Source organism: Orcinus orca, chromosome 19 (genome assembly GCF_937001465.1).
Source record: "Orcinus orca chromosome 19, mOrcOrc1.1, whole genome shotgun sequence".
NCBI lineage: Eukaryota > Metazoa > Chordata > Mammalia > Artiodactyla > Delphinidae > Orcinus > Orcinus orca.
The window spans coordinates 60,566,423-60,637,222 of record NC_064577.1 but is presented as its reverse complement, the minus strand read 5'-3'; positions in this window follow the sequence as shown (position 1 = coordinate 60,637,222).

Genomic DNA, 70,800 nt, shown 5'->3' with positions numbered 1-70,800 from the left:
CAGGGTTTACAGGCGTATCAAGTGCAGGGAATGTCAGGCAGCTTCAAGGCAGCATGAATGCAGCCTTCAAAATGGGAAAGCAAGGCTAGTTCCAGCAGGCCCCCTTTTCCATGGGCACACTCAGCATACCCCACTGTGGTTTCTAACAAGTCCAAGGAGACACAGGTTACCCTGTGTGTCTTTCCCTGAATCAGCTTCTCGAAGTAGAGTGTTCTGCAGCAAGCGAACTGCCTCAACCAAGGAACGCCGTAGCTGCTCCCCTGGGCCTGTGGCTATTCAAAAGCCTGCAGTGCCACAGGAAGAACAGGACTTAAAGTGCAGTCAGAACGCAAGCCGACTTCCTCTAGGAGGCACGGTGATTTCAGGCAGGAGGTCCTAGATGGAATGCGAAGCCGAGGGTTACTCTGAGTGCTGCTCAGACTAAGGCAACGCCCAAGACTTCTACGCCATGTGGGACTGCCAGAACGGTGTTTGTGAACGTGCCCGAGTGCTGAGGAAATTAAGACGCTTCAAAAGAGACTGCAGTGCGTTTCCCTATGCTCGGCATGCACAGAGGGGCTCTAAAGGGCTACGGGACTGGATGTTGCTCAGCAGACCCAGGTGCGCCTGGGGGTACTCAGTGTTCCTGCCGGCAACAGGGTGCCCACGCTAGCCTCCTAGGTGTCCAGAAAACTGTGCTGCCGTTAAAGGTACGCAGAGCACAGGCCACCGGCTCATGGAAACTGCTGCACGCCTCCGCTTCTGCACGGCAAATCAGGGCCTTACTTCCAGGCATGTGTTTCTGCTGGGTGTGCCGTCAGCGACACCGCATGGCAAGATGCTGACTTTCTCCTCGAGCAGAGTGACTCCAGGTAACGAGGGCCTCGAAGCATTCAAAGCAGAGTGTTATCACATGGCAGCTCACACAAGGGCCATGACAAAGTCTTCCTGAGCACTTGGTACTCAGCAGCAATGTTGTCCTGAGGCCGGTCGAGGTCTCTGGAAATGTAGCTCTCCTCAAGGAACGTACAGTGTGTTGCCCGTCTCTAGGCACGCACAGAGGGCCTCCAAGGGATCAACAAATGGGACTCGAAGTTTCGCAGCCGGCGCACAGGGCTCTGGAGGTACTCAGTGAACTTGGAGGGGAAATGATGCATACACGAGAGGACTCGGAGTCCTCAGAAGTGGTTCTTCCTTTATAATAAAGCATATAAGCGACTAGGAACTCATGGAAAGAGCTGCATGCCTCCGTATCTACATGGGTACTAAGGGCCTAAACTGGAGGCAAGTTCACACGTTGAGTTTCCTTTTAGTGCTAGAGCTTGTCAGGCTGACCACACCGCAGTCACGGAAGCACCTGGTTTAGACAGCAAATTCATTTTCTCCCCAGAAGCATTCTTACAGGGTTTACAGGCGTATCAAGTGCAGGGAATGTCAGGCAGCTTCAAGGCAGCATGAATGCAGCCTTCAAAATGGGAAAGCAAGGCTAGTTCCAGCAGGCCCCCTTTTCCATGGGCACACTCAGCATACCCCACTGTGGTTTCTAACAAGTCCAAGGAGACACAGGTTACCCTGTGTGTCTTTCCCTGAACCAGCTTCTCGAAGTAGAGTGTTCTGCAGCAAGCGAACTGCCTCAACCAAGGAACGCCGTAGCTGCTCCCCTGGGCCTGTGGCTATTCAAAAGCCTGCAGTGCCACAGGAAGAACAGGACTTAAAGTGCAGTCAGAACGCAAGCCGACTTCCTCTAGGAGGCACGGTGATTTCAGGCAGGAGGTCCTAGATGGAATGCGAAGCCGAGGGTTACTCTGAGTGCTGCTCAGACTAAGGCAACGCCCAAGACTTCTACGCCATGTGGGACTGCCAGAACGGTGTTTGTGAACGTGCCCGAGTGCTGAGGAAATTAAGACGCTTCAAAAGAGAGTGCAGTGCGTTTCCCTATGCTCGGCATGCACAGAGGGGCTCTAAAGGGCTACGGGACTGGATGTTGCTTAGCAGACCCAGGTGCGCCTGGGGGTACTCAGTGTTCCTGCCGGCAACAGGGTGCCCACGCTAGCCTCCTAGGTGTCCAGAAAACTGTGCTGCCGTTAAAGGTACGCAGAGCACAGGCCACCGGCTCATGGAAACTGCTGCACGCCTCCGCTTCTGCACGGCAAATCAGGGCCTTACTTCCAGGCATGTGTTTCTGCTGGGTGTGCCGTCAGCGACACCGCATGGCAAGATGCTGACTTTCTCCTCGAGCAGAGTGACTCCAGGTACGAGGGCCTCGAAGCATTCAAAGCAGAGTGTTATCACATGGCAGCTCACACAAGGGCCATGACAAAGTCTTCCTGAGCACTTGGCACTCAGCAGCAATGTTGTCCTGAGGCCGGTCGAGGTCTCTGGAAATGTAGCTCTCCTCAAGGAACGTACAGTGTGTTGCCCGTCTCTAGGCACGCACAGAGGGCCTCCAAGGGATCAACAAATGGGACTCGAAGTTTCGCAGCCGGCGCACAGGGCTCTGGAGGTACTCAGTGAACTTGGAGGGGAAATGATGCATACACGAGAGGACTCGGAGTCCTCAGAAGTGGTTCTTCCTTTATAATAAAGCATATAAGCGACTAGGAACTCATGGAAAGAGCTGCATGCCTCCGTATCTACATGGGTACTAAGGGCCTAAACTGGAGGCAAGTTCACACGTTGAGTTTCCTTTTAGTGCTAGAGCTTGTCAGGCTGACCACACCGCAGTCACGGAAGCACCTGGTTTAGACAGCAAATTCATTTTCTCCCCAGAAGCATTCTTACAGGGTTTACAGGCGTATCAAGTGCAGGGAATGTCAGGCAGCTTCAAGGCAGCATGAATGCAGCCTTCAAAATGGGAAAGCAAGGCTAGTTCCAGCAGGCCCCCTTTTCCATGGGCACACTCAGCATACCCCACTGTGGTTTCTAACAAGTCCAAAGAGACACAGGTTACCCTGTGTGTCTTTCCCTGAATCAGCTTCTCGAAGTAGAGTGTTCTGCAGCAAGCGAACTGCCTCAACCAAGGAACGCCGTAGCTGCTCCCCTGGGCCTGTGGCTATTCAAAAGCCTGCAGTGCCACAGGAAGAACAGGACTTAAAGTGCAGTCAGAACGCAAGCCGACTTCCTCTAGGAGGCACGGTGATTTCAGGCAGGAGGTCCTAGATGGAATGCGAAGCCGAGGGTTACTCTGAGTGCGGCTCAGACTAAGGCAACGCCCAAGACTTCTACGCCATGTGGGACTGCCAGAACGGTGTTTGTGAACGTGCCCGAGTGCTGAGGAAATTAAGACGCTTCAAAAGAGAGTGCAGTGCGTTTCCCTATGCTCGGCATGCACAGAGGGGCTCTAAAGGGCTACGGGACTGGATGTTGCTCAGCAGACCCAGGTGCGCCTGGGGGTACTCAGTGTTCCTGCCGGCAACAGGGTGCCCACGCTAGCCTCCTAGGTGTCCGGAAAACTGTGCTGCCGTTAAAGGTACGCAGAGCACAGGCCACCGGCTCATGGAAACTGCTGCACGCCTCGGCTTCTGCACGGCAAATCAGGGCCTTACTTCCAGGCATGTGTTTCTGCTGGGTGTGCCGTCAGCGACACCGCATGGCAAGATGCTGACTTTCTCCTCGAGCAGAGTGACTCCAGGTACGAGGGCCTCGAAGCATTCAAAGCAGAGTGTTATCACATGGCAGCTCAAACAAGGGCCATGACAAAGTCTTCCTGAGCACTTGGCACTCAGCAGCAATGTTGTCCTGAGGCCGGTCGAGGTCTCTGGAAATGTAGCTCTCCTCAAGGAACGTACAGTGTGTTGCCCGTCTCTAGGCACGCACAGAGGGCCTCCAAGGGATCAACAAATGGGACTCGAAGTTTCGCAGCCGGCACACAGGGCTCTGGAGGTACTCAGTGAACTTGGAGGGGAAATGATGCATACACGAGAGGACTCGGTGTCCTCAGAAGTGGTTCTTCCTTTATAATAAAGCATATAAGCGACTAGGAACTCATGGAAAGAGCTGCATGCCTCCGTATCTACATGGGTACCAAGGGCCTAAACTGGAGGCAAGTTCACACGTTGAGTTTCCTTTTAGTGCTAGAGCTTGTCAGGCTGACCACACCGCAGTCACGGAAGCACCTGGTTTAGACAGCAAATTCATTTTCTCCCCAGAAGCATTCTTACAGGGTTTACAGGCGTATCAAGTGCAGGGAATGTCAGGCAGCTTCAAGGCAGCATGAATGCAGCCTTCAAAATGGGAAAGCAAGGCTAGTTCCAGCAGGCCCCCTTTTCCATGGGCACACTCAGCATACCCCACTGTGGTTTCTAACAAGTCCAAAGAGACACAGGTTACCCTGTGTGTCTTTCCCTGAATCAGCTTCTCGAAGTAGAGTGTTCTGCAGCAAGCGAACTGCCTCAACCAAGGAACGCCGTAGCTGCTCCCCTGGGCCTGTGGCTATTCAAAAGCCTGCAGTGCCACAGGAAGAACAGGACTTAAAGTGCAGTCAGAACGCAAGCCGACTTCCTCTAGGAGGCACGGTGATTTCAGGCAGGAGGTCCTAGATGGAATGCGAAGCCGAGGGTTACTCTGAGTGCGGCTCAGACTAAGGCAACGCCCAAGACTTCTACGCCACGTGGGACGGCCAGAACGGTGTTTGTGAACGTGCCCGAGTGCTGAGGAAATTAAGACGCTTCAAAAGAGAGTGCAGTGCGTTTCCCTATGCTCGGCATGCACAGAGGGGCTCTAAAGGGCTACGGGACTGGATGTTGCTCAGCAGACCCAGGTGCGCCTGGGGGTACTCAGTGTTCCTGCCGGCAACAGGGTGCCCACGCTAGCCTCCTAGGTGTCCAGAAAACTGTGCTGCCGTTAAAGGTACGCAGAGCACAGGCCACCGGCTCATGGAAACTGCTGCACGCCTCCGCTTCTGCACGGCAAATCAGGGCCTTACTTCCAGGCATGTGTTTCTGCTGGGTGTGCCGTCAGCGACACCGCAAGGCAAGATGCTGACTTTCTCCTCGAGCAGAGTGACTCCAGGTACGAGGGCCTCGAAGCATTCAAAGCAGAGTGTTATCACATGGCAGCTCACACAAGGGCCATGACAAAGTCTTCCTGAGCACTTGGCACTCAGCAGCAATGTTGTCCTGAGGCCGGTCGAGGTCTCTGGAAATGTAGCTCTCCTCAAGGAACGTACAGTGTGTTGCCCGTCTCTAGGCACGCACAGAGGGCCTCCAAGGGATCAACAAATGGGACTCGAAGTTTCGCAGCCGGCGCACAGGGCTCTGGAGGTACTCAGTGAACTTGGAGGGGAAACGATGCATACACGAGAGGACTCGGAGTCCTCAGAAGTGGTTCTTCCTTTATAATAAAGCATATAAGCGACTAGGAACTCATGGAAAGAGCTGCATGCCTCCGTATCTACATGGGTACTAAGGGCCTAAACTGGAGGCAAGTTCACACGTTGAGTTTCCTTTTAGTGCTAGAGCTTGTCAGGCTGACCACACCGCAGTCACGGAAGCACCTGGTTTAGACAGCAAATTCATTTTCTCCCCAGAAGCATTCTTACAGGGTTTACAGGCGTATCAAGTGCAGGGAATGTCAGGCAGCTTCAAGGCAGCATGAATGCAGCCTTCAAAATGGGAAAGCAAGGCTAGTTCCAGCAGGCCCCCTTTTCCATGGGCACACTCAGCATACCCCACTGTGGTTTCTAACAAGTCCAAAGAGACACAGGTTACCCTGTGTGTCTTTCCCTGAATCAGCTTCTCGAAGTAGAGTGTTCTGCATCAAGCGAACTGCCTCAACCAAGGAACGCCGTAGCTGCTCCCCTGGGCCTGTGGCTATTCAAAAGCCTGCAGTGCCACAGGAAGAACAGGACTTAAAGGGCAGTCAGAACGCAAGCCGACTTCCTCTAGGAGGCACGGTGACTTCAGGCAGGAGGTCCTAGATGGAATGCGAAGCCGAGGGTTACTCTGAGTGCGGCTCAGAGTAAGGCAACGCCCAAGACTTCTACGCCATGTGGGACTGGCGAGAACGGTGTTTGTGAACGTGCCCGAGTGCTGAGGAAATTAAGACGCTTCAAAAGAGAGTGCAGTGCGTTTCCCTATGCTCGGCATGCACAGAGGGGCTCTAAAGGGCTACGGGACTGGATGTTGCTCAGCAGACCCAGGTGCGCCTGGGGGTACTCAGTGTTCCTGCCGGCAACAGGGTGCCCACGCTAGCCTCCTAGGTGTCCGGAAAACTGTGCTGCCGTTAAAGGTACGCAGAGCACAGGCCACCGGCTCATGGAAACTGCTGCACGCCTCCGCTTCTGCACGGCCAATCAGGGCCTTACTTCCAGGCATGTGTTTCTGCTGGGTGTGCCGTCAGCGACACCCCATGGCAAGATGCTGACTTTCTCCTCGAGCAGAGTGACTCCAGGTACGAGGGCCTCGAAGCATTCAAAGCAGAGTGTTATCACATGGCAGCTCACACAAGGGCCATGACAAAGTCTTCCTGAGCACTTGGCACTCAGCAGCAATGTTGTCCTGAGGCCGGTCGAGGTCTCTGGAAATGTAGCTCTCCTCAAGGAACGTACAGTGTGTTGCCCGTCTCTAGGCACGCACAGAGGGCCTCCAAGGGATCAACAAATGGGACTCGAAGTTTCGCAGCCGGCGCACAGGGCTCTGGAGGTACTCAGTGAACTTGGAGGGGAAACGATGCATACACGAGAGGACTCGGAGTCCTCAGAAGTGGTTCTTCCTTTATAATAAAGCATATAAACGACTAGGAACACATGGAAAGAGCTGCATGCCTCCGTATCTACATGGGTACTAAGGGCCTAAACTGGAGGCAAGTTCACACGTTGAGTTTCCTTTTAGTGCTAGAGCTTGTCAGGCTGACCACACCGCAGTCACGGAAGCACCTGGTTTAGACAGCAAATTCATTTTCTCCCCAGAAGCATTCTTACAGGGTTTACAGGCGTATCAAGTGCAGGGAATGTCAGGCAGCTTCAAGGCAGCATGAATGCAGCCTTCAAAATGGGAAAGCAAGGCTAGTTCCAGCAGGCCCCCTTTTCCATGGGCACACTCAGCATACCCCACTGTGGTTTCTAACAAGTCCAAAGAGACACAGGTTACCCGGTGTGTCTTTCCCTGAATCAGCTTCTCGAAGTAGAGTGTTCTGCATCAAGCGAACTGCCTCAACCAAGGAACGCCGTAGCTGCTCCCCTGGGCCTGTGGCTATTCAAAAGCCTGAAGTGCCACAGGAAGAACAGGACTTAAAGTGCAGTCAGAACGCAAGCCGACTTCCTCTAGGAGGCACGGTGATTTCAGGCAGGAGGTCCTAGATGGAATGCGAAGCCGAGGGTTACTCTGAGTGCGGCTCAGACTAAGGCAACGCCCAAGACTTCTACGCCACGTGGGACGGCCAGAACGGTGTTTGTGAACGTGCCCGAGTGCTGAGGAAATTAAGACGCTTCAAAAGAGAGTGCAGTGCGTTTCCCTATGCTCGGCATGCACAGAGGGGCTCTAAAGGGCTACGGGACTGGATGTTGCTCAGCAGACCCCGGTGCCCCTGGGGGTACTCAGTGTTCCTGCCGGCAACAGGGTGCCCACGCTAGCCTCCTAGGTGTCCGGAAAACTGTGCTGCCGTTAAAGGTACGCAGAGCACAGGCCACCGGCTCATGGAAACTGCTGCACGCCTCCGCTTCTGCACGGCAAATCAGGGCCTTACTTCCAGGCATGTGTTTCTGCTGGGTGTGCCGTCAGCGACACCGCATGGCAAGATGCTGACTTTCTCCTCGAGCAGAGTGACTCCAGGTACGAGGGCCTCGAAGCATTCAAAGCAGAGTGTTATCACATGGCAGCTCACACAAGGGCCATGACAAAGTCTTCCTGAGCACTTGGCACTCGGCAGCAATGTTGTCCTGAGGCCGGTCGAGGTCTCTGGAAATGTAGCTCTCCTCAAGGAACGTACAGTGTGTTGCCCGTCTCTAGGCACGCACAGAGGGCCTCCAAGGGATCAACAAATGGGACTCGAAGTTTCGCAGCCGGCGCACAGGGCTCTGGAGGTACTCAGTGAACTTGGAGGGGAAACGATGCATACACGAGAGGACTCGGAGTCCTCAGAAGTGGTTCTTCCTTTATAATAAAGCATATAAGCGACTAGGAACTCATGGAAAGAGCTGCATGCCTCCGTATCTACATGGGTACTAAGGGCCTAAACTGGAGGCAAGTTCACACGTTGAGTTTCCTTTTAGTGCTAGAGCTTGTCAGGCTGACCACACCGCAGTCACGGAAGCACCTGGTTTAGACAGCAAATTCATTTTCTCCCCAGAAGCATTCTTACAGGGTTTACAGGCGTATCAAGTGCAGGGAATGTCAGGCAGCTTCAAGGCAGCATGAATGCAGCCTTCAAAATGGGAAAGCAAGGCTAGTTCCAGCAGGCCCCCTTTTCCATGGGCACACTCAACATACCCCACTGTGGTTTCTAACAAGTCCAAAGAGACACAGGTTACCCGGTGTGTCTTTCCCTGAATCAGCTTCTCGAAGTAGAGTGTTCTGCATCAAGCGAACTGCCTCAACCAAGGAACGCCGTAGCTGCTCCCCTGGGCCTGTGGCTATTCAAAAGCCTGCAGTGCCACAGGAAGAACAGGACTTAAAGGGCAGTCAGAACGCAAGCCGACTTCCTCTAGGAGGCACGGTGACTTCAGGCAGGAGGTCCTAGATGGAATGCGAAGCCGAGGGTTACTCTGAGTGCGGCTCAGACTAAGGCAACGCCCAAGACTTCTACGCCATGTGGGACTGGCGAGAACGGTGTTTGTGAACGTGCCCGAGTGCTGAGGAAATTAAGACGCTTCAAAAGAGAGTGCAGTGCGTTTCCCTATGCTCGGCATGCACAGAGGGGCTCTAAAGGGCTACGGGACTGGATGTTGCTCAGCAGACCCAGGTGCGCCTGGGGGTACTCAGTGTTCCTGCCGGCAACAGGGTGCCCACGCTAGCCTCCTAGGTGTCCAGAAAACTGTGCTGCCGTTAAAGGTACGCAGAGCACAGGCCACCGGCTCATGGAAACTGCTGCACGCCTCCGCTTCTGCACGGCCAATCAGGGCCTTACTTCCAGGCATGTGTTTCTGCTGGGTGTGCCGTCAGCGACACCGCATGGCAAGATGCTGACTTTCTCCTCGAGCAGAGTGACTCCAGGTACGAGGGCCTCGAAGCATTCAAAGCAGAGTGTTATCACATGGCAGCTCACACAAGGGCCATGACAAAGTCTTCCTGAGCACTTGGCACTCAGCAGCAATGTTGTCCTGAGGCCGGTCGAGGTCTCTGGAAATGTAGCTCTCCTCAAGGAACGTACAGTGTGTTGCCCGTCTCTAGGCACGCACAGAGGGCCTCCAAGGGATCAACAAATGGGACTCGAAGTTTCGCAGCCGGCGCACAGGGCTCTGGAGGTACTCAGTGAACTTGGAGGGGAAACGATGCATACACGAGAGGACTCGGAGTCCTCAGAAGTGGTTCTTCCTTTATAATAAAGCATATAAGCGACTAGGAACTCATGGAAAGAGCTGCATGCCTCCGTATCTACATGGGTACTAAGGGCCTAAACTGGAGGCAAGTTCACACGTTGAGTTTCCTTTTAGTGCTAGAGCTTGTCAGGCTGACCACACCGCAGTCACGGAAGCACCTGGTTTAGACAGCAAATTCATTTTCTCCCCAGAAGCATTCTTACAGGGTTTACAGGCGTATCAAGTGCAGGGAATGTCAGGCAGCTTCAAGGCAGCATGAATGCAGCCTTCAAAATGGGAAAGCAAGGCTAGTTCCAGCAGGCCCCCTTTTCCATGGGCACACTCAGCATACCCCACTGTGGTTTCTAACAAGTCCAAAGAGACACAGGTTACCCTGTGTGTCTTTCCCTGAATCAGCTTCTCGAAGTAGAGTGTTCTGCAGCAAGCGAACTGCCTCAACCAAGGAACGCCGTAGCTGCTCCCCTGGGCCTGTGGCTATTCAAAAGCCTGCAGTGCCACAGGAAGAACAGGACTTAAAGTGCAGTCAGAACGCAAGCCGACTTCCTCTAGGAGGCACGGTGATTTCAGGCAGGAGGTCCTAGATGGAATGCGAAGCCGAGGGTTACTCTGAGTGCGGCTCAGAGTAAGGCAACGCCCAAGACTTCTACGCCATGTGGGACTGGCCACAACGGTGTTTGTGAACGTGCCCGAGTGCTGAGGAAATTAAGACGCTTGAAAAGAGAGTGCAGTGCGTTTCCCTATGCTCGGCATGCACAGAGGGGCTCTAAAGGGCTACGGGACTGGATGTTGCTCAGCAGACCCAGGTGCGCCTGGGGGTACTCAGTGTTCCTGCCGGCAACAGGGTGCCCACGCTAGCCTCCTAGGTGTCCGGAAAACTGTGCTGCCGTTAAAGGCACGCAGAGCACAGGCCACCGGCTCATGGAAACTGCTGCACGCCTCCGCTTCTGCACGGCCAATCAGGGCCTTACTTCCAGGCATGTGTTTCTGCTGGGTGTGCCGTCAGCGACACCGCATGGCAAGACGCTGACTTTCTCCTCGAGCAGAGTGACTCCAGGTACGAGGGCCTCGAAGCATTCAAAGCAGAGTGTTATCACATGGCAGCTCACACAAGGGCCATGACAAAGTCTTCCTGAGCACTTGGCACTCAGCAGCAATGTTGTCCTGAGGCCGGTCGAGGTCTCTGGAAATGTAGCTCTCCTCAAGGAACGTACAGTGTGTTGCCCGTCTCTAGGCACGCACAGAGGGCCTCCAAGGGATCAACAAATGGGACTCGAAGTTTCGCAGCCGGCGCACAGGGCTCTGGAGGTACTCAGTGAACTTGGAGGGGAAACGATGCATACACGAGAGGACTCGGAGTCCTCAGAAGTGGTTCTTCCTTTATAATAAAGCATATAAGCGACTAGGAACTCATGGAAAGAGCTGCATGCCTCCGTATCTACATGGGTACTAAGGGCCTAAACTGGAGGCAAGTTCACACGTTGAGTTTCCTTTTAGTGCTAGAGCTTGTCAGGCTGACCACACCGCAGTCACGGAAGCACCTGGTTTAGAGAGCAAATTCATTTTCTCCCCAGAAGCATTCTTACAGGGTTTACAGGCGTATCAAGTGCAGGGAATGTCAGGCAGCTTCAAGGCAGCATGAATGCAGCCTTCAAAATGGGAAAGCAAGGCTAGTTCCAGCAGGCCCCCTTTTCCATGGGCACACTCAGCATACCCCACTGTGGTTTCTAACAAGTCCAAAGAGACACAGGTTACCCGATGTGTCTTTCCCTGAATCAGCTTCTCGAAGTAGAGTGTTCTGCATCAAGCGAACTGCCTCAACCAAGGAACGCCGTAGCTGCTCCCCTGGGCCTGTGGCTATTCAAAAGCCTGCAGTGCCACAGGAAGAACAGGACTTAAAGTGCAGTCAGAACGCAAGCCGGCTTCCTCTAGGAGGCACGGTGATTTCAGGCAGGAGGTCCTAGATGGAATGCGAAGCCGAGGGTTACTGTGAGTGCTGCTCAGACTAAGGCAACGCCCAAGACTTCTACGCCATGTGGGACTGGCCAGAACGGTGTTTGTGAACGTGCCCGAGTGCTGAGGAAATTAAGACGCTTCAAAAGAGAGTGCAGTGCGTTTCCCTATGCTCGGCATGCACAGAGGGGCTCTAAAGGGCTACGGGACTGGATGTTGCTCAGCAGACCCAGGTGCGCCTGGGGGTACTCAGTGTTCCTGCCGGCAACAGGGTGCCCACGCTAGCCTCCTAGGTGTCCAGAAAACTGTGCTGCCGTTAAAGGCACGCAGAGCACAGGCCACCGGCTCATGGAAACTGCTGCACGCCTCCGCTTCTGCACGGCAAATCAGGGCCTTACTTCCAGGCATGTGTTTCTGCTGGGTGTGCCGTCAGCGACACCGCATGGCAAGACGCTGACTTTCTCCTCGAGCAGAGTGACTCCAGGTACGAGGGCCTCGAAGCATTCAAAGCAGAGTGTTATCACATGGCAGCTCACACAAGGGCCATGACAAAGTCTTCCTGAGCACTTGGCACTCAGCAGCAATGTTGTCCTGAGGCCGGTCGAGGTCTCTGGAAATGTAGCTCTCCTCAAGGAACGTACAGTGTGTTGCCCGTCTCTAGGCACGCACAGAGGGCCTCCAAGGGATCAACAAATGGGACTCGAAGTTTCGCAGCCGGCGCACAGGGCTCTGGAGGTACTCAGTGAACTTGGAGGGGAAACGATGCATACACGAGAGGACTCGGAGTCCTCAGAAGTGGTTCTTCCTTTATAATAAAGCATATAAGCGACTAGGAACTCATGGAAAGAGCTGCATGCCTCCGTATCTACATGGGTACTAAGGGCCTAAACTGGAGGCAAGTTCACACGTTGAGTTTCCTTTTAGTGCTAGAGCTTGTCAGGCTGACCACACCGCAGTCACGGAAGCACCTGGTTTAGAGAGCAAATTCATTTTCTCCCCAGAAGCATTCTTACAGGGTTTACAGGCGTATCAAGTGCAGGGAATGTCAGGCAGCTTCAAGGCAGCATGAATGCAGCCTTCAAAATGGGAAAGCAAGGCTAGTTCCAGCAGGCCCCCTTTTCCATGGGCACACTCAGCATACCCCACTGTGGTTTCTAACAAGTCCAAAGAGACACAGGTTACCCGATGTGTCTTTCCCTGAATCAGCTTCTCGAAGTAGAGTGTTCTGCATCAAGCGAACTGCCTCAACCAAGGAACGCCGTAGCTGCTCCCCTGGGCCTGTGGCTATTCAAAAGCCTGCAGTGCCACAGGAAGAACAGGACTTAAAGTGCAGTCAGAACGCAAGCCGGCTTCCTCTAGGAGGCACGGTGATTTCAGGCAGGAGGTCCTAGATGGAATGCGAAGCCGAGGGTTACTGTGAGTGCTGCTCAGACTAAGGCAACGCCCAAGACTTCTACGCCATGTGGGGCTGGCCAGAACGGTGTTTGTGAACGTGCCCGAGTGCTGAGGAAATTAAGACGCTTCAAAAGAGAGTGCAGTGCGTTTCCCTATGCTCGGCATGCACAGAGGGGCTCTAAAGGGCTACGGGACTGGATGTTGCTCAGCAGACCCAGGTGCGCCTGGGGGTACTCAGTGTTCCTGCCGGCAACAGGGTGCCCACGCTAGCCTCCTAGGTGTCCAGAAAACTGTGCTGCCGTTAAAGGCACGCAGAGCACAGGCCACCGGCTCATGGAAACTGCTGCACGCCTCCGCTTCTGCACGGCAAATCAGGGCCTTACTTCCAGGCATGTGTTTCTGCTGGGTGTGCCGTCAGCGACACCGCATGGCAAGATGCTGACTTTCTCCTCGAGCAGAGTGACTCCAGGTACGAGGGCCTCGAAGCATTCAAAGCAGAGTGTTATCACATGGCAGCTCACACAAGGGCCATGACAAAGTCTTCCTGAGCACTTGGCACTCAGCAGCAATGTTGTCCTGAGGCCGGTCGAGGTCTCTGGAAATGTAGCTCTCCTCAAGGAACGTACAGTGTGTTGCCCGTCTCTAGGCACGCACAGAGGGCCTCCAAGGGATCAACAAATGGGACTCGAAGTTTCGCAGCCGGCGCACAGGGCTCTGGAGGTACTCAGTGAACTTGGAGGGGAAACGATGCATACACGAGAGGACTCGGAGTCCTCAGAAGTGGTTCTTCCTTTATAATAAAGCATATAAGCGACTAGGAACTCATGGAAAGAGCTGCATGCCTCCGTATCTACATGGGTACTAAGGGCCTAAACTGGAGGCAAGTTCACACGTTGAGTTTCCTTTTAGTGCTAGAGCTTGTCAGGCTGACCACACCGCAGTCACGGAAGCACCTGGTTTAGACAGCAAATTCATTTTCTCCCCAGAAGCATTCTTACAGGGTTTACAGGCGTATCAAGTGCAGGGAATGTCAGGCAGCTTCAAGGCAGCATGAATGCAGCCTTCAAAATGGGAAAGCAAGGCTAGTTCCAGCAGGCCCCCTTTTCCATGGGCACACTCAGCATACCCCACTGTGGTTTCTAACAAGTCCAAAGAGACACAGGTTACCCGGTGTGTCTTTCCCTGAATCAGCTTCTCGAAGTAGAGTGTTCTGCATCAAGCGAACTGCCTCAACCAAGGAACGCCGTAGCTGCTCCCCTGGGCCTGTGGCTATTCAAAAGCCTGCAGTGCCACAGGAAGAACAGGACTGAAAGTGCAGTCAGAACGCAAGCCGGCTTCCTCTAGGAGGCACGGTGATTTCAGGCAGGAGGTCCTAGATGGAATGCGAAGCCGAGGGTTACTGTGAGTGCTGCTCAGACTAAGGCAACGCCCAAGACTTCTACGCCATGTGGGACTGGCCAGAACGGTGTTTGTGAACGTGCCCGAGTGCTGAGGAAATTAAGACGCTTCAAAAGAGAGTGCAGTGCGTTTCCCTATGCTCGGCATGCACAGAGGGGCTCTAAAGGGCTACGGGACTGGATGTTGCTCAGCAGACCCAGGTGCGCCTGGGGGTACTCAGTGTTCCTGCCGGCAACAGGGTGCCCACGCTAGCCTCCTAGGTGTCCAGAAAACTGTGCTGCCGTTAAAGGCACGCAGAGCACAGGCCACCGGCTCATGGAAACTGCTGCACGCCTCCGCTTCTGCACGGCAAATCAGGGCCTTACTTCCAGGCATGTGTTTCTGCTGGGTGTGCCGTCAGCGACACCGCATGGCAAGATGCTGACTTTCTCCTCGAGCAGAGTGACTCCAGGTACGAGGGCCTCGAAGCATTCAAAGCAGAGTGTTATCACATGGCAGCTCACACAAGGGCCATGACAAAGTCTTCCTGAGCACTTGGCACTCAGCAGCAATGTTGTCCTGAGGCCGGTCGAGGTCTCTGGAAATGTAGCTCTCCTCAAGGAACGTACAGTGTGTTGCCCGTCTCTAGGCACGCACAGAGGGCCTCCAAGGGATCAACAAATGGGACTCGAAGTTTCGCAGCCGGCGCACAGGGCTCTGGAGGTACTCAGTGAACTTGGAGGGGAAACGATGCATACACGAGAGGACTCGGAGTCCTCAGAAGTGGTTCTTCCTTTATAATAAAGCATATAAGCGACTAGGAACTCATGGAAAGAGCTGCATGCCTCCGTATCTACATGGGTACTAAGGGCCTAAACTGGAGGCAAGTTCACACGTTGAGTTTCCTTTTAGTGCTAGAGCTTGTCAGGCTGACCACACCGCAGTCACGGAAGCACCTGGTTTAGACAGCAAATTCATTTTCTCCCCAGAAGCATTCTTACAGGGTTTACAGGCGTATCAAGTGCAGGGAATGTCAGGCAGCTTCAAGGCAGCATGAATGCAGCCTTCAAAATGGGAAAGCAAGGCTAGTTCCAGCAGGCCCCCTTTTGCATGGGCACACTCAGCATACCCCACTGTGGTTTCTAACAAGTCCAAAGAGACACAGGTTACCCGGTGTGTCTTTCCCTGAATCAGCTTCTCGAAGTAGAGTGTTCTGCATCAAGCGAACTGCCTCAACCAAGGAACGCCGTAGCTGCTCCCCTGGGCCTGTGGCTATTCAAAAGCCTGCAGTGCCACAGGAAGAACAGGACTTAAAGTGCAGTCAGAACGCAAGCCGGCTTCCTCTAGGAGGCACGGTGATTTCAGGCAGGAGGTCCTAGATGGAATGCGAAGCCGAGGGTTACTCTGAGTGCTGCTCAGACTAAGGCAACGCCCAAGACTTCTACGCCATGTGGGGCTGGCCAGAACGGTGTTTGTGAACGTGCCCGAGTGCTGAGGAAATTAAGACGCTTCAAAAGAGAGTGCAGTGCGTTTCCCTATGCTCGGCATGCACAGAGGGGCTCTAAAGGGCTACGGGACTGGATGTTGCTCAGCAGACCCAGGTGCGCCTGGGGGTACTCAGTGTTCCTGCCGGCAACAGGGTGCCCACGCTAGCCTCCTAGGTGTCCGGAAAACTGTGCTGCCGTTAAAGGCACGCAGAGCACAGGCCACCGGCTCATGGAAACTGCTGCACGCCTCCGCTTCTGCAGGGCAAATCAGGACCTAACTTCCAGGCATGTGTTTCTGCTGGGTGTGCCATCAGCGACACCGCATGGCAAGACGCTGACTTTCTCCTCGAGCAGAGTGACTCCAGGTACGAGGGCCTCGAAGCATTCAAAGCAGAGTGTTATCACATGGCAGCTCACACAAGGGCCATGACAAAGTCTTCCTGAGCACTTGGCACTCAGCAGCAATGTTGTCCTGAGGCCGGTCGAGGTCTCTGGAAATGTAGCTCTCCTCAAGGAACGTACAGTGTGTTGCCCGTCTCTAGGCACGCACAGAGGGCCTCCAAGGGATCAACAAATGGGACTCGAAGTTTCGCAGCCGGCGCACAGGGCTCTGGAGGTACTCAGTGAACTTGGAGGGGAAACGATGCATACACGAGAGGACTCGGAGTCCTCAGATGTGGTTCTTCCTTTATAATAAAGCATATAAGCGACTAGGAACTCATGGAAAGAGCTGCATGCCTCCGTATCTACATGGGTACTAAGGGCCTAAACTGGAGGCAAGTTCACACGTTGAGTTTCCTTTTAGTGCTAGAGCTTGTCAGGCTGACCACACCGCAGTCACGGAAGCACCTGGTTTAGACAGCAAATTCATTTTCTCCCCAGAAGCATTCTTACAGGGTTTACAGGCGTATCAAGTGCAGGGAATGTCAGGCAGCTTCAAGGCAGCATGAATGCAGCCTTCAAAATGGGAAAGCAAGGCTAGTTCCAGCAGGCCCCCTTTTCCATGGGCACACTCAGCATACCCCACTGTGGTTTCTAACAAGTCCAAAGAGACACAGGTTACCCGGTGTGTCTTTCCCTGAATCAGCTTCTCGAAGTAGAGTGTTCTGCATCAAGCGAACTGCCTCAACCAAGGAACGCCGTAGCTGCTCCCCTGGGCCTGTGGCTATTCAAAAGCCTGCAGTGCCACAGGAAGAACAGGACTGAAAGTGCAGTCAGAACGCAAGCCGGCTTCCTCTAGGAGGCACGGTGATTTCAGGCAGGAGGTCCTAGATGGAATGCGAAGCCGAGGGTTACTGTGAGTGCTGCTCAGACTAAGGCAACGCCCAAGACTTCTACGCCATGTGGGGCTGGCCAGAACGGTGTTTGTGAACGTGCCCGAGTGCTGAGGAAATTAAGACGCTTCAAAAGAGAGTGCAGTGCGTTTCCCTATGCTCGGCATGCACAGAGGGGCTCTAAAGTTCTACGGGACTGCATGTTGCTCAGCAGACCCAGGTGCGCCTGGGGGTACTCAGTGTTCCTGCCGGCAACAGGGTGCCCACGCTAGCCTCCTAGGTGTCCAGAAAACTGTGCTGCCGTTAAAGGCACGCAGAGCACAGGCCACCGGCTCATGGAAACTGCTGCACGCCTCCGCTTCTGCACGGCAAATCAGGGCCTTACTTCCAGGCATGTGTTTCTGCTGGGTGTGCCGTCAGCGACACCGCATGGCAAGACGCTGACTTTCTCCTCGAGCAGAGTGACTCCAGGTACGAGTGCCTCGAAGCATTCAAAGCAGAGTGTTATCACATGGCAGCTCACACAAGGGCCATGACAAAGTCTTCCTGAGCACTTGGCACTCAGCAGCAATGTTGTCCTGAGGCCGGTCGAGGTCTCTGGAAATGTAGCTCTCCTCAAGGAACGTACAGTGTGTTGCCCGTCTCTAGGCACGCACAGAGGGCCTCCAAGGGATCAACAAATGGGACTCGAAGTTTCGCAGCCGGCGCACAGGGCTCTGGAGGTACTCAGTGAACTTGGAGGGGAAACGATGCATACACGAGAGGACTCGGAGTCCTCAGAAGTGGTTCTTCCTTTATAATAAAGCATATAAGCGACTAGGAACTCATGGAAAGAGCTGCATGCCTCCGTATCTACATGGGTACTAAGGGCCTAAACTGGAGGCAAGTTCACACGTTGAGTTTCCTTTTAGTGCTAGAGCTTGTCAGGCTGACCACACCGCAGTCACGGAAGCACCTGGTTTAGACAGCAAATTCATTTTCTCCCCAGAAGCATTCTTACAGGGTTTACAGGCGTATCAAGTGCAGGGAATGTCAGGCAGCTTCAAGGCAGCATGAATGCAGCCTTCAAAATGGGAAAGCAAGGCTAGTTCCAGCAGGCCCCCTTTTCCATGGGCACACTCAGCATACCCCACTGTGGTTTCTAACAAGTCCAAAGAGACACAGGTTACCCTGTGTGTCTTTCCCTGAATCAGCTTCTCGAAGTAGAGTGTTCTGCATCAAGCGAACTGCCTCAACCAAGGAACGCCGTAGCTGCTCCCCTGGGCCTGTGGCTATTCAAAAGCCTGCAGTGCCACAGGAAGAACAGGACTTAAAGTGCAGTCAGAACGCAAGCCGGCTTCCTCTAGGAGGCACGGTGATTTCAGGCAGGAGGTCCTAGATGGAATGCGAAGCCGAGGGTTACTGTGAGTGCTGCTCAGACTAAGGCAACGCCCAAGACTTCTACGCCATGTGGGGCTGGCCAGAACGGTGTTTGTGAACGTGCCCGAGTGCTGAGGAAATTAAGACGCTTCAAAAGAGAATGCAGTGCGTTTCCCTATGCTCGGCATGCACAGAGGGGCTCTAAAGGGCTACGGGACTGGATGTTGCTCAGCAGACCCAGGTGCGCCTGGGGGTACTCAGTGTTCCTGCCGGCAACAGGGTGCCCACGCTAGCCTCCTAGGTGTCCAGAAAACTGTGCTGCCGTTAAAGGCACGCAGAGCACAGGCCACCGGCTCATGGAAACTGCTGCACGCCTCCGCTTCTGCACGGCAAATCAGGGCCTTACTTCCAGGCATGTGTTTCTGCTGGGTGTGCCGTCAGCGACACCGCATGGCAAGACGCTGACTTTCTCCTCGAGCAGAGTGACTCCAGGTACGAGGGCCTCGAAGCATTCAAAGCAGAGTGTTATCACATGGCAGCTCACACAAGGGCCATGACAAAGTCTTCCTGAGCACTTGGCACTCAGCAGCAATGTTGTCCTGAGGCCGGTCGAGGTCTCTGGAAATGTAGCTCTCCTCAAGGAACGTACAGTGTGTTGCCCGTCTCTAGGCACGCACAGAGGGCCTCCAAGGGATCAACAAATGGGACTCGAAGTTTCGCAGCCGGCGCACAGGGCTCTGGAGGTACTCAGTGAACTTGGAGGGGAAACGATGCATACACGAGAGGACTCGGAGTCCTCAGAAGTGGTTCTTCCTTTATAATAAAGCATATAAGCGACTAGGAACTCATGGAAAGAGCTGCATGCCTCCGTATCTACATGGGTACTAAGGGCCTAAACTGGAGGCAAGTTCACACGTTGAGTTTCCTTTTAGTGCTAGAGCTTGTCAGGCTGACCACACCGCAGTCACGGAAGCACCTGGTTTAGACAGCAAATTCATTTTCTCCCCAGAAGCATTCTTACAGGGTTTACAGGCGTATCAAGTGCAGGGAATGTCAGGCAGCTTCAAGGCAGCATGAATGCAGCCTTCAAAATGGGAAAGCAAGGCTAGTTCCAGCAGGCCCCCTTTTCCATGGGCACACTCAGCATACCCCACTGTGGTTTCTAACAAGTCCAAAGAGACACAGGTTACCCGGTGTGTCTTTCCCTGAATCAGCTTCTCGAAGTAGAGTGTTCTGCATCAAGCGAACTGCCTCAACCAAGGAACGCCGTAGCTGCTCCCCTGGGCCTGTGGCTATTCAAAAGCCTGCAGTGCCACAGGAAGAACAGGACTTAAAGTGCAGTCAGAACGCAAGCCGGCTTCCTCTAGGAGGCACGGTGATTTCAGGCAGGAGGTCCTAGATGGAATGCGAAGCCGAGGGTTACTCTGAGTGCTGCTCAGACTAAGGCAACGCCCAAGACTTCTACGCCATGTGGGGCTGGCCAGAACGGTGTTTGTGAACGTGCCCGAGTGCTGAGGAAATTAAGACGCTTCAAAAGAGAGTGCAGTGCGTTTCCCTATGCTCGGCATGCACAGAGGGGCTCTAAAGGGCTACGGGACTGCATGTTGCTCAGCAGACCCAGGTGCGCCTGGGGGTACTCAGTGTTCCTGCCGGCAACAGGGTGCCCACGCTAGCCTCCTAGGTGTCCAGAAAACTGTGCTGCCGTTAAAGGCACGCAGAGCACAGGCCACCGGCTCATGGAAACTGCTGCACGCCTCCGCTTCTGCACGGCAAATCAGGGCCTTACTTCCAGGCATGTGTTTCTGCTGGGTGTGCCGTCAGCGACACCGCATGGCAAGACGCTGACTTTCTCCTCGAGCAGAGTGACTCCAGGTACGAGGGCCTCGAAGCATTCAAAGCAGAGTGTTATCACATGGCAGCTCACACAAGGGCCATGACAAAGTCTTCCTGAGCACTTGGCACTCAGCAGCAATGTTGTCCTGAGGCCGGTCGAGGTCTCTGGAAATGTAGCTCTCCTCAAGGAACGTACAGTGTGTTGCCCGTCTCTAGGCACGCACAGAGGGCCTCCAAGGGATCAACAAATGGGACTCGAAGTTTCGCAGCCGGCGCACAGGGCTCTGGAGGTACTCAGTGAACTTGGAGGGGAAACGATGCATACACTAGAGGACTCGGAGTCCTCAGAAGTGGTTCTTCCTTTATAATAAAGCATATAAGCGACTAGGAACTCATGGAAAGAGCTGCATGCCTCCGTATCTACATGGGTACTAAGGGCCTAAACTGGAGGCAAGTTCACACGTTGAGTTTCCTTTTAGTGCTAGAGCTTGTCAGGCTGACCACACCGCAGTCACGGAAGCACCTGGTTTAGACAGCAAATTCATTTTCTCCCCAGAAGCATTCTTACAGGGTTTACAGGCGTATCAAGTGCAGGGAATGTCAGGCAGCTTCAAGGCAGCATGAATGCAGCCTTCAAAATGGGAAAGCAAGGCTAGTTCCAGCAGGCCCCCTTTTCCATGGGCACACTCAGCATACCCCACTGTGGTTTCTAACAAGTCCAAAGAGACACAGGTTACCCGGTGTGTCTTTCCCTGAATCAGCTTCTCGAAGTAGAGTGTTCTGCATCAAGCGAACTGCCTCAACCAAGGAACGCCGTAGCTGCTCCCCTGGGCCTGTGGCTATTCAAAAGCCTGCAGTGCCACAGGAAGAACAGGACTTAAAGTGCAGTCAGAACGCAAGCCGGCTTCCTCTAGGAGGCACGGTGATTTCAGGCAGGAGGTCCTAGATGGAATGCGAAGCCGAGGGTTACTGTGAGTGCTGCTCAGACTAAGGCAACGCCCAAGACTTCTACGCCATGTGGGGCTGGCCAGAACGGTGTTTGTGAACGTGCCCGAGTGCTGAGGAAATTAAGACGCTTCAAAAGAGAGTGCAGTGCGTTTCCCTATGCTCGGCATGCACAGAGGGGCTCTAAAGGGCTACGGGACTGGATGTTGCTCAGCAGACCCAGGTGCGCCTGGGGGTACTCAGTGTTCCTGCCGGCAACAGGGTGCCCACGCTAGCCTCCTAGGTGTCCAGAAAACTGTGCTGCCGTTAAAGGCACGCAGAGCACAGGCCACCGGCTCATGGAAACTGCTGCACGCCTCCGCTTCTGCACGGCAAATCAGGGCCTTACTTCCAGGCATGTGTTTCTGCTGGGTGTGCCGTCAGCGACACCGCATGGCAAGACGCTGACTTTCTCCTCGAGCAGAGTGACTCCAGGTACGAGGGCCTCGAAGCATTCAAAGCAGAGTGTTATCACATGGCAGCTCACACAAGGGCCATGACAAAGTCTTCCTGAGCACTTGGCACTCAGCAGCAATGTTGTCCTGAGGCCGGTCGAGGTCTCTGGAAATGTAGCTCTCCTCAAGGAACGTACAGTGTGTTGCCCGTCTCTAGGCACGCACAGAGGGCCTCCAAGGGATCAACAAATGGGACTCGAAGTTTCGCAGCCGGCGCACAGGGCTCTGGAGGTACTCAGTGAACTTGGAGGGGAAACGATGCATACACGAGAGGACTCGGAGTCCTCAGAAGTGGTTCTTCCTTTATAATAAAGCATATAAGCGACTAGGAACTCATGGAAAGAGCTGCATGCCTCCGTATCTACATGGGTACTAAGGGCCTAAACTGGAGGCAAGTTCACACGTTGAGTTTCCTTTTAGTGCTAGAGCTTGTCAGGCTGACCACACCGCAGTCACGGAAGCACCTGGTTTAGACAGCAAATTCATTTTCTCCCCAGAAGCATTCTTACAGGGTTTACAGGCGTATCAAGTGCAGGGAATGTCAGGCAGCTTCAAGGCAGCATGAATGCAGCCTTCAAAATGGGAAAGCAAGGCTAGTTCCAGCAGGCCCTCTTTTCCATGGGCACACTCAGCATACCCCACTGTGGTTTCTAACAAGTCCAAAGAGACACAGGTTACCCGGTGTGTCTTTCCCTGAATCAGCTTCTCGAAGTAGAGTGTTCTGCATCAAGCGAACTGCCTCAACCAAGGAACGCCGTAGCTGCTCCCCTGGGCCTGTGGCTATTCAAAAGCCTGCAGTGCCACAGGAAGAACAGGACTTAAAGTGCAGTCAGAACGCAAGCCGGCTTCCTCTAGGAGGCACGGTGATTTCAGGCAGGAGGTCCTAGATGGAATGCGAAGCCGAGGGTTACTGTGAGTGCTGCTCAGACTAAGGCAACGCCCAAGACTTCTACGCCATGTGGGGCTGGCCAGAACGGTGTTTGTGAACGTGCCCGAGTGCTGAGGAAATTAAGACGCTTCAAAAGAGAGTGCAGTGCGTTTCCCTATGCTCGGCATGCACAGAGGGGCTCTAAAGGGCTACGGGACTGGATGTTGCTCAGCAGACCCAGGTGCGCCTGGGGGTACTCAGTGTTCCTGCCGGCAACAGGGTGCCCACGCTAGCCTCCTAGGTGTCCAGAAAACTGTGCTGCCGTTAAAGGCACGCAGAGCACAGGCCACCGGCTCATGGAAACTGCTGCACGCCTCCGCTTCTGCACGGCAAATCAGGGCCTTACTTCCAGGCATGTGTTTCTGCTGGGTGTGCCGTCAGCGACACCGCATGGCAAGACGCTGACTTTCTCCTCGAGCAGAGTGACTCCAGGTACGAGGGCCTCGAAGCATTCAAAGCAGAGTGTTATCACATGGCAGCTCACACAAGGGCCATGACAAAGTCTTCCTGAGCACTTGGCACTCAGCAGCAATGTTGTCCTGAGGCCGGTCGAGGTCTCTGGAAATGTAGCTCTCCTCAAGGAACGTACAGTGTGTTGCCCGTCTCTAGGCACGCACAGAGGGCCTCCAAGGGATCAACAAATGGGACTCGAAGTTTCGCAGCCGGCGCACAGGGCTCTGGAGGTACTCAGTGAACTTGGAGGGGAAACGATGCATACACGAGAGGACTCGGAGTCCTCAGAAGTGGTTCTTCCTTTATAATAAAGCATATAAGCGACTAGGAACTCATGGAAAGAGCTGCATGCCTCCGTATCTACATGGGTACTAAGGGCCTAAACTGGAGGCAAGTTCACACGTTGAGTTTCCTTTTAGTGCTAGAGCTTGTCAGGCTGACCACACCGCAGTCACGGAAGCACCTGGTTTAGACAGCAAATTCATTTTCTCCCCAGAAGCATTCTTACAGGGTTTACAGGCGTATCAAGTGCAGGGAATGTCAGGCAGCTTCAAGGCAGCATGAATGCAGCCTTCAAAATGGGAAAGCAAGGCTAGTTCCAGCAGGCCCCCTTTTCCATGGGCACACTCAGCATACCCCACTGTGGTTTCTAACAAGTCCAAAGAGACACAGGTTACCCGGTGTGTCTTTCCCTGAATCAGCTTCTCGAAGTAGAGTGTTCTGCATCAAGCGAACTGCCTCAACCAAGGAACGCCGTAGCTGCTCCCCTGGGCCTGTGGCTATTCAAAAGCCTGCAGTGCCACAGGAAGAACAGGACTTAAAGTGCAGTCAGAACGCAAGCTGGCTTCCTCTAGGAGGCACGGTGATTTCAGGCAGGAGGTCCTAGATGGAATGCGAAGCCGAGGGTTACTGTGAGTGCTGCTCAGACTAAGGCAACGCCCAAGACTTCTACGCCATGTGGGGCTGGCCAGAACGGTGTTTGTGAACGTGCCCGAGTGCTGAGGAAATTAAGACGCTTCAAAAGAGAGTGCAGTGCGTTTCCCTATGCTCGGCATGCACAGAGGGGCTCTAAAGGGCTACGGGACTGCATGTTGCTCAGCAGACCCAGGTGCGCCTGGGGGTACTCAGTGTTCCTGCCGGCAACAGGGTGCCCACGCTAGCCTCCTAGGTGTCCAGAAAACTGTGCTGCCGTTAAAGGCACGCAGAGCACAGGCCACCGGCTCATGGAAACTGCTGCACGCCTCCGCTTCTGCACGGCAAATCAGGGCCTTACTTCCAGGCATGTGTTTCTGCTGGGTGTGCCGTCAGCGACACCGCATGGCAAGACGCTGACTTTCTCCTCGAGCAGAGTGACTCCAGGTACGAGGGCCTCGAAGCATTCAAAGCAGAGTGTTATCACATGGCAGCTCACACAAGGGCCATGACAAAGTCTTCCTGAGCACTTGGCACTCAGCAGCAATGTTGTCCTGAGGCCGGTCGAGGTCTCTGGAAATGTAGCTCTCCTCAAGGAACGTACAGTGTGTTGCCCGTCTCTAGGCACGCACAGAGGGCCTCCAAGGGATCAACAAATGGGACTCGAAGTTTCGCAGCCGGCGCACAGGGCTCTGGAGGTACTCAGTGAACTTGGAGGGGAAACGATGCATACACGAGAGGACTCGGAGTCCTCAGAAGTGGTTCTTCCTTTATAATAAAGCATATAAGCGACTAGGAACTCATGGAAAGAGCTGCATGCCTCCGTATCTACATGGGTACTAAGGGCCTAAACTGGAGGCAAGTTCACACGTTGAGTTTCCTTTTAGTGCTAGAGCTTGTCAGGCTGACCACACCGCAGTCACGGAAGCACCTGGTTTAGACAGCAAATTCATTTTCTCCCCAGAAGCATTCTTACAGGGTTTACAGGCGTATCAAGTGCAGGGAATGTCAGGCAGCTTCAAGGCAGCATGAATGCAGCCTTCAAAATGGGAAAGCAAGGCTAGTTCCAGCAGGCCCCCTTTTCCATGGGCACACTCAGCATACCCCACTGTGGTTTCTAACAAGTCCAAAGAGACACAGGTTACCCGGTGTGTCTTTCCCTGAATCAGCTTCTCGAAGTAGAGTGTTCTGCATCAAGCGAACTGCCTCAACCAAGGAACGCCGTAGCTGCTCCCCTGGGCCTGTGGCTATTCAAAAGCCTGCAGTGCCACAGGAAGAACAGGACTTAAAGTGCAGTCAGAACGCAAGCCGGCTTCCTCTAGGAGGCACGGTGATTTCAGGCAGGAGGTCCTAGATGGAATGCGAAGCCGAGGGTTACTCTGAGTGCTGCTCAGACTAAGGCAACGCCCAAGACTTCTACGCCATGTGGGGCTGGCCAGAACGGTGTTTGTGAACGTGCCCGAGTGCTGAGGAAATTAAGACGCTTCAAAAGAGAGTGCAGTGCGTTTCCCTATGCTCGGCATGCACAGAGGGGCTCTAAAGGGCTACGGGACTGCATGTTGCTCAGCAGACCCAGGTGCGCCTGGGGGTACTCAGTGTTCCTGCCGGCAACAGGGTGCCCACGCTAGCCTCCTAGGTGTCCAGAAAACTGTGCTGCCGTTAAAGGCACGCAGAGCACAGGCCACCGGCTCATGGAAACTGCTGCACGCCTCCGCTTCTGCACGGCAAATCAGGGCCTTACTTCCAGGCATGTGTTTCTGCTGGGTGTGCCGTCAGCGACACCGCATGGCAAGACGCTGACTTTCTCCTCGAGCAGAGTGACTCCAGGTACGAGGGCCTCGAAGCATTCAAAGCAGAGTGTTATCACATGGCAGCTCACACAAGGGCCATGACAAAGTCTTCCTGAGCACTTGGCACTCAGCAGCAATGTTGTCCTGAGGCCGGTCGAGGTCTCTGGAAATGTAGCTCTCCTCAAGGAACGTACAGTGTGTTGCCCGTCTCTAGGCACGCACAGAGGGCCTCCAAGGGATCAACAAATGGGACTCGAAGTTTCGCAGCCGGCGCACAGGGCTCTGGAGGTACTCAGTGAACTTGGAGGGGAAACGATGCATACACGAGAGGACTCGGAGTCCTCAGAAGTGGTTCTTCCTTTATAATAAAGCATATAAGCGACTAGGAACTCATGGAAAGAGCTGCATGCCTCCGTATCTACATGGGTACTAAGGGCCTAAACTGGAGGCAAGTTCACACGTTGAGTTTCCTTTTAGTGCTAGAGCTTGTCAGGCTGACCACACCGCAGTCACGGAAGCACCTGGTTTAGACAGCAAATTCATTTTCTCCCCAGAAGCATTCTTACAGGGTTTACAGGCGTATCAAGTGCAGGGAATGTCAGGCAGCTTCAAGGCAGCATGAATGCAGCCTTCAAAATGGGAAAGCAAGGCTAGTTCCAGCAGGCCCCCTTTTGCATGGGCACACTCAGCATACCCCACTGTGGTTTCTAACAAGTCCAAAGAGACACAGGTTACCCGGTGTGTCTTTCCCTGAATCAGCTTCTCGAAGTAGAGTGTTCTGCATCAAGCGAACTGCCTCAACCAAGGAACGCCGTAGCTGCTCCCCTGGGCCTGTGGCTATTCAAAAGCCTGCAGTGCCACAGGAAGAACAGGACTTAAAGTGCAGTCAGAACGCAAGCCGGCTTCCTCTAGGAGGCACGGTGATTTCAGGCAGGAGGTCCTAGATGGAATGCGAAGCCGAGGGTTACTGTGAGTGCTGCTCAGACTAAGGCAACGCCCAAGACTTCTACGCCATGTGGGGCTGGCCAGAACGGTGTTTGTGAACGTGCCCGAGTGCTGAGGAAATTAAGACGCTTCAAAAGAGAGTGCAGTGCGTTTCCCTATGCTCGGCATGCACAGAGGGGCTCTAAAGGGCTACGGGACTGCATGTTGCTCAGCAGACCCAGGTGCGCCTGGGGGTACTCAGTGTTCCTGCCGGCAACAGGGTGCCCACGCTAGCCTCCTAGGTGTCCAGAAAACTGTGCTGCCGTTAAAGGCACGCAGAGCACAGGCCACCGGCTCATGGAAACTGCTGCACGCCTCCGCTTCTGCACGGCAAATCAGGGCCTTACTTCCAGGCATGTGTTTCTGCTGGGTGTGCCGTCAGCGACACCGCATGGCAAGACGCTGACTTTCTCCTCGAGCAGAGTGACTCCAGGTACGAGGGCCTCGAAGCATTCAAAGCAGAGTGTTATCACATGGCAGCTCACACAAGGGCCATGACAAAGTCTTCCTGAGCACTTGGCACTCAGCAGCAATGTTGTCCTGAGGCCGGTCGAGGTCTCTGGAAATGTAGCTCTCCTCAAGGAACGTACAGTGTGTTGCCCGTCTCTAGGCACGCACAGAGGGCCTCCAAGGGATCAACAAATGGGACTCGAAGTTTCGCAGCCGGCGCACAGGGCTCTGGAGGTACTCAGTGAACTTGGAGGGGAAACGATGCATACACGAGAGGACTCGGAGTCCTCAGAAGTGGTTCTTCCTTTATAATAAAGCATATAAGCGACTAGGAACTCATGGAAAGAGCTGCATGCCTCCGTATCTACATGGGTACTAAGGGCCTAAACTGGAGGCAAGTTCACACGTTGAGTTTCCTTTTAGTGCTAGAGCTTGTCAGGCTGACCACACCGCAGTCACGGAAGCACCTGGTTTAGACAGCAAATTCATTTTCTCCCCAGAAGCATTCTTACAGGGTTTACAGGCGTATCAAGTGCAGGGAATGTCAGGCAGCTTCAAGGCAGCATGAATGCAGCCTTCAAAATGGGAACGCAAGGCTAGTTCCAGCAGGCCCCCTTTTCCATGGGCACACTCAGCATACCCCACTGTGGTTTCTAACAAGTCCAAAGAGACACAGGTTACCCGGTGTGTCTTTCCCTGAATCAGCTTCTCGAAGTAGAGTGTTCTGCATCAAGCGAACTGCCTCAACCAAGGAACGCCGTAGCTGCTCCCCTGGGCCTGTGGCTATTCAAAAGCCTGCAGTGCCACAGGAAGAACAGGACTTAAAGTGCAGTCAGAACGCAAGCCGGCTTCCTCTAGGAGGCACGGTGATTTCAGGCAGGAGGTCCTAGATGGAATGCGAAGCCGAGGGTTACTCTGAGTGCTGCTCAGACTAAGGCAACGCCCAAGACTTCTACGCCATGTGGGGCTGGCCAGAACGGTGTTTGTGAACGTGCCCGAGTGCTGAGGAAATTAAGACGCTTCAAAAGAGAGTGCAGTGCGTTTCCCTATGCTCGGCATGCACAGAGGGGCTCTAAAGGGCTACGGGACTGCATGTTGCTCAGCAGACCCAGGTGCGCCTGGGGGTACTCAGTGTTCCTGCCGGCAACAGGGTGCCCACGCTAGCCTCCTAGGTGTCCAGAAAACTGTGCTGCCGTTAAAGGCACGCAGAGCACAGGCCACCGGCTCATGGAAACTGCTGCACGCCTCCGCTTCTGCACGGCAAATCAGGGCCTTACTTCCAGGCATGTGTTTCTGCTGGGTGTGCCGTCAGCGACACCGCATGGCAAGACGCTGACTTTCTCCTCGAGCAGAGTGACTCCAGGTACGAGGGCCTCGAAGCATTCAAAGCAGAGTGTTATCACATGGCAGCTCACACAAGGGCCATGACAAAGTCTTCCTGAGCACTTGGCACTCAGCAGCAATGTTGTCCTGAGGCCGGTCGAGGTCTCTGGAAATGTAGCTCTCCTCAAGGAACGTACAGTGTGTTGCCCGTCTCTAGGCACGCACAGAGGGCCTCCAAGGGATCAACAAATGGGACTCGAAGTTTCGCAGCCGGCGCACAGGGCTCTGGAGGTACTCAGTGAACTTGGAGGGGAAACGATGCATACACGAGAGGACTCGGAGTCCTCAGAAGTGGTTCTTCCTTTATAATAAAGCATATAAGCGACTAGGAACTCATGGAAAGAGCTGCATGCCTCCGTATCTACATGGGTACTAAGGGCCTAAACTGGAGGCAAGTTCACACGTTGAGTTTCCTTTTAGTGCTAGAGCTTGTCAGGCTGACCACACCGCAGTCACGGAAGCACCTGGTTTAGACAGCAAATTCATTTTCTCCCCAGAAGCATTCTTACAGGGTTTACAGGCGTATCAAGTGCAGGGAATGTCAGGCAGCTTCAAGGCAGCATGAATGCAGCCTTCAAAATGGGAAAGCAAGGCTAGTTCCAGCAGGCCCCCTTTTCCATGGGCACACTCAGCATACCCCACTGTGGTTTCTAACAAGTCCAAAGAGACACAGGTTACCCGGTGTGTCTTTCCCTGAATCAGCTTCTCGAAGTAGAGTGTTCTGCATCAAGCGAACTGCCTCAACCAAGGAACGCCGTAGCTGCTCCCCTGGGCCTGTGGCTATTCAAAAGCCTGCAGTGCCACAGGAAGAACAGGACTGAAAGTGCAGTCAGAACGCAAGCCGGCTTCCTCTAGGAGGCACGGTGATTTCAGGCAGGAGGTCCTAGATGGAATGCGAAGCCGAGGGTTACTCTGAGTGCTGCTCAGACTAAGGCAACGCCCAAGACTTCTACGCCATGTGGGGCTGGCCAGAACGGTGTTTGTGAACGTGCCCGAGTGCTGAGGAAATTAAGACGCTTCAAAAGAGAGTGCAGTGCGTTTCCCTATGCTCGGCATGCACAGAGGGGCTCTAAAGGGCTACGGGACTGCATGTTGCTCAGCAGACCCAGGTGCGCCTGGGGGTACTCAGTGTTCCTGCCGGCAACAGGGTGCCCACGCTAGCCTCCTAGGTGTCCAGAAAACTGTGCTGCCGTTAAAGGCACGCAGAGCACAGGCCACCGGCTCATGGAAACTGCTGCACGCCTCCGCTTCTGCACGGCAAATCAGGGCCTTACTTCCAGGCATGTGTTTCTGCTGGGTGTGCCGTCAGCGACACCGCATGGCAAGACGCTGACTTTCTCCTCGAGCAGAGTGACTCCAGGTACGAGGGCCTCGAAGCATTCAAAGCAGAGTGTTATCACATGGCAGCTCACACAAGGGCCATGACAAAGTCTTCCTGAGCACTTGGCACTCAGCAGCAATGTTGTCCTGAGGCCGGTCGAGGTCTCTGGAAATGTAGCTCTCCTCAAGGAACGTACAGTGTGTTGCCCGTCTCTAGGCACGCACAGAGGGCCTCCAAGGGATCAACAAATGGGACTCGAAGTTTCGCAGCCGGCGCACAGGGCTCTGGAGGTACTCAGTGAACTTGGAGGGGAAACGATGCATACACGAGAGGACTCGGAGTCCTCAGAAGTGGTTCTTCCTTTATAATAAAGCATATAAGCGACTAGGAACTCATGGAAAGAGCTGCATGCCTCCGTATCTACATGGGTACTAAGGGCCTAAACTGGAGGCAAGTTCACACGTTGAGTTTCCTTTTAGTGCTAGAGCTTGTCAGGCTGACCACACCGCAGTCACGGAAGCACCTGGTTTAGACAGCAAATTCATTTTCTCCCCAGAAGCATTCTTACAGGGTTTACAGGCGTATCAAGTGCAGGGAATGTCAGGCAGCTTCAAGGCAGCATGAATGCAGCCTTCAAAATGGGAAAGCAAGGCTAGTTCCAGCAGGCCCCCTTTTCCATGGGCACACTCAGCATACCCCACTGTGGTTTCTAACAAGTCCAAAGAGACGCAGGTTACCCTGTGTGTCTTTCCCTGAATCAGCTTCTCGAAGTAGAGTGTTCTGCATCAGGCGAACTGCCTCAACCAAGGAACGCCGTAGCTGCTCCCCTGGGCCTGTGGCTATTCAAAAGCCTGCAGTGCCACAGGAAGAACAGGACTGAAAGTGCAGTCAGAACGCAAGCCGACTTCCTCTAGGAGGCACGGTGATTTCAGGCAGGAGGTCCTAGATGGAATGCGAAGCCGAGGGTTACTCTGAGTGCGGCTCAGACTAAGGCAACGCCCAAGACTTCTACGCCATGTGGGACTGGCCAGAACGGTGTTTGTGAACGTGCCCGAGGGCTGAGGAAATTAAGACGCTTCAAAAGAGAGTGCAGTGCGTTTCCCTATGCTCGGCATGCACAGAGGGGCTCTAAAGGGCTACGGGACTGGATGTTGCTCAGCAGACCCAGGTGCGCCTGGGGGTACTCAGTGTTCCTGCCGGCAACAGGGTGCCCACGCTAGCCTCCTAGGTGTCCAGAGAACTGTGCTGCCGTTAAAGGCACGCAGAGCACAGGCCACCGGCTCACGGAAACTGCTGCACGCCTCCGCGTCTGCACGGCAAATCAGGGCCTTACTTCCAGGCATGTGTTTCTGCTGGGTGTGCCGTCAGCGACACCGCATGGCAAGATGCTGACTTTCTCCTCGAGCAGAGTGACTCCAGGTACGAGGGCCTCGAAGCATTCAAAGCAGAGTGTTATCACATGGCAGCTCACACGAGGGCCATGACAAAGTCTTCCTGAGCACCTGGCACTCGGCAGCAATGTTGTCCTGAGGCCGGTCGAGGTCTCCGGAAATGTAGCTCTCCTCAAGGAACGTACAGTGTGTTGCCCGTCTCTAGGCACGCACAGAGGGCCTCCAAGGGATCAACAAATGGGACTCCTCGAAGTTTCGCAGCCGGCGCACAGGGCTCTGGAGGTACTCAGTGAACTTGGAGGGGAAATGATGCATACACGAGAGGACTCGGAGTCCTCAGGAGTGGTTCTTCCTTTATAATAAAGCATATGAGCGACTAGGAACTCATGGAAAGAGCTGCATGCCTCCGTATCTACATGGGTACTAAGGGCCTGAACTGGAGGCAAGTTCACACGTTGAGTTTCCTTTTAGTGCTAGAGCTTGTCAGGCTGACCACACCGCAGTCACGGAAGCACCTGGTTTAGACAGCAAATTCATTTTCTCCCCAGAAGCGTTCCTACAGGGTTTACAGGCGTATCAAGTGCAGGGGATGTCAGGCAGCTTCAAGGCAGCATGAATGCAGCCTTCAAAATGGGAAAGCAAGGCTAGTTCCAGCAGGCCCCCTTTTCCATGGGCACACTCAGCATACCCCACTGTGGTTTCTAACAAGTCCAAAGAGACGCAGGTTACCCTGTGTGTCTTTCCCTGAATCAGCTTCTCGAAGTAGAGTGTTCTGCATCAGGCGAACTGCCTCAACCAAGGAACGCCGTAGCTGCTCCCCTGGGCCTGTGGCTATTCAAAAGCCTGCAGTGCCACAGGAAGAACAGGACTGAAAGTGCAGTCAGAACGCAAGCCGACTTCCTCTAGGAGGCACGGTGATTTCAGGCAGGAGGTCCTAGATGGAATGCGAAGCCGAGGGTTACTCTGAGTGCGGCTCAGACTAAGGCAACGCCCAAGACTTCTACGCCATGTGGGACTGGCCAGAACGGTGTTTGTGAACGTGCCCGAGGGCTGAGGAAATTAAGACGCTTCAAAAGAGAGTGCAGTGCGTTTCCCTATGCTCGGCATGCACAGAGGGGCTCTAAAGGGCTACGGGACTGGATGTTGCTCAGCAGACCCAGGTGCGCCTGGGGGTACTCAGTGTTCCTGCCGGCAACAGGGTGCCCACGCTAGCCTCCTAGGTGTCCAGAGAACTGTGCTGCCGTTAAAGGCACGCAGAGCACAGGCCACCGGCTCATGGAAACTGCTGCACGCCTCCGCGTCTGCACGGCAAATCAGGGCCTTACTTCCAGGCATGTGTTTCTGCTGGGTGTGCCGTCAGCGACACCGCATGGCAAGATGCTGACTTTCTCCTCGAGCAGAGTGACTCCAGGTACGAGGGCCTCGAAGCATTCAAAGCAGAGTGTTATCACATGGCAGCTCACACGAGGGCCATGACAAAGTCTTCCTGAGCACCTGGCACTCGGCAGCAATGTTGTCCTGAGGCCGGTCGAGGTCTCCGGAAATGTAGCTCTCCTCAAGGAACGTACAGTGTGTTGCCCGTCTCTAGGCACGCACAGAGGGCCTCCAAGGGATCAACAAATGGGACTCCTCGAAGTTTCGCAGCCGGTGCACAGGGCTCTGGAGGTACTCAGTGAACTTGGAGGGGAAATGATGCATACACGAGAGGACTCGGAGTCCTCAGGAGTGGTTCTTCCTTTATAATAAAGCATATGAGCGACTAGGAACTCATGGAAAGAGCTGCATGCCTCCGTATCTACATGGGTACTAAGGGCCTGAACTGGAGGCAAGTTCACACGTTGAGTTTCCTTTTAGTGCTAGAGCTTGTCAGGCTGACCACACCGCAGTCACGGAAGCACCTGGTTTAGACAGCAAATTCATTTTCTCCCCAGAAGCGTTCCTACAGGGTTTACAGGCGTATCAAGTGCAGGGGATGTCAGGCAGCTTCAAGGCAGCATGAATGCAGCCTTCAAAATGGGAAAGCAAGGCTAGTTCCAGCAGGCCCCCTTTTCCATGGGCACACTCAGCATACCCCACTGTGGTTTCTAACAAGTCCAAAGAGACGCAGGTTACCCTGTGTGTCTTTCCCTGAATCAGCTTCTCGAAGTAGAGTGTTCTGCATCAAGCGAACTGCCTCAACCAAGGAACGCCGTAGCTGCTCCCCTGGGCCTGTGGCTATTCAGAAGCCTGCAGTGCCACAGGAAGAACAGGACTGAAAGTGCAGTCAGAACGCAAGCCGACTTCCTCTAGGAGGCACGGTGATTTCAGGCAGGAGGTCCTAGATGGAATGCGAAGCCGAGGGTTACTCTGAGTGCGGCTCAGACTAAGGCAACGCCCAAGACTTCTACGCCATGTGGGACTGGCCAGAACGGTGTTTGTGAACGTGCCCGAGGGCTGAGGAAATTAAGACGCTTCAAAAGAGAGTGCAGTGCGTTTCCCTATGCTCGGCATGCACAGAGGGGCTCTAAAGGGCTACGGGACTGGATGTTGCTCAGCAGACCCAGGTGCGCCTGGGGGTACTCAGTGTTCCTGCCGGCAACAGGGTGCCCACGCTAGCCTCCTAGGTGTCCAGAGAACTGTGCTGCCGTTAAAGGCACGCAGAGCACAGGCCACCGGCTCATGGAAACTGCTGCACGCCTCCGCTTCTGCACGGCAAATCAGGGCCTTACTTCCAGGCATGTGTTTCTGCTGGGTGTGCCGTCAGCGACACCGCATGGCAAGATGCTGACTTTCTCCTCGAGCAGAGTGACTCCAGGTACGAGGGCCTCGAAGCATTCAAAGCAGAGTGTTATCACATGGCAGCTCACACGAGGGCCATGACAAAGTCTTCCTGAGCACCTGGCACTCGGCAGCAATGTTGTCCTGAGGCCGGTCGAGGTCTCCGGAAATGTAGCTCTCCTCAAGGAACGTACAGTGTGTTGCCCGTCTCTAGGCACGCACAGAGGGCCTCCAAGGGATCAACAAATGGGACTCCTCGAAGTTTCGCAGCCGGCGCACAGGGCTCTGGAGGTACTCAGTGAACTTGGAGGGGAAATGATGCATACACGAGAGGACTCGGAGTCCTCAGGAGTGGTTCTTCCTTTATAATAAAGCATATGAGCGACTAGGAACTCATGGAAAGAGCTGCATGCCTCCGTATCTACATGGGTACTAAGGGCCTGAACTGGAGGCAAGTTCACACGTTGAGTTTCCTTTTAGTGCTAGAGCTTGTCAGGCTGACCACACCGCAGTCACGGAAGCACCTGGTTTAGACAGCAAATTCATTTTCTCCCCAGAAGCGTTCCTACAGGGTTTACAGGCGTATCAAGTGCAGGGGATGTCAGGCAGCTTCAAGGCAGCATGAATGCAGCCTTCAAAATGGGAAAGCAAGGCTAGTTCCAGCAGGCCCCCTTTTCCATGGGCACACTCAGCATACCCCACTGTGGTTTCTAACAAGTCCAAAGAGACGCAGGTTACCCTGTGTGTCTTTCCCTGAATCAGCTTCTCGAAGTAGAGTGTTCTGCATCAGGCGAACTGCCTCAACCAAGGAACGCCGTAGCTGCTCCCCTGGGCCTGTGGCTATTCAAAAGCCTGCAGTGCCACAGGAAGAACAGGACTGAAAGTGCAGTCAGAACGCAAGCCGACTTCCTCTAGGAGGCACGGTGATTTCAGGCAGGAGGTCCTAGATGGAATGCGAAGCCGAGGGTTACTCTGAGTGCGGCTCAGACTAAGGCAACGCCCAAGACTTCTACGCCATGTGGGACTGGCCAGAACGGTGTTTGTCAACGTGCCCGAGGGCTGAGGAAATTAAGACGCTTCAAAAGAGAGTGCAGTGCGCTTCCCTATGCTCGGCATGCACAGAGGGGCTCTAAAGGGCTACGGGACTGGATGTTGCTCAGCAGACCCAGGTGCGCCTGGGGGTACTCAGTGTTCCTGCCGGCAACAGGGTGCCCACGCTAGCCTCCTAGGTGTCCAGAGAACTGTGCTGCCGTTAAAGGCACGCAGAGCACAGGCCACCGGCTCATGGAAACTGCTGCACGCCTCCGCTTCTGCACGGCAAATCAGGGCCTTACTTCCAGGCATGTGTTTCTGCTGGGTGTGCCGTCAGCGACACCGCATGGCAAGATGCTGACTTTCTCCTCGAGCAGAGTGACTCCAGGTACGAGGGCCTCGAAGCATTCAAAGCAGAGTGTTATCACATGGCAGCTCACACGAGGGCCATGACAAAGTCTTCCTGAGCACTTGGCACTCGGCAGCAATGTTGTCCTGAGGCCGGTCGAGGTCTCTGGAAATGTAGCTCTCCTCAAGGAACGTACAGTGTGTTGCCCGTCTCTAGGCACGCACAGAGGGCCTCCAAGGGATCAACAAATGGGACTCCTCGAAGTTTCGCAGCCGGCGCACAGGGCTCTGGAGGTACTCAGTGAACTTGGAGGGGAAATGATGCATACACGAGAGGACTCGGAGTCCTCAGGAGTGGTTCTTCCTTTATAATAAAGCATATGAGCGACTAGGAACTCATGGAAAGAGCTGCATGCCTCCGTATCTACATGGGTACTAAGGGCCTGAACTGGAGGCAAGTTCACACGTTGAGTTTCCTTTTAGTGCTAGAGCTTGTCAGGCTGACCACACCGCAGTCACGGAAGCACCTGGTTTAGACAGCAAATTCATTTTCTCCCCAGAAGCGTTCCTACAGGGTTTACAGGCGTATCAAGTGCAGGGGATGTCAGGCAGCTTCAAGGCAGCATGAATGCAGCCTTCAAAATGGGAAAGCAAGGCTAGTTCCAGCAGGCCCCCTTTTCCATGGGCACACTCAGCATACCCCACTGTGGTTTCTAACAAGTCCAAAGAGACGCAGGTTACCCTGTGTGTCTTTCCCTGAATCAGCTTCTCGAAGTAGAGTGTTCTGCATCAGGCGAACTGCCTCAACCAAGGAACGCCGTAGCTGCTCCCCTGGGCCTGTGGCTATTCAAAAGCCTGCAGTGCCACAGGAAGAACAGGACTGAAAGTGCAGTCAGAACGCAAGCCGACTTCCTCTAGGAGGCACGGTGATTTCAGGCAGGAGGTCCTAGATGGAATGCGAAGCCGAGGGTTACTCTGAGTGCGGCTCAGACTAAGGCAACGCCCAAGACTTCTACGCCATGTGGGACTGGCCAGAACGGTGTTTGTGAACGTGCCCGAGGGCTGAGGAAATTAAGACGCTTCAAAAGAGAGTGCAGTGCGTTTCCCTATGCTCGGCATGCACAGAGGGGCTCTAAAGGGCTACGGGACTGGATGTTGCTCAGCAGACCCAGGTGCGCCTGGGGGTACTCAGTGTTCCTGCCGGCAACAGGGTGCCCACGCTAGCCTCCTAGGTGTCCAGAGAACTGTGCTGCCGTTAAAGGCACGCAGAGCACAGGCCACCGGCTCATGGAAACTGCTGCACGCCTCCGCTTCTGCACGGCAAATCAGGGCCTTACTTCCAGGCATGTGTTTCTGCTGGGTGTGCCGTCAGCGACACCGCATGGCAAGATGCTGACTTTCTCCTCGAGCAGAGTGACTCCAGGTACGAGGGCCTCGAAGCATTCAAAGCAGAGTGTTATCACATGGCAGCTCACACGAGGGCCATGACAAAGTCTTCCTGAGCACCTGGCACTCGGCAGCAATGTTGTCCTGAGGCCGGTCGAGGTCTCCGGAAATGTAGCTCTCCTCAAGGAACGTACAGTGTGTTGCCCGTCTCTAGGCACGCACAGAGGGCCTCCAAGGGATCAACAAATGGGACTCCTCGAAGTTTCGCAGCCGGCGCACAGGGCTCTGGAGGTACTCAGTGAACTTGGAGGGGAAATGATGCATACACGAGAGGACTCGGAGTCCTCAGAAGTGGTTCTTCCTTTATAATAAAGCATATGAGCGACTAGGAACTCATGGAAAGAGCTGCCTGCCTCCGTATCTACATGGGTACTAAGGGCCTGAACTGGAGGCAAGTTCACACGTTGAGTTTCCTTTTAGTGCTAGAGCTTGTCAGGCTGACCACACCGCAGTCACGGAAGCACCTGGTTTAGACAGCAAATTCATTTTCTCCCCAGAAGCGTTCCTACAGGGTTTACAGGCGTATCAAGTGCAGGGGATGTCAGGCAGCTTCAAGGCAGCATGAATGCAGCCTTCAAAATGGGAAAGCAAGGCTAGTTCCAGCAGGCCCCCTTTTCCATGGGCACACTCAGCATACCCCACTGTGGTTTCTAACAAGTCCAAAGAGACGCAGGTTACCCTGTGTGTCTTTCCCTGAATCAGCTTCTCGAAGTAGAGTGTTCTGCATCAGGCGAACTGCCTCAACCAAGGAACGCCGTAGCTGCTCCCCTGGGCCTGTGGCTATTCAAAAGCCTGCAGTGCCACAGGAAGAACAGGACTGAAAGTGCAGTCAGAACGCAAGCCGACTTCCTCTAGGAGGCACGGTGATTTCAGGCAGGAGGTCCTAGATGGAATGCGAAGCCGAAGGTTACTCTGAGTGCGGCTCAGACTAAGGCAACGCCCAAGGCTTCTACGCCATGTGGGACTGGCCAGAACGGTGTTTGTCAACGTGCCCGAGGGCTGAGGAAATTAAGACGCTTCAAAAGAGAGTGCAGTGCGCTTCCCTATGCTCGGCATGCACAGAGGGGCTCTAAAGGGCTACGGGACTGGATGTTGCTCAGCAGACCCAGGTGCGCCTGGGGGTACTCAGTGTTCCTGCCGGCAACAGGGTGCCCACGCTAGCCTCCTAGGTGTCCAGAGAACTGTGCTGCCGTTAAAGGCACGCAGAGCACAGGCCACCGGCTCATGGAAACTGCTGCACGCCTCCGCTTCTGCACGGCAAATCAGGGCCTTACTTCCAGGCATGTGTTTCTGCTGGGTGTGCCGTCAGCGACACCGCATGGCAAGATGCTGACTTTCTCCTCGAGCAGAGTGACTCCAGGTACGAGGGCCTCGAAGCATTCAAAGCAGAGTGTTATCACATGGCAGCTCACACGAGGGCCATGACAAAGTCTTCCTGAGCACCTGGCACTCGGCAGCAATGTTGTCCTGAGGCCGGTCGAGGTCTCCGGAAATGTAGCTCTCCTCAAGGAACGTACAGTGTGTTGCCCGTCTCTAGGCACGCACAGAGGGCCTCCAAGGGATCAACAAATGGGACTCCTCGAAGTTTCGCAGCCGGCGCACAGGGCTCTGGAGGTACTCAGTGAACTTGGAGGGGAAATGATGCATACACGAGAGGACTCGGAGTCCTCAGGAGTGGTTCTTCCTTTATAATAAAGCATATGAGCGACTAGGAACTCATGGAAAGAGCTGCATGCCTCCGTATCTACATGGGTACTAAGGGCCTGAACTGGAGGCAAGTTCACACGTTGAGCCTCCTTTTAGTGCTAGAGCTTGTCAGGCTGACCACACCGCAGTCACGGAAGCACCTGGTTTAGACAGCAAATTCATTTTCTCCCCAGAAGCGTTCCTACAGGGTTTACAGGCGTATCAAGTGCAGGGGATGTCAGGCAGCTTCAAGGCAGCATGAATGCAGCCTTCAAAATGGGAAAGCAAGGCTAGTTCCAGCAGGCCCCCTTTTCCATGGGCACACTCAGCATACCCCACTGTGGTTTCTAAGAAGTCCAAAGAGACGCAGGTTACCCTGTGTGTCTTTCCCTGAATCAGCTTCTCGAAGTAGAGTGTTCTGCATCAGGCGAACTGCCTCAACCAAGGAACGCCGTAGCTGCTCCCCTGGGCCTGTGGCTATTCAAAAGCCTGCAGTGCCACAGGAAGAACAGGACTGAAAGTGCAGTCAGAACGCAAGCCGACTTCCTCTAGGAGGCACGGTGATTTCAGGCAGGAGGTCCTAGATGGAATGCGAAGCCGAGGGTTACTCTGAGTGCGGCTCAGACTAAGGCAACGCCCAAGACTTCTACGCCATGTGGGACTGGCCAGAACGGTGTTTGTCAACGTGCCCGAGGGCTGAGGAAATTAAGACGCTTCAAAAGAGAGTGCAGTGCGTTTCCCTATGCTCGGCATGCACAGAGGGGCTCTAAAGGGCTACGGGACTGGATGTTGCTCAGCAGACCCAGGTGCGCCTGGGGGTACTCAGTGTTCCTGCCGGCAACAGGGTGCCCACGCTAGCCTCCTAGGTGTCCAGAGAACTGTGCTGCCGTTAAAGGCACGCAGAGCACAGGCCACCGGCTCATGGAAACTGCTGCACGCCTCCGCGTCTGCACGGCAAATCAGGGCCTTACTTCCAGGCATGTGTTTCTGCTGGGTGTGCCGTCAGCGACACCGCATGGCAAGATGCTGACTTTCTCCTCGAGCAGAGTGACTCCAGGTACGAGGGCCTCGAAGCATTCAAAGCAGAGTGTTATCACATGGCAGCTCACACGAGGGCCATGACAAAGTCTTCCTGAGCACCTGGCACTCGGCAACAATGTTGTCCTGAGGCCGGTCGAGGTCTCCGGAAATGTAGCTCTCCTCAAGGAACGTACAGTGTGTTGCCCGTCTCTAGGCACGCACAGAGGGCCTCCAAGGGATCAACAAATGGGACTCCTCGAAGTTTCGCAGCCGGCGCACAGGGCTCTGGAGGTACTCAGTGAACTTGGAGGGGAAATGATGCATACACGAGAGGACTCGGAGTCCTCAGGAGTGGTTCTTCCTTTATAATAAAGCATATGAGCGACTAGGAACTCATGGAAAGAGCTGCATGCCTCCGTATCTACATGGGTACTAAGGGCCTGAACTGGAGGCAAGTTCACACGTTGAGTTTCCTTTTAGTGCTAGAGCTTGTCAGGCTGACCACACCGCAGTCACGGAAGCACCTGGTTTAGACAGCAAATTCATTTTCTCCCCAGAAGCGTTCCTACAGGGTTTACAGGCGTATCAAGTGCAGGGGATGTCAGGCAGCTTCAAGGCAGCATGAATGCAGCCTTCAAAATGGGAAAGCAAGGCTAGTTCCAGCAGGCCCCCTTTTCCATGGGCACACTCAGCATACCCCACTGTGGTTTCTAACAAGTCCAAAGAGACGCAGGTTACCCTGTGTGTCTTTCCCTGAATCAGCTTCTCGAAGTAGAGTGTTCTGCATCAGGCGAACTGCCTCAACCAAGGAACGCCGTAGCTGCTCCCCTGGGCCTGTGGCTATTCAAAAGCCTGCAGTGCCACAGGAAGAACAGGACTGAAAGTGCAGTCAGAACGCAAGCCGACTTCCTCTAGGAGGCACGGTGATTTCAGGCAGGAGGTCCTAGATGGAATGCGAAGCCGAGGGTTACTCTGAGTGCGGCTCAGACTAAGGCAACGCCCAAGACTTCTACGCCATGTGGGACTGGCCAGAACGGTGTTTGTGAACGTGCCCGAGGGCTGAGGAAATTAAGACGCTTCAAAAGAGAGTGCAGTGCGTTTCCCTATGCTCGGCATGCACAGAGGGGCTCTAAAGGGCTACGGGACTGGATGTTGCTCAGCAGACCCAGGTGCGCCTGGGGGTACTCAGTGTTCCTGCCGGCAACAGGGTGCCCACGCTAGCCTCCTAGGTGTCCGGAAAACTGTGCTGCCGTTAAAGGCACGCAGAGCACAGGCCACCGGCTCATGGAAACTGCTGCACGCCTCCGCTTCTGCAGGGCAAATCAGGACCTAACTTCCAGGCATGTGTTTCTGCTGGGTGTGCCATCAGCGACACCGCATGGCAAGACGCTGACTTTCTCCTCGAGCAGAGTGACTCCAGGTACGAGGGCCTCGAAGCATTCAAAGCAGAGTGTTATCACATGGCAGCTCACACAAGGGCCATGACAAAGTCTTCCTGAGCACTTGGCACTCAGCAGCAATGTTGTCCTGAGGCCGGTCGAGGTCTCTGGAAATGTAGCTCTCCTCAAGGAACGTACAGTGTGTTGCCCGTCTCTAGGCACGCACAGAGGGCCTCCAAGGGATCAACAAATGGGACTCGAAGTTTCGCAGCCGGCGCACAGGGCTCTGGAGGTACTCAGTGAACTTGGAGGGGAAACGATGCATACACGAGAGGACTCGGAGTCCTCAGAAGTGGTTCTTCCTTTATAATAAAGCATATAAGCGACTAGGAACTCATGGAAAGAGCTGCATGCCTCCGTATCTACATGGGTACTAAGGGCCTAAACTGGAGGCAAGTTCACACGTTGAGTTTCCTTTTAGTGCTAGAGCTTGTCAGGCTGACCACACCGCAGTCACGGAAGCACCTGGTTTAGACAGCAAATTCATTTTCTCCCCAGAAGCATTCTTACAGGGTTTACAGGCGTATCAAGTGCAGGGAATGTCAGGCAGCTTCAAGGCAGCATGAATGCAGCCTTCAAAATGGGAAAGCAAGGCTAGTTCCAGCAGGCCCCCTTTTCCATGGGCACACTCAGCATACCCCACTGTGGTTTCTAACAAGTCCAAAGAGACACAGGTTACCCGGTGTGTCTTTCCCTGAATCAGCTTCTCGAAGTAGAGTGTTCTGCATCAAGCGAACTGCCTCAACCAAGGAACGCCGTAGCTGCTCCCCTGGGCCTGTGGCTATTCAAAAGCCTGCAGTGCCACAGGAAGAACAGGACTGAAAGTGCAGTCAGAACGCAAGCCGGCTTCCTCTAGGAGGCACGGTGATTTCAGGCAGGAGGTCCTAGATGGAATGCGAAGCCGAGGGTTACTGTGAGTGCTGCTCAGACTAAGGCAACGCCCAAGACTTCTACGCCATGTGGGGCTGGCCAGAACGGTGTTTGTGAACGTGCCCGAGTGCTGAGGAAATTAAGACGCTTCAAAAGAGAGTGCAGTGCGTTTCCCTATGCTCGGCATGCACAGAGGGGCTCTAAAGTTCTACGGGACTGCATGTTGCTCAGCAGACCCAGGTGCGCCTGGGGGTACTCAGTGTTCCTGCCGGCAACAGGGTGCCCACGCTAGCCTCCTAGGTGTCCAGAAAACTGTGCTGCCGTTAAAGGCACGCAGAGCACAGGCCACCGGCTCATGGAAACTGCTGCACGCCTCCGCTTCTGCACGGCAAATCAGGGCCTTACTTCCAGGCATGTGTTTCTGCTGGGTGTGCCGTCAGCGACACCGCATGGCAAGACGCTGACTTTCTCCTCGAGCAGAGTGACTCCAGGTACGAGTGCCTCGAAGCATTCAAAGCAGAGTGTTATCACATGGCAGCTCACACAAGGGCCATGACAAAGTCTTCCTGAGCACTTGGCACTCAGCAGCAATGTTGTCCTGAGGCCGGTCGAGGTCTCTGGAAATGTAGCTCTCCTCAAGGAACGTACAGTGTGTTGCCCGTCTCTAGGCACGCACAGAGGGCCTCCAAGGGATCAACAAATGGGACTCGAAGTTTCGCAGCCGGCGCACAGGGCTCTGGAGGTACTCAGTGAACTTGGAGGGGAAACGATGCATACACGAGAGGACTCGGAGTCCTCAGAAGTGGTTCTTCCTTTATAATAAAGCATATAAGCGACTAGGAACTCATGGAAAGAGCTGCATGCCTCCGTATCTACATGGGTACTAAGGGCCTGAACTGGAGGCAAGTTCACACGTTGAGTTTCCTTTTAGTGCTAGAGCTTGTCAGGCTGACCACACCGCAGTCACGGAAGCACCTGGTTTAGACAGCAAATTCATTTTCTCCCCAGAAGCGTTCCTACAGGGTTTACAGGCGTATCAAGTGCAGGGGATGTCAGGCAGCTTCAAGGCAGCATGAATGCAGCCTTCAAAATGGGAAAGCAAGGCTAGTTCCAGCAGGCCCCCTTTTCCATGGGCACACTCAGCATACCCCACTGTGGTTTCTAACAAGTCCAAAGAGACGCAGGTTACCCTGTGTGTCTTTCCCTGAATCAGCTTCTCGAAGTAGAGTGTTCTGCATCAGGCGAACTGCCTCAACCAAGGAACGCCGTAGCTGCTCCCCTGGGCCTGTGGCTATTCAAAAGCCTGCAGTGCCACAGGAAGAACAGGACTGAAAGTGCAGTCAGAACGCAAGCCGACTTCCTCTAGGAGGCACGGTGATTTCAGGCAGGAGGTCCTAGATGGAATGCGAAGCCGAAGGTTACTCTGAGTGCGGCTCAGACTAAGGCAACGCCCAAGGCTTCTACGCCATGTGGGACTGGCCAGAACGGTGTTTGTCAACGTGCCCGAGGGCTGAGGAAATTAAGACGCTTCAAAAGAGAGTGCAGTGCGCTTCCCTATGCTCGGCATGCACAGAGGGGCTCTAAAGGGCTACGGGACTGGATGTTGCTCAGCAGACCCAGGTGCGCCTGGGGGTACTCAGTGTTCCTGCCGGCAACAGGGTGCCCACGCTAGCCTCCTAGGTGTCCAGAGAACTGTGCTGCCGTTAAAGGCACGCAGAGCACAGGCCACCGGCTCATGGAAACTGCTGCACGCCTCCGCTTCTGCACGGCAAATCAGGGCCTTACTTCCAGGCATGTGTTTCTGCTGGGTGTGCCGTCAGCGACACCGCATGGCAAGATGCTGACTTTCTCCTCGAGCAGAGTGACTCCAGGTACGAGGGCCTCGAAGCATTCAAAGCAGAGTGTTATCACATGGCAGCTCACACGAGGGCCATGACAAAGTCTTCCTGAGCACCTGGCACTCGGCAGCAATGTTGTCCTGAGGCCGGTCGAGGTCTCCGGAAATGTAGCTCTCCTCAAGGAACGTACAGTGTGTTGCCCGTCTCTAGGCACGCACAGAGGGCCTCCAAGGGATCAACAAATGGGACTCCTCGAAGTTTCGCAGCCGGCGCACAGGGCTCTGGAGGTACTCAGTGAACTTGGAGGGGAAATGATGCATACACGAGAGGACTCGGAGTCCTCAGGAGTGGTTCTTCCTTTATAATAAAGCATATGAGCGACTAGGAACTCATGGAAAGAGCTGCATGCCTCCGTATCTACATGGGTACTAAGGGCCTGAACTGGAGGCAAGTTCACACGTTGAGCCTCCTTTTAGTGCTAGAGCTTGTCAGGCTGACCACACCGCAGTCACGGAAGCACCTGGTTTAGACAGCAAATTCATTTTCTCCCCAGAAGCGTTCCTACAGGGTTTACAGGCGTATCAAGTGCAGGGGATGTCAGGCAGCTTCAAGGCAGCATGAATGCAGCCTTCAAAATGGGAAAGCAAGGCTAGTTCCAGCAGGCCCCCTTTTCCATGGGCACACTCAGCATACCCCACTGTGGTTTCTAAGAAGTCCAAAGAGACGCAGGTTACCCTGTGTGTCTTTCCCTGAATCAGCTTCTCGAAGTAGAGTGTTCTGCATCAGGCGAACTGCCTCAACCAAGGAACGCCGTAGCTGCTCCCCTGGGCCTGTGGCTATTCAAAAGCCTGCAGTGCCACAGGAAGAACAGGACTGAAAGTGCAGTCAGAACGCAAGCCGACTTCCTCTAGGAGGCACGGTGATTTCAGGCAGGAGGTCCTAGATGGAATGCGAAGCCGAGGGTTACTCTGAGTGCGGCTCAGACTAAGGCAACGCCCAAGACTTCTACGCCATGTGGGACTGGCCAGAACGGTGTTTGTCAACGTGCCCGAGGGCTGAGGAAATTAAGACGCTTCAAAAGAGAGTGCAGTGCGTTTCCCTATGCTCGGCATGCACAGAGGGGCTCTAAAGGGCTACGGGACTGGATGTTGCTCAGCAGACCCAGGTGCGCCTGGGGGTACTCAGTGTTCCTGCCGGCAACAGGGTGCCCACGCTAGCCTCCTAGGTGTCCAGAGAACTGTGCTGCCGTTAAAGGCACGCAGAGCACAGGCCACCGGCTCATGGAAACTGCTGCACGCCTCCGCGTCTGCACGGCAAATCAGGGCCTTACTTCCAGGCATGTGTTTCTGCTGGGTGTGCCGTCAGCGACACCGCATGGCAAGATGCTGACTTTCTCCTCGAGCAGAGTGACTCCAGGTACGAGGGCCTCGAAGCATTCAAAGCAGAGTGTTATCACATGGCAGCTCACACGAGGGCCATGACAAAGTCTTCCTGAGCACCTGGCACTCGGCAACAATGTTGTCCTGAGGCCGGTCGAGGTCTCCGGAAATGTAGCTCTCCTCAAGGAACGTACAGTGTGTTGCCCGTCTCTAGGCACGCACAGAGGGCCTCCAAGGGATCAACAAATGGGACTCCTCGAAGTTTCGCAGCCGGCGCACAGGGCTCTGGAGGTACTCAGTGAACTTGGAGGGGAAATGATGCATACACGAGAGGACTCGGAGTCCTCAGGAGTGGTTCTTCCTTTATAATAAAGCATATGAGCGACTAGGAACTCATGGAAAGAGCTGCATGCCTCCGTATCTACATGGGTACTAAGGGCCTGAACTGGAGGCAAGTTCACACGTTGAGTTTCCTTTTAGTGCTAGAGCTTGTCAGGCTGACCACACCGCAGTCACGGAAGCACCTGGTTTAGACAGCAAATTCATTTTCTCCCCAGAAGCGTTCCTACAGGGTTTACAGGCGTATCAAGTGCAGGGGATGTCAGGCAGCTTCAAGGCAGCATGAATGCAGCCTTCAAAATGGGAAAGCAAGGCTAGTTCCAGCAGGCCCCCTTTTCCATGGGCACACTCAGCATACCCCACTGTGGTTTCTAACAAGTCCAAAGAGACGCAGGTTACCCTGTGTGTCTTTCCCTGAATCAGCTTCTCGAAGTAGAGTGTTCTGCATCAGGCGAACTGCCTCAACCAAGGAACGCCGTAGCTGCTCCCCTGGGCCTGTGGCTATTCAAAAGCCTGCAGTGCCACAGGAAGAACAGGACTGAAAGTGCAGTCAGAACGCAAGCCGACTTCCTCTAGGAGGCACGGTGATTTCAGGCAGGAGGTCCTAGATGGAATGCGAAGCCGAGGGTTACTCTGAGTGCGGCTCAGACTAAGGCAACGCCCAAGACTTCTACGCCATGTGGGACTGGCCAGAACGGTGTTTGTGAACGTGCCCGAGGGCTGAGGAAATTAAGACGCTTCAAAAGAGAGTGCAGTGCGTTTCCCTATGCTCGGCATGCACAGAGGGGCTCTAAAGGGCTACGGGACTGGATGTTGCTCAGCAGACCCAGGTGCGCCTGGGGGTACTCAGTGTTCCTGCCGGCAACAGGGTGCCCACGCTAGCCTCCTAGGTGTCCGGAAAACTGTGCTGCCGTTAAAGGCACGCAGAGCACAGGCCACCGGCTCATGGAAACTGCTGCACGCCTCCGCTTCTGCAGGGCAAATCAGGACCTAACTTCCAGGCATGTGTTTCTGCTGGGTGTGCCATCAGCGACACCGCATGGCAAGACGCTGACTTTCTCCTCGAGCAGAGTGACTCCAGGTACGAGGGCCTCGAAGCATTCAAAGCAGAGTGTTATCACATGGCAGCTCACACAAGGGCCATGACAAAGTCTTCCTGAGCACTTGGCACTCAGCAGCAATGTTGTCCTGAGGCCGGTCGAGGTCTCTGGAAATGTAGCTCTCCTCAAGGAACGTACAGTGTGTTGCCCGTCTCTAGGCACGCACAGAGGGCCTCCAAGGGATCAACAAATGGGACTCGAAGTTTCGCAGCCGGCGCACAGGGCTCTGGAGGTACTCAGTGAACTTGGAGGGGAAACGATGCATACACGAGAGGACTCGGAGTCCTCAGAAGTGGTTCTTCCTTTATAATAAAGCATATAAGCGACTAGGAACTCATGGAAAGAGCTGCATGCCTCCGTATCTACATGGGTACTAAGGGCCTAAACTGGAGGCAAGTTCACACGTTGAGTTTCCTTTTAGTGCTAGAGCTTGTCAGGCTGACCACACCGCAGTCACGGAAGCACCTGGTTTAGACAGCAAATTCATTTTCTCCCCAGAAGCATTCTTACAGGGTTTACAGGCGTATCAAGTGCAGGGAATGTCAGGCAGCTTCAAGGCAGCATGAATGCAGCCTTCAAAATGGGAAAGCAAGGCTAGTTCCAGCAGGCCCCCTTTTCCATGGGCACACTCAGCATACCCCACTGTGGTTTCTAACAAGTCCAAAGAGACACAGGTTACCCGGTGTGTCTTTCCCTGAATCAGCTTCTCGAAGTAGAGTGTTCTGCATCAAGCGAACTGCCTCAACCAAGGAACGCCGTAGCTGCTCCCCTGGGCCTGTGGCTATTCAAAAGCCTGCAGTGCCACAGGAAGAACAGGACTGAAAGTGCAGTCAGAACGCAAGCCGGCTTCCTCTAGGAGGCACGGTGATTTCAGGCAGGAGGTCCTAGATGGAATGCGAAGCCGAGGGTTACTGTGAGTGCTGCTCAGACTAAGGCAACGCCCAAGACTTCTACGCCATGTGGGGCTGGCCAGAACGGTGTTTGTGAACGTGCCCGAGTGCTGAGGAAATTAAGACGCTTCAAAAGAGAGTGCAGTGCGTTTCCCTATGCTCGGCATGCACAGAGGGGCTCTAAAGTTCTACGGGACTGCATGTTGCTCAGCAGACCCAGGTGCGCCTGGGGGTACTCAGTGTTCCTGCCGGCAACAGGGTGCCCACGCTAGCCTCCTAGGTGTCCAGAAAACTGTGCTGCCGTTAAAGGCACGCAGAGCACAGGCCACCGGCTCATGGAAACTGCTGCACGCCTCCGCTTCTGCACGGCAAATCAGGGCCTTACTTCCAGGCATGTGTTTCTGCTGGGTGTGCCGTCAGCGACACCGCATGGCAAGACGCTGACTTTCTCCTCGAGCAGAGTGACTCCAGGTACGAGTGCCTCGAAGCATTCAAAGCAGAGTGTTATCACATGGCAGCTCACACAAGGGCCATGACAAAGTCTTCCTGAGCACTTGGCACTCAGCAGCAATGTTGTCCTGAGGCCGGTCGAGGTCTCTGGAAATGTAGCTCTCCTCAAGGAACGTACAGTGTGTTGCCCGTCTCTAGGCACGCACAGAGGGCCTCCAAGGGATCAACAAATGGGACTCGAAGTTTCGCAGCCGGCGCACAGGGCTCTGGAGGTACTCAGTGAACTTGGAGGGGAAACGATGCATACACGAGAGGACTCGGAGTCCTCAGAAGTGGTTCTTCCTTTATAATAAAGCATATAAGCGACTAGGAACTCATGGAAAGAGCTGCATGCCTCCGTATCTACATGGGTACTAAGGGCCTAAACTGGAGGCAAGTTCACACGTTGAGTTTCCTTTTAGTGCTAGAGCTTGTCAGGCTGACCACACCGCAGTCACGGAAGCACCTGGTTTAGACAGCAAATTCATTTTCTCCCCAGAAGCATTCTTACAGGGTTTACAGGCGTATCAAGTGCAGGGAATGTCAGGCAGCTTCAAGGCAGCATGAATGCAGCCTTCAAAATGGGAAAGCAAGGCTAGTTCCAGCAGGCCCCCTTTTCCATGGGCACACTCAGCATACCCCACTGTGGTTTCTAACAAGTCCAAAGAGACACAGGTTACCCTGTGTGTCTTTCCCTGAATCAGCTTCTCGAAGTAGAGTGTTCTGCATCAAGCGAACTGCCTCAACCAAGGAACGCCGTAGCTGCTCCCCTGGGCCTGTGGCTATTCAAAAGCCTGCAGTGCCACAGGAAGAACAGGACTTAAAGTGCAGTCAGAACGCAAGCCGGCTTCCTCTAGGAGGCACGGTGATTTCAGGCAGGAGGTCCTAGATGGAATGCGAAGCCGAGGGTTACTGTGAGTGCTGCTCAGACTAAGGCAACGCCCAAGACTTCTACGCCATGTGGGGCTGGCCAGAACGGTGTTTGTGAACGTGCCCGAGTGCTGAGGAAATTAAGACGCTTCAAAAGAGAATGCAGTGCGTTTCCCTATGCTCGGCATGCACAGAGGGGCTCTAAAGGGCTACGGGACTGGATGTTGCTCAGCAGACCCAGGTGCGCCTGGGGGTACTCAGTGTTCCTGCCGGCAACAGGGTGCCCACGCTAGCCTCCTAGGTGTCCAGAAAACTGTGCTGCCGTTAAAGGCACGCAGAGCACAGGCCACCGGCTCATGGAAACTGCTGCACGCCTCCGCTTCTGCACGGCAAATCAGGGCCTTACTTCCAGGCATGTGTTTCTGCTGGGTGTGCCGTCAGCGACACCGCATGGCAAGACGCTGACTTTCTCCTCGAGCAGAGTGACTCCAGGTACGAGGGCCTCGAAGCATTCAAAGCAGAGTGTTATCACATGGCAGCTCACACAAGGGCCATGACAAAGTCTTCCTGAGCACTTGGCACTCAGCAGCAATGTTGTCCTGAGGCCGGTCGAGGTCTCTGGAAATGTAGCTCTCCTCAAGGAACGTACAGTGTGTTGCCCGTCTCTAGGCACGCACAGAGGGCCTCCAAGGGATCAACAAATGGGACTCGAAGTTTCGCAGCCGGCGCACAGGGCTCTGGAGGTACTCAGTGAACTTGGAGGGGAAACGATGCATACACGAGAGGACTCGGAGTCCTCAGAAGTGGTTCTTCCTTTATAATAAAGCATATAAGCGACTAGGAACTCATGGAAAGAGCTGCATGCCTCCGTATCTACATGGGTACTAAGGGCCTAAACTGGAGGCAAGTTCACACGTTGAGTTTCCTTTTAGTGCTAGAGCTTGTCAGGCTGACCACACCGCAGTCACGGAAGCACCTGGTTTAGACAGCAAATTCATTTTCTCCCCAGAAGCATTCTTACAGGGTTTACAGGCGTATCAAGTGCAGGGAATGTCAGGCAGCTTCAAGGCAGCATGAATGCAGCCTTCAAAATGGGAAAGCAAGGCTAGTTCCAGCAGGCCCCCTTTTCCATGGGCACACTCAGCATACCCCACTGTGGTTTCTAACAAGTCCAAAGAGACACAGGTTACCCGGTGTGTCTTTCCCTGAATCAGCTTCTCGAAGTAGAGTGTTCTGCATCAAGCGAACTGCCTCAACCAAGGAACGCCGTAGCTGCTCCCCTGGGCCTGTGGCTATTCAAAAGCCTGCAGTGCCACAGGAAGAACAGGACTTAAAGTGCAGTCAGAACGCAAGCCGGCTTCCTCTAGGAGGCACGGTGATTTCAGGCAGGAGGTCCTAGATGGAATGCGAAGCCGAGGGTTACTCTGAGTGCTGCTCAGACTAAGGCAACGCCCAAGACTTCTACGCCATGTGGGGCTGGCCAGAACGGTGTTTGTGAACGTGCCCGAGTGCTGAGGAAATTAAGACGCTTCAAAAGAGAGTGCAGTGCGTTTCCCTATGCTCGGCATGCACAGAGGGGCTCTAAAGGGCTACGGGACTGCATGTTGCTCAGCAGACCCAGGTGCGCCTGGGGGTACTCAGTGTTCCTGCCGGCAACAGGGTGCCCACGCTAGCCTCCTAGGTGTCCAGAAAACTGTGCTGCCGTTAAAGGCACGCAGAGCACAGGCCACCGGCTCATGGAAACTGCTGCACGCCTCCGCTTCTGCACGGCAAATCAGGGCCTTACTTCCAGGCATGTGTTTCTGCTGGGTGTGCCGTCAGCGACACCGCATGGCAAGACGCTGACTTTCTCCTCGAGCAGAGTGACTCCAGGTACGAGGGCCTCGAAGCATTCAAAGCAGAGTGTTATCACATGGCAGCTCACACAAGGGCCATGACAAAGTCTTCCTGAGCACTTGGCACTCAGCAGCAATGTTGTCCTGAGGCCGGTCGAGGTCTCTGGAAATGTAGCTCTCCTCAAGGAACGTACAGTGTGTTGCCCGTCTCTAGGCACGCACAGAGGGCCTCCAAGGGATCAACAAATGGGACTCGAAGTTTCGCAGCCGGCGCACAGGGCTCTGGAGGTACTCAGTGAACTTGGAGGGGAAACGATGCATACACTAGAGGACTCGGAGTCCTCAGAAGTGGTTCTTCCTTTATAATAAAGCATATAAGCGACTAGGAACTCATGGAAAGAGCTGCATGCCTCCGTATCTACATGGGTACTAAGGGCCTAAACTGGAGGCAAGTTCACACGTTGAGTTTCCTTTTAGTGCTAGAGCTTGTCAGGCTGACCACACCGCAGTCACGGAAGCACCTGGTTTAGACAGCAAATTCATTTTCTCCCCAGAAGCATTCTTACAGGGTTTACAGGCGTATCAAGTGCAGGGAATGTCAGGCAGCTTCAAGGCAGCATGAATGCAGCCTTCAAAATGGGAAAGCAAGGCTAGTTCCAGCAGGCCCCCTTTTCCATGGGCACACTCAGCATACCCCACTGTGGTTTCTAACAAGTCCAAAGAGACACAGGTTACCCGGTGTGTCTTTCCCTGAATCAGCTTCTCGAAGTAGAGTGTTCTGCATCAAGCGAACTGCCTCAACCAAGGAACGCCGTAGCTGCTCCCCTGGGCCTGTGGCTATTCAAAAGCCTGCAGTGCCACAGGAAGAACAGGACTTAAAGTGCAGTCAGAACGCAAGCCGGCTTCCTCTAGGAGGCACGGTGATTTCAGGCAGGAGGTCCTAGATGGAATGCGAAGCCGAGGGTTACTGTGAGTGCTGCTCAGACTAAGGCAACGCCCAAGACTTCTACGCCATGTGGGGCTGGCCAGAACGGTGTTTGTGAACGTGCCCGAGTGCTGAGGAAATTAAGACGCTTCAAAAGAGAGTGCAGTGCGTTTCCCTATGCTCGGCATGCACAGAGGGGCTCTAAAGGGCTACGGGACTGGATGTTGCTCAGCAGACCCAGGTGCGCCTGGGGGTACTCAGTGTTCCTGCCGGCAACAGGGTGCCCACGCTAGCCTCCTAGGTGTCCAGAAAACTGTGCTGCCGTTAAAGGCACGCAGAGCACAGGCCACCGGCTCATGGAAACTGCTGCACGCCTCCGCTTCTGCACGGCAAATCAGGGCCTTACTTCCAGGCATGTGTTTCTGCTGGGTGTGCCGTCAGCGACACCGCATGGCAAGACGCTGACTTTCTCCTCGAGCAGAGTGACTCCAGGTACGAGGGCCTCGAAGCATTCAAAGCAGAGTGTTATCACATGGCAGCTCACACAAGGGCCATGACAAAGTCTTCCTGAGCACTTGGCACTCAGCAGCAATGTTGTCCTGAGGCCGGTCGAGGTCTCTGGAAATGTAGCTCTCCTCAAGGAACGTACAGTGTGTTGCCCGTCTCTAGGCACGCACAGAGGGCCTCCAAGGGATCAACAAATGGGACTCGAAGTTTCGCAGCCGGCGCACAGGGCTCTGGAGGTACTCAGTGAACTTGGAGGGGAAACGATGCATACACGAGAGGACTCGGAGTCCTCAGAAGTGGTTCTTCCTTTATAATAAAGCATATAAGCGACTAGGAACTCATGGAAAGAGCTGCATGCCTCCGTATCTACATGGGTACTAAGGGCCTAAACTGGAGGCAAGTTCACACGTTGAGTTTCCTTTTAGTGCTAGAGCTTGTCAGGCTGACCACACCGCAGTCACGGAAGCACCTGGTTTAGACAGCAAATTCATTTTCTCCCCAGAAGCATTCTTACAGGGTTTACAGGCGTATCAAGTGCAGGGAATGTCAGGCAGCTTCAAGGCAGCATGAATGCAGCCTTCAAAATGGGAAAGCAAGGCTAGTTCCAGCAGGCCCTCTTTTCCATGGGCACACTCAGCATACCCCACTGTGGTTTCTAACAAGTCCAAAGAGACACAGGTTACCCGGTGTGTCTTTCCCTGAATCAGCTTCTCGAAGTAGAGTGTTCTGCATCAAGCGAACTGCCTCAACCAAGGAACGCCGTAGCTGCTCCCCTGGGCCTGTGGCTATTCAAAAGCCTGCAGTGCCACAGGAAGAACAGGACTTAAAGTGCAGTCAGAACGCAAGCCGGCTTCCTCTAGGAGGCACGGTGATTTCAGGCAGGAGGTCCTAGATGGAATGCGAAGCCGAGGGTTACTGTGAGTGCTGCTCAGACTAAGGCAACGCCCAAGACTTCTACGCCATGTGGGGCTGGCCAGAACGGTGTTTGTGAACGTGCCCGAGTGCTGAGGAAATTAAGACGCTTCAAAAGAGAGTGCAGTGCGTTTCCCTATGCTCGGCATGCACAGAGGGGCTCTAAAGGGCTACGGGACTGGATGTTGCTCAGCAGACCCAGGTGCGCCTGGGGGTACTCAGTGTTCCTGCCGGCAACAGGGTGCCCACGCTAGCCTCCTAGGTGTCCAGAAAACTGTGCTGCCGTTAAAGGCACGCAGAGCACAGGCCACCGGCTCATGGAAACTGCTGCACGCCTCCGCTTCTGCACGGCAAATCAGGGCCTTACTTCCAGGCATGTGTTTCTGCTGGGTGTGCCGTCAGCGACACCGCATGGCAAGACGCTGACTTTCTCCTCGAGCAGAGTGACTCCAGGTACGAGGGCCTCGAAGCATTCAAAGCAGAGTGTTATCACATGGCAGCTCACACAAGGGCCATGACAAAGTCTTCCTGAGCACTTGGCACTCAGCAGCAATGTTGTCCTGAGGCCGGTCGAGGTCTCTGGAAATGTAGCTCTCCTCAAGGAACGTACAGTGTGTTGCCCGTCTCTAGGCACGCACAGAGGGCCTCCAAGGGATCAACAAATGGGACTCGAAGTTTCGCAGCCGGCGCACAGGGCTCTGGAGGTACTCAGTGAACTTGGAGGGGAAACGATGCATACACGAGAGGACTCGGAGTCCTCAGAAGTGGTTCTTCCTTTATAATAAAGCATATAAGCGACTAGGAACTCATGGAAAGAGCTGCATGCCTCCGTATCTACATGGGTACTAAGGGCCTAAACTGGAGGCAAGTTCACACGTTGAGTTTCCTTTTAGTGCTAGAGCTTGTCAGGCTGACCACACCGCAGTCACGGAAGCACCTGGTTTAGACAGCAAATTCATTTTCTCCCCAGAAGCATTCTTACAGGGTTTACAGGCGTATCAAGTGCAGGGAATGTCAGGCAGCTTCAAGGCAGCATGAATGCAGCCTTCAAAATGGGAAAGCAAGGCTAGTTCCAGCAGGCCCCCTTTTCCATGGGCACACTCAGCATACCCCACTGTGGTTTCTAACAAGTCCAAAGAGACACAGGTTACCCGGTGTGTCTTTCCCTGAATCAGCTTCTCGAAGTAGAGTGTTCTGCATCAAGCGAACTGCCTCAACCAAGGAACGCCGTAGCTGCTCCCCTGGGCCTGTGGCTATTCAAAAGCCTGCAGTGCCACAGGAAGAACAGGACTTAAAGTGCAGTCAGAACGCAAGCTGGCTTCCTCTAGGAGGCACGGTGATTTCAGGCAGGAGGTCCTAGATGGAATGCGAAGCCGAGGGTTACTGTGAGTGCTGCTCAGACTAAGGCAACGCCCAAGACTTCTACGCCATGTGGGGCTGGCCAGAACGGTGTTTGTGAACGTGCCCGAGTGCTGAGGAAATTAAGACGCTTCAAAAGAGAGTGCAGTGCGTTTCCCTATGCTCGGCATGCACAGAGGGGCTCTAAAGGGCTACGGGACTGCATGTTGCTCAGCAGACCCAGGTGCGCCTGGGGGTACTCAGTGTTCCTGCCGGCAACAGGGTGCCCACGCTAGCCTCCTAGGTGTCCAGAAAACTGTGCTGCCGTTAAAGGCACGCAGAGCACAGGCCACCGGCTCATGGAAACTGCTGCACGCCTCCGCTTCTGCACGGCAAATCAGGGCCTTACTTCCAGGCATGTGTTTCTGCTGGGTGTGCCGTCAGCGACACCGCATGGCAAGACGCTGACTTTCTCCTCGAGCAGAGTGACTCCAGGTACGAGGGCCTCGAAGCATTCAAAGCAGAGTGTTATCACATGGCAGCTCACACAAGGGCCATGACAAAGTCTTCCTGAGCACTTGGCACTCAGCAGCAATGTTGTCCTGAGGCCGGTCGAGGTCTCTGGAAATGTAGCTCTCCTCAAGGAACGTACAGTGTGTTGCCCGTCTCTAGGCACGCACAGAGGGCCTCCAAGGGATCAACAAATGGGACTCGAAGTTTCGCAGCCGGCGCACAGGGCTCTGGAGGTACTCAGTGAACTTGGAGGGGAAACGATGCATACACGAGAGGACTCGGAGTCCTCAGAAGTGGTTCTTCCTTTATAATAAAGCATATAAGCGACTAGGAACTCATGGAAAGAGCTGCATGCCTCCGTATCTACATGGGTACTAAGGGCCTAAACTGGAGGCAAGTTCACACGTTGAGTTTCCTTTTAGTGCTAGAGCTTGTCAGGCTGACCACACCGCAGTCACGGAAGCACCTGGTTTAGACAGCAAATTCATTTTCTCCCCAGAAGCATTCTTACAGGGTTTACAGGCGTATCAAGTGCAGGGAATGTCAGGCAGCTTCAAGGCAGCATGAATGCAGCCTTCAAAATGGGAAAGCAAGGCTAGTTCCAGCAGGCCCCCTTTTCCATGGGCACACTCAGCATACCCCACTGTGGTTTCTAACAAGTCCAAAGAGACACAGGTTACCCGGTGTGTCTTTCCCTGAATCAGCTTCTCGAAGTAGAGTGTTCTGCATCAAGCGAACTGCCTCAACCAAGGAACGCCGTAGCTGCTCCCCTGGGCCTGTGGCTATTCAAAAGCCTGCAGTGCCACAGGAAGAACAGGACTTAAAGTGCAGTCAGAACGCAAGCCGGCTTCCTCTAGGAGGCACGGTGATTTCAGGCAGGAGGTCCTAGATGGAATGCGAAGCCGAGGGTTACTCTGAGTGCTGCTCAGACTAAGGCAACGCCCAAGACTTCTACGCCATGTGGGGCTGGCCAGAACGGTGTTTGTGAACGTGCCCGAGTGCTGAGGAAATTAAGACGCTTCAAAAGAGAGTGCAGTGCGTTTCCCTATGCTCGGCATGCACAGAGGGGCTCTAAAGGGCTACGGGACTGCATGTTGCTCAGCAGACCCAGGTGCGCCTGGGGGTACTCAGTGTTCCTGCCGGCAACAGGGTGCCCACGCTAGCCTCCTAGGTGTCCAGAAAACTGTGCTGCCGTTAAAGGCACGCAGAGCACAGGCCACCGGCTCATGGAAACTGCTGCACGCCTCCGCTTCTGCACGGCAAATCAGGGCCTTACTTCCAGGCATGTGTTTCTGCTGGGTGTGCCGTCAGCGACACCGCATGGCAAGACGCTGACTTTCTCCTCGAGCAGAGTGACTCCAGGTACGAGGGCCTCGAAGCATTCAAAGCAGAGTGTTATCACATGGCAGCTCACACAAGGGCCATGACAAAGTCTTCCTGAGCACTTGGCACTCAGCAGCAATGTTGTCCTGAGGCCGGTCGAGGTCTCTGGAAATGTAGCTCTCCTCAAGGAACGTACAGTGTGTTGCCCGTCTCTAGGCACGCACAGAGGGCCTCCAAGGGATCAACAAATGGGACTCGAAGTTTCGCAGCCGGCGCACAGGGCTCTGGAGGTACTCAGTGAACTTGGAGGGGAAACGATGCATACACGAGAGGACTCGGAGTCCTCAGAAGTGGTTCTTCCTTTATAATAAAGCATATAAGCGACTAGGAACTCATGGAAAGAGCTGCATGCCTCCGTATCTACATGGGTACTAAGGGCCTAAACTGGAGGCAAGTTCACACGTTGAGTTTCCTTTTAGTGCTAGAGCTTGTCAGGCTGACCACACCGCAGTCACGGAAGCACCTGGTTTAGACAGCAAATTCATTTTCTCCCCAGAAGCATTCTTACAGGGTTTACAGGCGTATCAAGTGCAGGGAATGTCAGGCAGCTTCAAGGCAGCATGAATGCAGCCTTCAAAATGGGAAAGCAAGGCTAGTTCCAGCAGGCCCCCTTTTGCATGGGCACACTCAGCATACCCCACTGTGGTTTCTAACAAGTCCAAAGAGACACAGGTTACCCGGTGTGTCTTTCCCTGAATCAGCTTCTCGAAGTAGAGTGTTCTGCATCAAGCGAACTGCCTCAACCAAGGAACGCCGTAGCTGCTCCCCTGGGCCTGTGGCTATTCAAAAGCCTGCAGTGCCACAGGAAGAACAGGACTTAAAGTGCAGTCAGAACGCAAGCCGGCTTCCTCTAGGAGGCACGGTGATTTCAGGCAGGAGGTCCTAGATGGAATGCGAAGCCGAGGGTTACTGTGAGTGCTGCTCAGACTAAGGCAACGCCCAAGACTTCTACGCCATGTGGGGCTGGCCAGAACGGTGTTTGTGAACGTGCCCGAGTGCTGAGGAAATTAAGACGCTTCAAAAGAGAGTGCAGTGCGTTTCCCTATGCTCGGCATGCACAGAGGGGCTCTAAAGGGCTACGGGACTGCATGTTGCTCAGCAGACCCAGGTGCGCCTGGGGGTACTCAGTGTTCCTGCCGGCAACAGGGTGCCCACGCTAGCCTCCTAGGTGTCCAGAAAACTGTGCTGCCGTTAAAGGCACGCAGAGCACAGGCCACCGGCTCATGGAAACTGCTGCACGCCTCCGCTTCTGCACGGCAAATCAGGGCCTTACTTCCAGGCATGTGTTTCTGCTGGGTGTGCCGTCAGCGACACCGCATGGCAAGACGCTGACTTTCTCCTCGAGCAGAGTGACTCCAGGTACGAGGGCCTCGAAGCATTCAAAGCAGAGTGTTATCACATGGCAGCTCACACAAGGGCCATGACAAAGTCTTCCTGAGCACTTGGCACTCAGCAGCAATGTTGTCCTGAGGCCGGTCGAGGTCTCTGGAAATGTAGCTCTCCTCAAGGAACGTACAGTGTGTTGCCCGTCTCTAGGCACGCACAGAGGGCCTCCAAGGGATCAACAAATGGGACTCGAAGTTTCGCAGCCGGCGCACAGGGCTCTGGAGGTACTCAGTGAACTTGGAGGGGAAACGATGCATACACGAGAGGACTCGGAGTCCTCAGAAGTGGTTCTTCCTTTATAATAAAGCATATAAGCGACTAGGAACTCATGGAAAGAGCTGCATGCCTCCGTATCTACATGGGTACTAAGGGCCTAAACTGGAGGCAAGTTCACACGTTGAGTTTCCTTTTAGTGCTAGAGCTTGTCAGGCTGACCACACCGCAGTCACGGAAGCACCTGGTTTAGACAGCAAATTCATTTTCTCCCCAGAAGCATTCTTACAGGGTTTACAGGCGTATCAAGTGCAGGGAATGTCAGGCAGCTTCAAGGCAGCATGAATGCAGCCTTCAAAATGGGAACGCAAGGCTAGTTCCAGCAGGCCCCCTTTTCCATGGGCACACTCAGCATACCCCACTGTGGTTTCTAACAAGTCCAAAGAGACACAGGTTACCCGGTGTGTCTTTCCCTGAATCAGCTTCTCGAAGTAGAGTGTTCTGCATCAAGCGAACTGCCTCAACCAAGGAACGCCGTAGCTGCTCCCCTGGGCCTGTGGCTATTCAAAAGCCTGCAGTGCCACAGGAAGAACAGGACTTAAAGTGCAGTCAGAACGCAAGCCGGCTTCCTCTAGGAGGCACGGTGATTTCAGGCAGGAGGTCCTAGATGGAATGCGAAGCCGAGGGTTACTCTGAGTGCTGCTCAGACTAAGGCAACGCCCAAGACTTCTACGCCATGTGGGGCTGGCCAGAACGGTGTTTGTGAACGTGCCCGAGTGCTGAGGAAATTAAGACGCTTCAAAAGAGAGTGCAGTGCGTTTCCCTATGCTCGGCATGCACAGAGGGGCTCTAAAGGGCTACGGGACTGCATGTTGCTCAGCAGACCCAGGTGCGCCTGGGGGTACTCAGTGTTCCTGCCGGCAACAGGGTGCCCACGCTAGCCTCCTAGGTGTCCAGAAAACTGTGCTGCCGTTAAAGGCACGCAGAGCACAGGCCACCGGCTCATGGAAACTGCTGCACGCCTCCGCTTCTGCACGGCAAATCAGGGCCTTACTTCCAGGCATGTGTTTCTGCTGGGTGTGCCGTCAGCGACACCGCATGGCAAGACGCTGACTTTCTCCTCGAGCAGAGTGACTCCAGGTACGAGGGCCTCGAAGCATTCAAAGCAGAGTGTTATCACATGGCAGCTCACACAAGGGCCATGACAAAGTCTTCCTGAGCACTTGGCACTCAGCAGCAATGTTGTCCTGAGGCCGGTCGAGGTCTCTGGAAATGTAGCTCTCCTCAAGGAACGTACAGTGTGTTGCCCGTCTCTAGGCACGCACAGAGGGCCTCCAAGGGATCAACAAATGGGACTCGAAGTTTCGCAGCCGGCGCACAGGGCTCTGGAGGTACTCAGTGAACTTGGAGGGGAAACGATGCATACACGAGAGGACTCGGAGTCCTCAGAAGTGGTTCTTCCTTTATAATAAAGCATATAAGCGACTAGGAACTCATGGAAAGAGCTGCATGCCTCCGTATCTACATGGGTACTAAGGGCCTAAACTGGAGGCAAGTTCACACGTTGAGTTTCCTTTTAGTGCTAGAGCTTGTCAGGCTGACCACACCGCAGTCACGGAAGCACCTGGTTTAGACAGCAAATTCATTTTCTCCCCAGAAGCATTCTTACAGGGTTTACAGGCGTATCAAGTGCAGGGAATGTCAGGCAGCTTCAAGGCAGCATGAATGCAGCCTTCAAAATGGGAAAGCAAGGCTAGTTCCAGCAGGCCCCCTTTTCCATGGGCACACTCAGCATACCCCACTGTGGTTTCTAACAAGTCCAAAGAGACACAGGTTACCCGGTGTGTCTTTCCCTGAATCAGCTTCTCGATGTAGAGTGTTCTGCATCAAGCGAACTGCCTCAACCAAGGAACGCCGTAGCTGCTCCCCTGGGCCTGTGGCTATTCAAAAGCCTGCAGTGCCACAGGAAGAACAGGACTGAAAGTGCAGTCAGAACGCAAGCCGGCTTCCTCTAGGAGGCACGGTGATTTCAGGCAGGAGGTCCTAGATGGAATGCGAAGCCGAGGGTTACTCTGAGTGCTGCTCAGACTAAGGCAACGCCCAAGACTTCTACGCCATGTGGGGCTGGCCAGAACGGTGTTTGTGAACGTGCCCGAGTGCTGAGGAAATTAAGACGCTTCAAAAGAGAGTGCAGTGCGTTTCCCTATGCTCGGCATGCACAGAGGGGCTCTAAAGGGCTACGGGACTGCATGTTGCTCAGCAGACCCAGGTGCGCCTGGGGGTACTCAGTGTTCCTGCCGGCAACAGGGTGCCCACGCTAGCCTCCTAGGTGTCCAGAAAACTGTGCTGCCGTTAAAGGCACGCAGAGCACAGGCCACCGGCTCATGGAAACTGCTGCACGCCTCCGCTTCTGCACGGCAAATCAGGGCCTTACTTCCAGGCATGTGTTTCTGCTGGGTGTGCCGTCAGCGACACCGCATGGCAAGACGCTGACTTTCTCCTCGAGCAGAGTGACTCCAGGTACGAGGGCCTCGAAGCATTCAAAGCAGAGTGTTATCACATGGCAGCTCACACAAGGGCCATGACAAAGTCTTCCTGAGCACTTGGCACTCAGCAGCAATGTTGTCCTGAGGCCGGTCGAGGTCTCTGGAAATGTAGCTCTCCTCAAGGAACGTACAGTGTGTTGCCCGTCTCTAGGCACGCACAGAGGGCCTCCAAGGGATCAACAAATGGGACTCGAAGTTTCGCAGCCGGCGCACAGGGCTCTGGAGGTACTCAGTGAACTTGGAGGGGAAACGATGCATACACGAGAGGACTCGGAGTCCTCAGAAGTGGTTCTTCCTTTATAATAAAGCATATAAGCGACTAGGAACTCATGGAAAGAGCTGCATGCCTCCGTATCTACATGGGTACTAAGGGCCTAAACTGGAGGCAAGTTCACACGTTGAGTTTCCTTTTAGTGCTAGAGCTTGTCAGGCTGACCACACCGCAGTCACGGAAGCACCTGGTTTAGACAGCAAATTCATTTTCTCCCCAGAAGCATTCTTACAGGGTTTACAGGCGTATCAAGTGCAGGGAATGTCAGGCAGCTTCAAGGCAGCATGAATGCAGCCTTCAAAATGGGAAAGCAAGGCTAGTTCCAGCAGGCCCCCTTTTCCATGGGCACACTCAGCATACCCCACTGTGGTTTCTAACAAGTCCAAAGAGACACAGGTTACCCGGTGTGTCTTTCCCTGAATCAGCTTCTCGAAGTAGAGTGTTCTGCATCAAGCGAACTGCCTCAACCAAGGAACGCCGTAGCTGCTCCCCTGGGCCTGTGGCTATTCAAAAGCCTGCAGTGCCACAGGAAGAACAGGACTTAAAGTGCAGTCAGAACGCAAGCTGGCTTCCTCTAGGAGGCACGGTGATTTCAGGCAGGAGGTCCTAGATGGAATGCGAAGCCGAGGGTTACTCTGAGTGCTGCTCAGACTAAGGCAACGCCCAAGACTTCTACGCCATGTGGGGCTGGCCAGAACGGTGTTTGTGAACGTGCCCGAGTGCTGAGGAAATTAAGACGCTTCAAAAGAGAGTGCAGTGCGTTTCCCTATGCTCGGCATGCACAGAGGGGCTCTAAAGGGCTACGGGACTGCATGTTGCTCAGCAGACCCAGGTGCGCCTGGGGGTACTCAGTGTTCCTGCCGGCAACAGGGTGCCCACGCTAGCCTCCTAGGTGTCCAGAAAACTGTGCTGCCGTTAAAGGCACGCAGAGCACAGGCCACCGGCTCATGGAAACTGCTGCACGCCTCCGCTTCTGCACGGCAAATCAGGGCCTTACTTCCAGGCATGTGTTTCTGCTGGGTGTGCCGTCAGCGACACCGCATGGCAAGACGCTGACTTTCTCCTTGAGCAGAGTGACTCCAGGTACGAGGGCCTCGAAGCATTCAAAGCAGAGTGTTATCACATGGCAGCTCACACAAGGGCCATGACAAAGTCTTCCTGAGCACTTGGCACTCAGCAGCAATGTTGTCCTGAGGCCGGTCGAGGTCTCTGGAAATGTAGCTCTCCTCAAGGAACGTACAGTGTGTTGCCCGTCTCTAGGCACGCACAGAGGGCCTCCAAGGGATCAACAAATGGGACTCGAAGTTTCGCAGCCGGCGCACAGGGCTCTGGAGGTACTCAGTGAACTTGGAGGGGAAACGATGCATACACGAGAGGACTCGGAGTCCTCAGAAGTGGTTCTTCCTTTATAATAAAGCATATAAGCGACTAGGAACTCATGGAAAGAGCTGCATGCCTCCGTATCTACATGGGTACTAAGGGCCTAAACTGGAGGCAAGTTCACACGTTGAGTTTCCTTTTAGTGCTAGAGCTTGTCAGGCTGACCACACCGCAGTCACGGAAGCACCTGGTTTAGACAGCAAATTCATTTTCTCCCCAGAAGCATTCTTACAGGGTTTACAGGCGTATCAAGTGCAGGGAATGTCAGGCAGCTTCAAGGCAGCATGAATGCAGCCTTCAAAATGGGAAAGCAAGGCTAGTTCCAGCAGGCCCCCTTTTCCATGGGCACACTCAGCATACCCCACTGTGGTTTCTAACAAGTCCAAAGAGACACAGGTTACCCGGTGTGTCTTTCCCTGAATCAGCTTCTCGAAGTAGAGTGTTCTGCATCAAGCGAACTGCCTCAACCAAGGAACGCCGTAGCTGCTCCCCTGGGCCTGTGGCTATTCAAAAGCCTGCAGTGCCACAGGAAGAACAGGACTGAAAGTGCAGTCAGAACGCAAGCCGGCTTCCTCTAGGAGGCACGGTGATTTCAGGCAGGAGGTCCTAGATGGAATGCGAAGCCGAGGGTTACTGTGAGTGCTGCTCAGACTAAGGCAACGCCCAAGACTTCTACGCCATGTGGGGCTGGCCAGAACGGTGTTTGTGAACGTGCCCGAGTGCTGAGGAAATTAAGACGCTTCAAAAGAGAGTGCAGTGCGTTTCCCTATGCTCGGCATGCACAGAGGGGCTCTAAAGGGCTACGGGACTGCATGTTGCTCAGCAGACCCAGGTGCGCCTGGGGGTACTCAGTGTTCCTGCCGGCAACAGGGTGCCCACGCTAGCCTCCTAGGTGTCCAGAAAACTGTGCTGCCGTTAAAGGCACGCAGAGCACAGGCCACCGGCTCATGGAAACTGCTGCACGCCTCCGCTTCTGCACGGCAAATCAGGGCCTTACTTCCAGGCATGTGTTTCTGCTGGGTGTGCCGTCAGCGACACCGCATGGCAAGATGCTGACTTTCTCCTCGAGCAGAGTGACTCCAGGTACGAGGGCCTCGAAGCATTCAAAGCAGAGTGTTATCACATGGCAGCTCACACAAGGGCCATGACAAAGTCTTCCTGAGCACTTGGCACTCAGCAGCAATGTTGTCCTGAGGCCGGTCGAGGTCTCTGGAAATGTAGCTCTCCTCAAGGAACGTACAGTGTGTTGCCCGTCTCTAGGCACGCACAGAGGGCCTCCAAGGGATCAACAAATGGGACTCGAAGTTTCGCAGCCGGCGCACAGGGCTCTGGAGGTACTCAGTGAACTTGGAGGGGAAACGATGCATACACGAGAGGACTCGGAGTCCTCAGAAGTGGTTCTTCCTTTATAATAAAGCATATAAGCGACTAGGAACTCATGGAAAGAGCTGCATGCCTCCGTATCTACATGGGTACTAAGGGCCTAAACTGGAGGCAAGTTCACACGTTGAGTTTCCTTTTAGTGCTAGAGCTTGTCAGGCTGACCACACCGCAGTCACGGAAGCACCGGGTTTAGACAGCAAATTCATTTTCTCCCCAGAAGCATTCTTACAGGGTTTACAGGCGTATCAAGTGCAGGGAATGTCAGGCAGCTTCAAGGCAGCATGAATGCAGCCTTCAAAATGGGAAAGCAAGGCTAGTTCCAGCAGGCCCCCTTTTCCATGGGCACACTCAGCATACCCCACTGTGGTTTCTAACAAGTCCAAAGAGACACAGGTTACCCGGTGTGTCTTTCCCTGAATCAGCTTCTCGAAGTAGAGTGTTCTGCATCAAGCGAACTGCCTCAACCAAGGAACGCCGTAGCTGCTCCCCTGGGCCTGTGGCTATTCAAAAGCCTGCAGTGCCACAGGAAGAACAGGACTTAAAGTGCAGTCAGAACGCAAGCCGGCTTCCTCTAGGAGGCACGGTGATTTCAGGCAGGAGGTCCTAGATGGAATGCGAAGCCGAGGGTTACTCTGAGTGCTGCTCAGACTAAGGCAACGCCCAAGACTTCTACGCCATGTGGGGCTGGCCAGAACGGTGTTTGTGAACGTGCCCGAGTGCTGAGGAAATTAAGACGCTTCAAAAGAGAGTGCAGTGCGTTTCCCTATGCTCGGCATGCACAGAGGGGCTCTAAAGGGCTACGGGACTGGATGTTGCTCAGCAGACCCAGGTGCGCCTGGGGGTACTCAGTGTTCCTGCCGGCAACAGGGTGCCCACGCTAGCCTCCTAGGTGTCCAGAAAACTGTGCTGCCGTTAAAGGCACGCAGAGCACAGGCCACCGGCTCATGGAAACTGCTGCACGCCTCCGCTTCTGCACGGCAAATCAGGGCCTTACTTCCAGGCATGTGTTTCTGCTGGGTGTGCCGTCAGCGACACCGCATGGCAAGATGCTGACTTTCTCCTCGAGCAGAGTGACTCCAGGTACGAGGGCCTCGAAGCATTCAAAGCAGAGTGTTATCACATGGCAGCTCACACAAGGGCCATGACAAAGTCTTCCTGAGCACTTGGCACTCGGCAGCAATGTTGTCCTGAGGCCGGTCGAGGTCTCTGGAAATGTAGCTCTCCTCAAGGAACGTACAGTGTGTTGCCCGTCTCTAGGCACGCACAGAGGGCCTCCAAGGGATCAACAAATGGGACTCCTCGAAGTTTCGCAGCCGGCGCACAGGGCTCTGGAGGTACTCAGTGAACTTGGAGGGGAAACGATGCATACACGAGAGGACTCGGAGTCCTCAGAAGTGGTTCTTCCTTTATAATAAAGCATATAAGCGACTAGGAACTCATGGAAAGAGCTGCATGCCTCCGTATCTACATGGGTACTAAGGGCCTAAACTGGAGGCAAGTTCACACGTTGAGTTTCCTTTTAGTGCTAGAGCTTGTCAGGCTGACCACACCGCAGTCACGGAAGCACCTGGTTTAGACAGCAAATTCATTTTCTCCCCAGAAGCATTCTTACAGGGTTTACAGGCGTATCAAGTGCAGGGAATGTCAGGCAGCTTCAAGGCAGCATGAATGCAGCCTTCAAAATGGGAAAGCAAGGCTAGTTCCAGCAGGCCCCCTTTTCCATGGGCACACTCAGCATACCCCACTGTGGTTTCTAACAAGTCCAAAGAGACACAGGTTACCCGGTGTGTCTTTCCCTGAATCAGCTTCTCGAAGTAGAGTGTTCTGCATCAAGCGAACTGCCTCAACCAAGGAACGCCGTAGCTGCTCCCCTGGGCCTGTGGCTATTCAAAAGCCTGCAGTGCCACAGGAAGAACAGGACTTAAAGTGCAGTCAGAACGCAAGCCGACTTCCTCTAGGAGGCACGGTGATTTCAGGCAGGAGGTCCTAGATGGAATGCGAAGCCGAGGGTTACTCTGAGTGCTGCTCAGACTAAGGCAACGCCCAAGACTTCTACGCCATGTGGGGCTGGCCAGAACGGTGTTTGTGAACGTGCCCGAGTGCTGAGGAAATTAAGACGCTTCAAAAGAGAGTGCAGTGCGTTTCCCTATGCTCGGCATGCACAGAGGGGCTCTAAAGGGCTACGGGACTGGATGTTGCTCAGCAGACCCAGGTGCGCCTGGGGGTACTCAGTGTTCCTGCCGGCAACAGGGTGCCCACGCTAGCCTCCTAGGTGTCCGGAAAACTGTGCTGCCGTTAAAGGCACGCAGAGCACAGGCCACCGGCTCATGGAAACTGCTGCACGCCTCCGCTTCTGCACGGCAAATCAGGGCCTTACTTCCAGGCATGTGTTTCTGCTGGGTGTGCCGTCAGCGACACCGCATGGCAAGATGCTGACTTTCTCCTCGAGCAGAGTGACTCCAGGTACGAGGGCCTCGAAGCATTCAAAGCAGAGTGTTATCACATGGCAGCTCACACAAGGGCCATGACAAAGTCTTCCTGAGCACTTGGCACCCGGCAGCAATGTTGTCCTGAGGCCGGTCGAAGTCTCTGGAAATGTAGCTCTCCTCAAGGCACGTACAGTGTGTTGCCCGTCTCTAGGCACGCACAGAGGGCCTCCAAGGGATCAACAAATGGGACTCGAAGTTTCGCAGCCGGCGCACAGGGCTCTGGAGGTACTCAGTGAACTTGGCGGGGAAATGATGCATACACGAGAGGACTCGGAGTCCTCAGAAGTGGTTCTTCCTTTATAATAAAGCATATAAGCGACTAGGAACTCATGGAAAGAGCTGCATGCCTCCGTATCTACATGGGTACTAAGGGCCTAAACTGGAGGCAAGTTCACACGTTGAGTTTCCTTTTAGTGCTAGAGCTTGTCAGGCTGACCACACCTCAGTCACGGAAGCACCGGGTTTAGACAGCAAATTCATTTTCTCCCCAGAAGCATTCTTACAGGGTTTACAGGCGTATCAAGTGCAGGGAATGTCAGGCAGCTTCAAGGCAGCATGAATGCAGCCTTCAAAATGGGAAAGCAAGGCTAGTTCCAGCAGGCCCCCTTTTCCATGGGCACACTCAGCATACCCCACTGTGGTTTCTAACAAGTCCAAAGAGACACAGGTTACCCGGTGTGTCTTTCCCTGAATCAGCTTCTCGAAGTAGAGTGTTCTGCATCAAGCGAACTGCCTCAACCAAGGAACGCCGTAGCTGCTCCCCTGGGCCTGTGGCTATTCAAAAGCCTGCAGTGCCACAGGAAGAACAGGACTTAAAGGGCAGTCAGAACGCAAGCCGACTTCCTCTAGGAGGCACGGTGATTTCAGGCAGGAGGTCCTAGATGGAATGCGAAGCCGAGGGTTACTCTGAGTGCTGCTCAGACTAAGGCAACGCCCAAGACTTCTACGCCATGTGGGGCTGGCCAGAACGGTGTTTGTGAATGTGCCCGAGTGCTGAGGAAATTAAGACGCTTCAAAAGAGAGTGCAGTGCGTTTCCCTATGCTCGGCATGCACAGAGGGGCTCTAAAGGGCTACGGGACTGGATGTTGCTCAGCAGACCCAGGTGCGCCTGGGGGTACTCAGTGTTTCTGCCGGCAACAGGGTGCCCACGCTAGCCTCCTAGGTGTCCAGAAAACTGTGCTGCCGTTAAAGGCACGCAGAGCACAGGCCACCGACTCATGGAAACTGCTGCACGCCTCCGCTTCTGCACGGCAAATCAGGGCCTTACTTCCAGGCATGTGTTTCTGCTGGGTGTGCCGTCAGCGACACCGCATGGCAAGACGCTGACTTTCTCCTCGAGCAGAGTGACTCCAGGTACGAGGGCCTCGAAGCATTCAAAGCAGAGTGTTATCACATGGCAGCTCACACAAGGGCCATGACAAAGTCTTCCTGAGCACTTGGCACTCGGCAGCAATGTTGTCCTGAGGCCGGTCGAGGTCTCTGGAAATGTAGCTCTCCTCAAGGCACGTACAGTGTGTTGCCCGTCTCTAGGCACGCACAGAGGGCCTCCAAGGGATCAACAAATGGGACTCGAAGTTTCGCAGCCGGCGCACAGGGCTCTGGAGGTACTCAGTGAACTTGGCGGGGAAATGATGCATACACGAGAGGACTCGGAGTCCTCAGAAGTGGTTCTTCCTTTATAATAAAGCATATAAGCGACTAGGAACTCATGGAAAGAGCTGCATGCCTCCGTATCTACATGGGTACTAAGGGCCTAAACTGGAGGCAAGTTCACACGTTGAGTTTCCTTTTAGTGCTAGAGCTTGTCAGGCTGACCACACCGCAGTCACGGAAGCACCTGGTTTAGACAGCAAATTCATTTTCTCCCCAGAAGCATTCTTACAGGGTTTACAGGCGTATCAAGTGCAGGGAATGTCAGGCAGCTTCAAGGCAGCATGAATGCAGCCTTCAAAATGGGAAAGCAAGGCTAGTTCCAGCAGGCCCCCTTTTCCATGGGCACACTCAGCATACCCCACTGTGGTTTCTAACAAGTCCAAAGAGACACAGGTTACCCGGTGTGTCTTTCCCTGAATCAGCTTCTCGAAGTAGAGTGTTCTGCATCAAGCGAACTGCCTCAACCAAGGAACGCCGTAGCTGCTCCCCTGGGCCTGTGGCTATTCAAAAGCCTGCAGTGCCACAGGAAGAACAGGACTTAAAGTGCAGTCAGAACGCAAGCCGACTTCCTCTAGGAGGCACGGTGATTTCAGGCAGGAGGTCCTAGATGGAATGCGAAGCCGAGGGTTACTCTGAGTGCTGCTCAGACTAAGGCAACGCCCAAGACTTCTACGCCATGTGGGGCTGGCCAGAACGGTGTTTGTGAACGTGCCCGAGTGCTGAGGAAATTAAGACGCTTCAAAAGAGAGTGCAGTGCGTTTCCCTATGCTCGGCATGCACAGAGGGGCTCTAAAGGGCTACGGGACTGGATGTTGCTCAGCAGACCCAGGTGCGCCTGGGGGTACTCAGTGTTCCTGCCGGCAACAGGGTGCCCACGCTAGCCTCCTAGGTGTCCAGAAAACTGTGCTGCCGTTAAAGGCACGCAGAGCACAGGCCACTGGCTCATGGAAACTGCTGCACGCCTCCGCTTCTGCACGGCAAATCAGGGCCTTACTTCCAGGCATGTGTTTCTGCTGGGTGTGCCGTCAGCGACACCGCATGGCAAGACGCTGACTTTCTCCTCGAGCAGAGTGACTCCAGGTACGAGGGCCTCGAAGCATTCAAAGCAGAGTGTTATCACATGGCAGCTCACACAAGGGCCATGACAAAGCCTTCCTGAGCACTTGGCACCCGGCAGCAATGTTGTCCTGAGGCCGGTCGAGGTCTCTGGAAATGTAGCTCTCCTCAAGGCACGTACAGTGTGTTGCCCGTCTCTAGGCACGCAAAGAGGGCCTCCAAGGGATCAACAAATGGGACTCGAAGTTTCGCAGCCGGCGCACAGGGCTCTGGAGGTACTCAGTGAACTTGGCGGGGAAATGATGCATACACGAGAGGACTCGGAGTCCTCAGAAGTGGTTCTTCCTTTATAATAAAGCATATAAGCGACTAGGAACTCATGGAAAGAGCTGCATGCCTCCGTATCTACATGGGTACTAAGGGCCTAAACTGGAGGCAAGTTCACACGTTGAGTTTCCTTTTAGTGCTAGAGCTTGTCAGGATGACCACACCGCAGTCACGGAAGCACTGGGTTTAGACAGCAAATTCATTTTCTCCCCAGAAGCATTCTTACAGGGTTTACAGGCGTATCAAGTGCAGGGAATGTCAGGCAGCTTCAAGGCAGCATGAATGCAGCCTTCAAAATGGGAAAGCAAGGCTAGTTCCAGCAGGCCCCCTTTTCCATGGGCACACTCAGCATACCCCACTGTGGTTTCTAACAAGTCCAAAGAGACACAGGTTACCCGGTGTGTCTTTCCCTGAATCAGCTTCTCGAAGTAGAGTGTTCTGCATCAAGCGAACTGCCTCAACCAAGGAACGCCGTAGCTGCTCCCCTGGGCCTGTGGCTATTCAAAAGCCTGCAGTGCCACAGGAAGAACAGGACTTAAAGTGCAGTCAGAACGCAAGCCGACTTCCTCTAGGAGGCACGGTGATTTCAGGCAGGAGGTCCTAGATGGAATGCGAAGCCGAGGGTTACTCTGAGTGCTGCTCAGACTAAGGCAACGCCCAAGACTTCTACGCCATGTGGGGCTGGCCAGAACGGTGTTTGTGAACGTGCCCGAGTGCTGAGGAAATTAAGACGCTTCAAAAGAGAGTGCAGTGCGTTTCCCTATGCTCGGCATGCACAGAGGGGCTCTAAAGGGCTACGGGACTGGATGTTGCTCAGCAGAACCAGGTGCGCCTGGGGGTACTCAGTGTTCCTGCCGGCAACAGGGTGCCCACGCTAGCCTCCTAGGTGTCCAGAAAACTGTGCTGCCGTTAAAGGCACGCAGAGCACAGGCCACCGGCTCATGGAAACTGCTGCACGCCTCCGCTTCTGCACGGCAAATCAGGGCCTTACTTCCAGGCATGTGTTTCTGCTGGGTGTGCCGTCAGCGACACCGCATGGCAAGATGCTGACTTTCTCCTCGAGCAGAGTGACTCCAGGTACGAGGGCCTCGAAGCATTCAAAGCAGAGTGTTATCACATGGCAGCTCACACAAGGGCCATGACAAAGTCTTCCTGAACACTTGGCACTCGGCAGCAATGTTGTCCTGAGGCCGGTCGAGATCTCTGGAAATGTAGCTCTCCTCAAGGCACGTACAGTGTGTTGCCCGTCTCTAGGCACGCACAGAGGGCCTCCAAGGGATCAACAAATGGGACTCGAAGTTTCGCAGCCGGCTCACAGGGCTCTGGAGGTACTCAGTGAACTTGGCGGGGAAATGATGCATACACGAGAGGACTCGGAGTCCTCAGAAGTGGTTCTTCCTTTATAATAAAGCATATAAGCGACTAGGAACTCATGGAAAGAGCTGCATGCCTCCGTATCTACATGGGTACTAAGGGCCTAAACTGGAGGCAAGTTCACACGTTGAGTTTCCTTTTAGTGCTAGAGCTTGTCAGGCTGACCACACCTCAGTCACGGAAGCACCGGGTTTAGACAGCAAATTCATTTTCTCCCCAGAAGCATTCTTACAGGGTTTACAGGCGTATCAAGTGCAGGGAATGTCAGGCAGCTTCAAGGCAGCATGAATGCAGCCTTCAAAATGGGAAAGCAAGGCTAGTTCCAGCAGGCCCCCTTTTCCATGGGCACACTCAGCATACCCCACTGTGGTTTCTAACAAGTCCAAAGAGACACAGGTTACCCGGTGTGTCTTTCCCTGAATCAGCTTCTCGAAGTAGAGTGTTCTGCATCAAGCGAACTGCCTCAACCAAGGAACGCCGTAGCTGCTCCCCTGGGCCTGTGGCTATTCAAAAGCCTGCAGTGCCACAGGAAGAACAGGACTTAAAGGGCAGTCAGAACGCAAGCCGACTTCCTCTAGGAGGCACGGTGATTTCAGGCAGGAGGTCCTAGATGGAATGCGAAGCC